This window comes from Cololabis saira, chromosome 4 (genome assembly GCF_033807715.1).
Source record: "Cololabis saira isolate AMF1-May2022 chromosome 4, fColSai1.1, whole genome shotgun sequence".
Taxonomy (NCBI): domain Eukaryota; kingdom Metazoa; phylum Chordata; class Actinopteri; order Beloniformes; family Belonidae; genus Cololabis; species Cololabis saira.
The window spans coordinates 25,840,462-25,906,575 of record NC_084590.1 but is presented as its reverse complement, the minus strand read 5'-3'; the positions used below and the strand labels follow the sequence as shown (position 1 = coordinate 25,906,575).

Genomic DNA, 66,114 nt, shown 5'->3' with positions numbered 1-66,114 from the left:
CTGTCCCCATATGATAAAATCCACCATCCCCCCTGATTTTTGTTTTTACAACTCGAGTACTGTATATACTCAACCATATTGTTGTTTTTTTAAGTTCTTACCACTGGTGTTGATGACGACGGAACGTTGAATGAAAACTTGTGAAAGTCTGCAGGCTGTGTGATGCTGTTGTTTTGACTGCACTATTTATACTCTATTACAAAACCTCTGTACACTGTTTAGCTGGAAGTGCAGACAAGCTCTTGGTTTTTTTGTCTTATTATTTTCTCGACTGATGCAGCAGTGATTTAGAGTACTGACTGAGAAAGTAGACTACTCGTGGTCATCCTTTTATGTATTTTTGTATGGTAGTTACTTATCCAGAAAGGGGGGGGGGGAATGGTTTCCAGGTCCTGATTTGTAACATTTGTGTTGATCCAAAGAAAACACAAAAGGGTCATTTTCTGGCATGTCACAGTCTGAAAGGTGTCAGATGTTGCCAAACAACTTTAAAACGGGTTTAAATGTTTTAAAAAGGTGCTCCTATGAGCATCAGTTTAGCCTCAGAAGTTTACTTCTCCAAAGTCAGAAAGCAGCTCAAGACTGAGTTTCTGCAGAAAACTTTAGTGCAGGAAAACAACTGTCTCCTGTCAGTATCACTAAAAAAAACATGAATACAAAACACCACAAGAAGCATTTGTTGTTTTTGAGGTACCTTTTTGTAAAGCTGACCAGCATTTCCAGCTTGCCTGTATTTATAAACACTGGAACGAACAGGTTAAAAAAAAAAAATATATATATATTTTCAGTCAAGACCTAAAGATGAAAGCCCATGATATTAAAACGTCTGACACTGTTGATAAATATTGGTGCAACTGCATTTGGACTCAAACGTAGTGTTTTTTTTCCTTGGATGGGAGCTGTTGCTTGTGTGAACAGAATGGACAAAAATGATTTTCAATGAGCACTGGAAGCACTTGTGTGAATGATGAGGTGGATTAAAAGATCTTCAAGTTTAGACACTGATTCTGACACTTACTTACGCGCTACTGTCATACTAAATTATTTTAAGCCTGATTTGCCTTTTTTATTTAATTGCGTTCACTTTTTTGTTAATGTTTTATATATTAATATATTCCAATATTTTCTTTTTGTCCCCAGTGTTTGTGTTCAGCTCTTTGGAGAACTCTGATATTTTTAAAGTGCTTTATAAATAGAGTTGAGTGGTTGCCAGCTGATGTGAAAGGGTTGTATGAACATCTCAAAAGACACACCGACGTGTTCCTGAGTCTGTGCCGACAGCCAACAGATATCTAGCATGCCAAATGTCTGGAACTGGGAGGGAGACGTGAATGACGTCCCACAAGGAAGGGAAAACCTGGCTCTTACGGAGATGCTGTAAACATATGAGACTTAACTTGCCACACCACAATAGAACCAGTCGGTTACTTTTTCATTATAGCACCTTTTTTGTCCTTATGTCTTTAGCACAGACAATCCCATTATCCATGTCCCCTGACCCCCATTCATGTTCTGAACAAGTAATTGCGCAAAAAGCTTGGACTCCTCATTTCTTCCCCAAGTCCATTTCTGATAAACGCCCCCTGTTTTGCACATGGTTCTGCCTTTTTTCTGGTGTTTTTTAGGTAAAGTGGGGTTCGGAACCCTATTGGTTGATGAAATTAACATCAGATCATGTAGAGTGTGACGCCAAGTTGCTGATTGGCCACTAATAGATGATTTATGCTTCTATGTAGAACTGAGGACACATGTCCACTGTAAAAGTGAACCCTCCACCAAAACCACATCCACTGCTTGGCGTGTACCTCCTTAGATATGTAACTACTTATCGGGTCAGCACACGACAGATTTATCTACAGTAACAGTATTTCCTTCAGTGTTTACCAGCTAGTCTTCAAGATCTTTCATTTCCAAATTTGCTCCAGAGACGTGTACCAATACAATGTTAGACAGCAGCTAGTTAACAGGCTCGTTTAGCGCACAGAACATAGTTCAAATCAAAGTTTCCACACAGACATCTTAAGTTGTAGTCAGCTGTAGTCGGCATCGGACTCCCCCGTGATTTTTTTTATTTTTTTGTATTTCGCTAGCAGACCTTATAAAGATAAGGGAGCGTGAAAACCCTCCCTTTTTATCTTTTAATGTCTCCTGTTTGGGGCACTTTGGTTTCCCGGTGAAAAACAACAACGGACAAAGACAAGTAGATCAGACAAGAGCCGTCGACGTTGTTCACCAGCAATCGGGCATGTTTCTGGCAACACGTCAAATCTTATAACGCATTGGAAACGGTGCCACGCAAATGTGAAAATCACTGCTGCAAAGCAAAAAACCCAGCACTGTTTTAACGCAACTACCTTTGGCATTTAAACTGGCTTTTCCCAGTAATTCAGATCGGGATAAAGCTATAACTAATGCCACTGTTCATGCTGCATTGTAACCAGTAGTTTTTTGTTTTTTTTTGTACCATATTTTGTTTCATTTGAGAATATTTTATTTATTGGAGGACTTGGTAATAGATTTAAGCAGTACAGTAATCCCTCGTTTTTCGCGGGGGTTATGTTCCAAAAAGAACCCGTGATTGGTGAAATCCGTGTAGTAGTAACCTTACATTTTTTTTACAATTTATTATACTAGGCTTCAAATTGCGGAGATCAGCACCGCCCCACCGCGACCCGAGTAATTGGATTTGAATGGGAGAATCGATGCAGAAGGTTTTGTCGACATTATGGGTTTTGGAGAAAATTTGCAAACTTAAATTTGGCAAGCTGTTTTATGTACTTGTATGGTACATATTAAACCATAACGTTATTGACACACAAGAAGCAGGCAGACTGTTTAGCCAATCAGAATGCAGAACACAATGCAAATCCATGAAGCAGCGAGACCGTGAAAGGTGAACTGCGTTATAGCAAGAGTTTACTGTATTTTTTTTAAATATAAAAAAAAAAAAAAAAACATTTTTAATGTTTCATTTTTATAAGAAAATTTCTAAACCTTTGTTTTGCAAAAGTCAAAAATTATGAACCGAACCGTGGTTTTGTTTACCGTTACACCCCTACTCTAGTGTTTGGTGGTGTAATTGCATAGTAACATGAACGACTATGAACAACTATAAATGCTAGTTGCATTGCAGATCCATTGACATCCTCCACACGTGCATGGCAATATGCTCGCTCACACGCACACTGCGTAGTTATTGGTGAAAGCATGAATCCCATGCGAGTGTGTACACTAGAACAAATGTTAGACTCCTGGTTACATGATGGCAAGTTGTAGTCTGATCAGCACCACAATTAGCTGATTTGCAGAAGTCACAATTGTGTCTCATTTAAAAAGGTGTGAGTGATTCAAAAGTATCAGAAATATTGGAGCTAGATACAGAATACCCTTAAATTAGAATATTTGTTTGCATTATTTGGTTGAACTGAAGGGGGATCTCTTGATAACTGCTAATTGTGTTTTGTTTTTTCTTTATTTCTTACAGCATTTACTGAATCTTGACCTCAGGGAGCAGAACAGACCGTCTCCATCTCTCGGCCTGGCGATGACACCAGGTTGCGTGGGTGATCTGTGTAGAAGTTCCTCCTTTTCTCTGTCGTCGCTGCCCTCCATCCCCACGGATGCTGCAGATAGTCTGTTTCTGACCACCAGCCAGTGGATGCAGCAGTCAGAAGGTCCCCTGCCGCCTCAGCTCGGTAATTCCACACAGTGGGGAAAGTCGGGCTTCCTTTCTCAGCGCTCTGTCAGCATGGTGGAGACGGGCAGCGCACCAGGAGCAAGTCTAAGCTGGCCTGGGACTGACTTGAATTTATCTCAAAGTGACCTGAGCCTCTCTGTACTCAATAGCGGCTCTTCCTCATCTACATCGTCGGTTTCCAGCTCCTCTTCACGGTATAAAACTGAACTGTGTCGGTCCTTCACCGAGAATGGCTTGTGCAAGTATGGAGGAAAGTGCCAGTTCGCTCACGGGGCGGAAGAGCTGCGAGATCTTAACAGACATCCAAAGTATAAAACAGAGCCATGTCGTACCTTTCACACCATTGGCTTCTGCCCCTATGGGATCCGCTGTCACTTTGTCCACAACAATGAGGAAGAAAATAAACCCTCCTTCTCTCGCTCCTCGTCATCTTCTTCCTCCTCCAACATTCCTCAACAGCCACCTTCCACCACCCGCTCACACAGGCCTGCTCTCCTCAGGCAGAGTTTCAGCTTTGCTGGCTTTCCCTCTGCTCCTCAGCAGCTCCTCCAGCCTGCTCTAACCAGCCATGCTCCTGTTCCTGCTGCCGCCTCGTTCACACGTGCCCCATCGGCCTCTCCTCCGTCCTGCGCCGACATTACAGACCTCCTCTCCCACGCCTTCCTAGAGATGGACTCTCCTGCCCACCAATACCAAGCCCCCAGGGGCCAAGCTACCCCAACTGACCCATGGTCTCCATTCCTGCCTTCCCCTGATTCTGGCTATTCCCCGTGTGGGCTATCGCCCACTGACTCACACTCCCTTAGGCAGAGCCCCGGTGCCGCTGGGGCTCTCCCAGGACCAATGGGCACCCGATCCCTGTCCTACACCTCTCTGTCAGACCCGGACCAGGATGGAGGAAGCTCTGCTAGTTCGCTCAGTGGCTCTGAATCCTCCGGGGGCAATAATGAAGCCAATGGCAAACGTCTGGCAGTGTTCAGTCAGCTCTCTGTGCCCGAGGATACAGCTGGCCTTTCTCTTTAGGCTGCAGTCTGCTTGCACGTGTATGCATACACATTCAGTTTCGGTTTATGCAGTGCACACACATCCGTGCTCACACTAGAGACGCAAAGCTCATACCACACGACCGGATCACCATAGACGTTTTTGCAGCTAACACATCAGGAGAAATTAAGACTTAAGGACTGACTCAAAACAGAAAGACTCCCCTTCATGTGGTCAAAAATATCACAAACCATTGTGAAAGTAAAGTGTCTTTGCACCAAAATGGAGACCATATACTGTAAGACAGATACTTAATTGTGACAAAAGCCTTTATTTTTATCTAAATATTCTGCTGAGATGGGAAATTGCAACAAAGCTTGATAAGTTGTAATCAGTCTGATTGATTTATCCTTGAGCCAACCCATATCGCTGATATTTTTTTTTTTCTCCTCCTGTATCAGTAAAGTAGGTTGTGAAACCAAAGACATTGTAGCTCAAACGTTTCAATAGTGGAAGAAAAGACCCATTATGATCTATGTTTAGGAGTTCTTGCATTAATTGTGCACAGTATGGTTTATAAGCTTGTGAAAGAGTTTTTTTTGTTAGTTTTTTTTCTACACAATTGTGCCATCATAGGTTATGTTCTCGTCACTGACCTTGAACATGAATGTTCGGATTTTAAACGTTGTGGCCCTCGGCCTCGTGTTTCCTTATCTAACAGGTCGAACCAAGAATCTGATTTGTTTAGAGAGATGTGAGCAGGTGTGGATATTTTTTTTGTTTGTTTATTTTATATATAATTGGATTTGTTGTGATGGTTTCTTGTGCTACCAGTGACATGTCAAATTGTCACACAATGTTTGCAGCCTGCAGTTACAAAAAGCAAGGTGATCGGGTTCAAATTTAGCATCTGTCATCATTTACAATGCGTCATAAACTGTGGATTTGGTCAATTTGAAAGTGTACCGACGTGGGGAATCGTATGCATAAAAGCCTTAATGAGATGTAAGGACATCGACACTTGTCTCTGGTGTGAAGCTTGGAGACAAATGTTGGTGTTTTTTGCAGTTGTAGTACACTTTTAAATGATCATTGACACATAATCCAGCAGCAGGGTTATTTTTTTTTCCCTCCTCTGTGCACCATTTGATTTTCAAAGAATATTTTTGTTGATTTTGCTCCCCACCGTGCCACATCTCTCCATCATTCAGTATTAATACTTCCTGTTATGACTTTGAACCGTTGAGACTGGCAGCATCCTGATAAGATCCGTGTAAACTATGCTCGCGGGTCTGTTGCCTTGCTGAACTAGATCCAGCATACAGGAGGGTAAGGGTGTGTATGCTTAGTGTTTTAGAAATGTTATTTCGCTGTTTTTGTGTGTTTACAGTGTAGTTGGTTAGAGGAGCAGACATATTTAAAAATGCCTTTTTGTCAACATGTTTGAGGCTTGTTAAAGGTAATAATCTTTAGTAAATTAATTTCTTTAATTTATTTTAACATATTTATAGAAGACTTCTCAGTTGTTAATGCTTGTATCAAGTTTAATATATTTGTTTTGTTTTTTTTCTTTTTTCTACTGGAAATAAAGTTTCTTTTTTTTTTAAAAAAAAAGGTGTCTTTCTGTGCTTCACAACTTCTGAATAAGAAAAGTTTGAACATTCAGGTTAAACTTCCTGAATAGTAGCATACAAATGCTTGTGACATAGATCAAAGAGAAGTTCTAGATGCAGGAAGGAAGGAAGAGGGCAGGAAACCAGGCTTTTATTCTAGAAACCTCGTGACCAGAAACTTGAGGTTTACTGCACGGAAACGTGTCACAAGATTTAATTTCAAGCTTTAGCAGCTTGCTATGAGTGTTTTTTTAAAATAAACAAAAAGGCTGAGATTTTTTAAGACCAACATTATTTTAATCTGCTATTCGCATGGGGATGATGTAAATCCACACAATAGTGATTATAGAATATTTAGTTGCAGAGGAAGTCTGTAGGAGTGGAAGAGCTAAGCAGTCCTTGAACTGTTTCATGATTAAAGGTTTAAACTGGTGTGCATATTATTGTGAATGAAAACCATTAATGGTTCCAAAGTGAAGTCTTCCAGGTGTAAAAATAAATATTGTAATCTTATTTCCATAAAGTTGTGGTGCTGTTCTGCCTTTTTCCAGCTGGTGATAGCAGTTCGGTAAAGTCATGCCTGTCACAGCTGATGTCCTGTAGATTGTATTGGTGGGAATGATGTCACTTGGATTTTATGTGAAGAAATGAAGGCTTCTGTTTGATTTTTCTTTCTCGCCTTCACGTGTCTCCTCACCTCTCATTTGCATCTCTACTTTGTCACTTTCATCCTCTGCACACGGGTTTTATCTGCAGGCTCTTTTAAATCTGCTCCGACTGCAGCGAGCAGAGCACTTCATACAAACTTTTTTTTGTTTTCACAAGGATATGCAAACCCCAAAACTGCAGTTCAATAAAGTACAATAAGAGGCCACACTTAAAATGTAGAATTTCTCAGAATTTCTCTTTCATGCACAAACACAAAGTGCTGTTATCTTGTCAGTGTTGATATGAGATGGGTTGAATGTCTGGGAGTGATTAGTAGCTGTGAAGGGGTTAAAGAGCCGTGTGTGTTTGTACGGTTGTGTGGTTGTGTGCGACGTTTTGTTCCATAGACATTCTCCCACACTCTGACCCTGTGGGACATCGGAAAGGCAGGCAGATGGCTGCATTCAGGTCCACCACGGGTCAACATATGGCCCTGGGAGACAAAGTTTGTGTGTGTGTGAGTGAGAGAAAGAGAGACTGAGCATCTTGCCATGCATGAGTGGAAGAAGTTGAATGAGTTGGTGAGAAGAGGAAAAAAAAGGTAATGGCAAGGGTATTTAAAAAGCGCTGAGAAAATAAATTGTGAGATAAAGGATGAGAAAGTGGATATCCTCTCGTGAGATCGTACAAGATAAATACAGCTACTCAGCTATATGCAAATTTGCTGCATGTCAGCATTACAGTGTGTTTCTTGTGTTTGTTTTGTTTTTAAAAATTTCCATAACCTAAACTGCTATTCCGAAGGGGTTCAAAGTTGTCCATATTTATCAAATATCAGCGATTACAAATAGACTGCAGCACATTTTACTACGAACAATTATATAAAAAGAGATTATCTGTGTATATATAATTAGAAAATCGAGAGAAATGTACCTAAACATGGATAAAATAAATCTTAAACTAACAAGAATCTTCCCCCAAAAAGTCTTAAAATTAAAGAGATCTAATCCTGTTTGTAGATGAATATATTTGCAGTTTGCTTGTACAACTTAAACCAGTCTTTTGAAATGGGTGTAAATGTTAGTCCAAGTAAACCAAACCAAACCAAGTTTCTATAAGATGGACTAACTCATCCATGTGCTCTCTCAGATCCAAACCGGTTCTGCACGTGCTCCACAGTTCCTGCCAGAACTAACAGAAGAAACTGTTACCAGAGAAAGAGAGAATGAATGATGTATTAATGCTGTGTTTATTAATATTGCATGATAAAGGTCAGCATTTTACCAGCTAGTAGTTTCCTGGAGTCTTCATATGTTTCCAGGGTTGGGAACCATAGAAAGTATTGAAAGGATGGATGTGAATCTGGGTTTGGCAACGGGAGCCACAGCGTCCATTGATTTGGAGTCAGATTTTATAGAAGTCTATTTGAAAACTTACTGAGACAGTTTACTACCATTGAAAACATTTTCCAAATGAGCTTGTGGACTCACTTAGTAGTTAAACTTTTCAAATTTAACTTTGTACATTAAGGTCCCAATTTGAATGAAATAGACAATGACGTATGACTTAAGAGTGGAAAACCCAATGGTAGTCCACGATCAAACAGGTGGCATCAACACCGCTATATTCCCATACATGTACTGATATACAGTATATGATCAGTATTAGCCATACATAGCATAGACCATGTGACTGTTTCAAAGCCTTATGTTAACAAAAAAAGTGAAATCCCTGTGAAATATTTTGACTTAAAGTTTATTTGATGGGGTGATGTGTGTGAAAAACAGAAATAATAAAAAAAAAAAAAAAAAAAGGTTTCACTCCACAATTAGCCAAAGCCAACCAGCCAGGAGGGATAATCCGGCTAATTACGCTAATAACGCCCCAGAATCGGCCCAAATCCAGGTGCTGCAACTCAATTGTGTCTGTGTTTTGTCCAAATTCAGGTCACCACACAGCGGCCATTGCTGGTCCAGATACTGCTGAATGTGAGGGTTCTTACCTCAAACATGCTCACATTCAGGCACCCCAACTCTGCCTAAATCTTGTTATAAGAGAAGAGCTGACCAACCAGCTTCTGTGATTATATGATGCTAGAATAAAGCCAAGGAACTACTGATGCCAAAGCATCAAAACCCAGTTTACTACACCACAGATCATTAACCCGGGGGACTCAGTCATTAAGAGTACACGTCTAAACACTGAAGCTTTTTAACTTTTCTAAATGTTATTCTGCCAGCATCAAAACATTTTCTTATTGTTGGGCTAGCAACGTGTCCAGAGGAAGCTACAGATTAAATGTACCGTTTAGTTGGTTCTCAACCTTTTTTTAGTAACTGATTTCAGTTCATTGACAACTATAACACGGTTTCACGGTTTAAAAGGAAAGTTGAGCTGAGTTCTGGGGCATCTACCCCACATTGATTGTCTCGCTCAGCTTCTCACACTACAAAAGACTTCAGCCGGCCCATGTGTCCTGTGTTACTGAATTGTTGCAAGTCATCAGTTTGAGGGAATGAATGGTGGTTTTCCTCGCACTCCCCCAACGCCTCCTTTCTTTCCTCTGTCCCTTGAGCGCAGGCCTCCTCCTCCTCCTCCTCCTCCTCCTCCTCCTCCTCCCCCTTTCCTCTCCACCCTCTCTCCATTCACCGTTCCAGTTCATGAGTGTATGTGGTGACATTTTGATGCAGGACAGGAGAGCAGCAGCATAAAAACAGAGAGAAAACCTCTCACCACCGTCCCCCGGTTTCACGGCAACAATCAGTCCCTAGATCTCCTTAACTTCTTCTTTCTGGACGCATTCGGGTTATAGATGCAACACTTACAAACACCTTCTTCATCTTTCACTGTTGCTGCACTGCTTCCTCCTCTCCCCTGCCTCCCCCAGCCTCTCAGCAAATCTTTTTTCTCCACATTTCATTTCCTTGCAGCCTCCTGTAGAGGCTCCTCATTTTCTCCGTCTCTTCTTGCCCACTCACCCAATCTCCTCCTCCAGCAACTCTCTACAGTTCTACCCCCACCCCGTCACTCTCTAATCCTTCCCTTCTGATTTTTTTGTTCCCCCCAACCCTTGTCTCCAGAGAGGATTTGGACTAACCATTTAATAAGCTGCAACAAATGGGCAAAAGAGCGCGCTACAGTTATAGTTGTGCAGGTGCCCCACAGCGTTCTTCTTTCCCAGGATTCCTCTGATTGTACAACCGCCACACGTCCAGCTATCACCTGTAAACACACCGTGCAGATCAGAAGGGACGGAAAGGCTGCATGCTCATAACGGAGGAGTCATTTAGCGAGCCAACCTGAAATTTGGGATTAAAAATGAATTAAAGGACTTCTTGTCCATCCATGTTTCTGCTGTCCTACAGGAAGTCTTATCAAAATCTGGGTATTAATTATAACAGTTGTTTTTAATTAAAAATATCTATAGTGTGCTCTTTTCTTAAGAGAGATGTGTTGCTTACAGAAAAACTGCATTTAATTGTCTACATAGTGTATATGAGGAAGCCTGCGTGATGTCAGTCATTGTTGTGACAACAGCAATGAGAACAACTTTGAGATTGACATAAATTCATTACTTTTTAAGTGTTGTGCCTAAACCAGAGCCACATTTAAGGATTATATTTGTGTGTAAAGATCTTTACAAACCTTAAAAGCTTTACACTGCTGACAAAAAAAGTGTTGGACATATAAAAACAAATACTCAGAAACTTTGAACAGTTAAAGTATGGTTTGTTGAGACAAAGTTTTGATAATGAATATCTAAGTAGAAACTCAACTCAAGCGTAAAACAAAACAGACAAGAATATAAAATTGGTTCTGAAAAAAATCGAAAGAATGAACAGAAGGAACTGAGAAAATATTTTTAATTACTTTATTTTTAATTATGATTTAACCTGTGAAACCTCACAAACCACTTTTAAGCAGAACTGTACAGGTTTGTTCAACTGCGGGACCACTGTTCTCCCACCAAATAAAAGGAAAACAGCAGCAACCTGAGACAGGTCAGACCCACAAGGACACTGACCTCATCTTAGGCAGGAAACCACCGACGGCTTCAGGTGTCCCTCTAGTGGTTTTACGAGGCAACAACCTTTAAGATGAACTAAGAGTAGCCTTTTCTGCTTCATGTCTGTCTGTTTATTTTTTATTTTTTTTTTTGTTGCCATTTTCCCCATAAACAAAAATAAAATAGAAAGTAAAGATTACACAAACTGCACATTTACAACTGTTCTGTTTTCAGCTACATTTTGGAAACATGTTAGTGAAAATAACCCAGAAATCCATATTTAATAACTTTAAATCATAACAACATAGTCTGCAGCTTTTGTGGAGAAATCCATAATTACACAATAGTGCATCCAGGATGCACACATGGTCAAAATACACATCATGGTGCATACAAAGTTAATGTGGAAATCCAGTTTGTGAGTATGGAGTTGGTCGGTTCTGGGAAGGGACACTACTTCTTAACATTTTCTTGCTTGAATCAAACATTAAAATTTGTTAACAAGTGAATCATTTTATACATCTGCCTTTCGCCTTGAAATTAAATCTGATTGACCACGAGTGTAAAGCTGCTGAAGACAGAGACATAAATGCTGCATACACACATACTGATGTGTACATTTTCCTATATACACACACGTTCTCAGATCAATTAAAGCCCCAAGTTTTACTTCTCATTCCCATAATAGCCATTAACATACCGTACTTTAATAATATACTCTTATTCAGGTTAAGGGAGCGTTGCTCAGGGTTTTCCAAGCAATCCAGCTCCTCCAGCAGTCCAACAATCACACTCGTTAGGTTGACTGGTGATTCTAAACCGTCTGTCTGGGAGTCTGTGCATGCACTGTTGTTTTTCTTATTTCTGTCTCCGTGCGTGTCCCTGTGATGGACTGGCAACATGTCCAATGTGTAGACACAATACATACATTATGTCCTGTGAATGACTGCAGCCATGCCTAGTCTTCATCCACTAAGATGGCACTGCTGCAAAACCTTACTAATGCAAAGAGGAAGAATGTTTAGATAGTGTTTTAGTTTTCTGATGATATGTTGGCTATCAATATTCTTCAGAGAATGTTCTTTTTTGTGTTGTGCATTTGCACCTCTCTGTTTCCACTACCAGTGGACTCGGTTGCAGAACAACCTTATCCTGCTTCAAGCGCTAGGAAAGTTTGTCTCTAAAATATTCTCAAACCTGTTGATTTACAAGTTGTTAGTACTCATTTGTGGTTATCTGGATAGAGGCCTAAAAGAGGATAACGGTCGTGGTCTTGAAATATTTCTTCCAAATTTATTATCTGTGTTGTCTCATCTTTCTGGCTTTTTCCATGTTTGGGTGTTTCATGCATTTCATAAATTACGTTGATGAAATTAAAAAAAAAAAAAAAAAACACAAACTCAAAAATCCGGATACAAAACATACAACACAAATATTCATTCACGATTGCAAAACCACAAGTCACATTCAAGACCTGGTTAGTTCTTTCTGGCTTTCAGCAGAATCTGAGAAGTCCTGTTTCCCCTTGATGTGATGTCTGATTCCATCTGTACACGCAGCCCCGTGGAAGATAAATATCACCCTCCATCTCAGTGCTGCTCATCAGTAGCAAGCGCGCAAACAAAATCAGGTCACAACTTCTGGATGACCACCTGAAATTTACCTGACAACACAAACATTTTGTAGATTTGAGCCATTTCTCATCCTTGAAAAACAAAAAGATTATATATATATATATATATATATAATATAAAAAGACTAAAAATAAATACACTGAAGATCACATGAAAATCCACAAAATCCTTTCATATACACACCCAAACACTAATGAATAAGTTAATAAAAGTCTGGCTTGTATTGGTAGCCAGTGAACATGTTATACTGTATGTCATTATAGGAAGAGAGATTTGTATTCCATCAGCACTTACAGGACGGCATGACCGAGACCTCAGCTGTCACCACGCTCTCCAGACCAAGGTTACACAGAGCTCCTCTCACCACACCACATGAAAAAGCAAGGTACTGGGGAAAAAAACAAAACACAAACACATGTATAAAACAAATTAACCCCAACTGCAAGGAGGTGTAATTAGCAGCTTGGATTTAGGAGTAGAAAAAAAATAAAAAATAAAAGCGTCTGCTTGTATGTGGAGTTTGTTTAGGGCTGTGTTATACCTTGGGAGCCTGATCCATGTACTGCTTTCCATTTGACAGCTGAGTCAGTAGGGTAAACTTGTTATCCTGCAGGACATAGGTACCCTGCAAAGGGGAAATACAAATGTGTCTGGTAATTCATGTCATTCAAGACAAAAAAAGGACAAGACTGGTGGTGGGGATTGTTTATCTACAGTTGCTATAGGTTCCCTGTGAAAATTCTGTGTGCCACCCAGAAATCTCAGATACAGAGGTCTGTCTTTGAAGCCTACTGTTCCCCTTCAATTTTTTATTTTTACCTGGTGGTTTGTTCTGAGGTTATCAATTTGCCTCCTGAACACCTTCGTCCAGAAGTCTTTACAGACAAACTTCATGACATCCAACTCATCCTTAAAGCTGGGGGAGTCCCTGGTCAACCTGCACACATCAACCCAGACATCCATTATGAGGGAAATGCTTGTCAGACTTGTACACGGATGTGTGCGCCACCCACCTTTCAATGAGTCCTTGTCCCACCCTGAAGCCCATGCCTTCCAAGACAGAAATACAAGCAGCTCTGTCCTGAAGAGTCAGACAGTGAAACAAAGATTCAAGATTCAAGCCTTTATTGTTTTTGTATTGCCATACAACGAGATTAGAGGTGTAGATCTAAAGGTGTGTAGAATAATAAGTAAGGAAAGTAAAAAAAAGAAAACAAACTAAATGCTACATGGCAGCAACCAGTACCACTTCTCATTACAAGCAAAAAAATCTTGTTCCACATGCAGATTTTTCTACTTATTTCAAGTGAAAATCTACTTGAAACAGGTGAAAATTGTTGTTTTTTCCAGTGATGAGTCTTGTTTTAAGTGTAATGAGATTTTTTTTACTAAAATGAGACATTTTAACTAGAAATAAGACAAATATTCTTGTTAAGATTGTGAGTTTTTGCAGTGATCCATTTTACTTATCCTGTGAAGGACAGAGTCATATTGATAAGTTCAGAAAACTGTTTTTTATTGTTGTGTTTTGACGTATTTGATGTAAGCCCAGTGGATATTTAAAGCTTACAGAAGGCTGCATTTAACTGCTGCTATGTCATTCCTGCAGTATTTCTGCAGGTGTTTTGGTCAGTGCTATTATTTGTAATATATTATATTATTTGTAATCAGCACAATTATCTGTCCCCATATGATAAAATCCACCATCCCCCCTGATTCTTTTTTTACAACTCGAGTACTGGTAGCAATAGTAATAATAGTAGAAATAAGTGCCAGACATAGTGAAAGTAAAGACCAGTTTTAATTTTAAAAAAGTCACTGAAAATGAGGTGTTCACTGATAACTATACTGTAAAATAATGTAATCATATGGCACCTTTAGACAGGGGTGCAGATCCGATGTCAGGATTGGGGGGGACACCAAAGTGATTTTAATTTTAAATTTTTTGCCAATATGCAACTCATAACATGCCATAAATTGGTAAAGGCTCGCCAAAAAATACTGCACAGGGAATCATTTATTGTGCTTACCTTTCTTGTTTATTTGTCCTAAACAGCCAACAGTGTGTGTCACTGCTTACTTAACTGTTATATTCGTAAATCATAATTTTAAGGGTTTTGGGCATGTAGTGTCTACTCATCTCAAATTCTTCTCACCATCTTCCTTTTATCCTATGGGACTACTTTATGCACGATCAATTGGTATATGGATGAAATATGGAGCCCTAAACAAGTACAAGTACGGGCAGGTACGAATGTAAACAGAACGTTGACAAAAAGTCATTGTCGAGCCCGTCAAAAATTTTTAAAATATTAATTCAGACTAAAAAAAAAATAATTTATGGAGTAGCAATACTTTCATTCTGTACACCTCAAAACGCACCGTGGATGTATTATTTTTTTTTAAATATATTTTTAATAAATATTCTACATATTCAACCTTTAAGTCTGAAAATACATTTGTTCAATTTTGAATAATTTAGGGTATTTTTATTGGGGGGGACAATTCATGTTTTTCAGAAATTGGGGGGGACATGTCCCCCCCGTCCCCCCCGGGATCTGCACCCATGCCTTTAGATAATCAAAATATGTTGCATATGGAACAAAAACAGTCTTAAATACAAGTGCATGCCCTGCAAAATATGTTCTGTTGATGCTAAGACGTAATGTAGCAAGGTAAGTGCAGTTATCTGCGACTTTAATCGAGACTAAGTGATGTGTTTGTGATTGTGTTTCCACTCACCTTGTTGTCCATCTCTCCTTTACTGGACTGCTGCTCCCTGTAAACATGGGACACGATCTCCATGTGCAGAAACTCAAACAGGGACTCGTCTGCCATGCTGTAAAAAGCTGACATAAAGCCCAGTCCAAGTTCAATTAGATGAATACAGGAAACAAACCAACATTTACCATGGAAATCGTTTAGCATTAGTGAGCTAGATATAGATAGCTTCACATAGCTGGTGTGTTTTCCAGCTGCACAGTGCTAGTCGTGAAAAAAACGTACCTTTTATATCTCGATATACTGAAGACAACAAAGGCAAATCAATACATATATGGAGTGTAGTAATGTTAAATCGATTAAATTTAAGCAGAAAAATGCCACAACTAGCGCATCTGTGAAGAGACTGGGCTGTACGCGGAATAGCCCGTTTCTCTGGGGCGGTTCGATATTGACCTCAGGGCGGTCCGTTAATTCACGTATGCGGTGTTACGAGGAGTTATTCGCCTAGATTTGGCAACGTGGGGGACATTCAATGACATGTACAGTAATTCTACAGTCAGTAATAAAACTAATCTTTTAACGTTAGAGGCGTAAATACATCAGTGGATTAGAGAGTGTCATTCCAAGTTGTATAAAGTGGCCGCGTTACATTTCTGTGCGTGCCGGTGTATACAAACAAGCACACGCTTGACTGTAGCGAGCCAATCATGCCGCGTTCCATTTACCTCGGAAATCGGAACTAGGAACTGGGAATGGCAGCCATCTTGGAATGGTAACTCGGGGGTGGTGAAGCGTCTCCCACTTCCACAGTAGGAAATCCCACTTCGAGGGGCGTTCCAGTTGAAAATTCCGACTGGGAACTGGGAAATTCCGACTTCCGAGGACAAATGGAACGCGGCATCACTATGTGAAATGCTTATTGTCACGTGTTTCAAGTCTACGGTTCTGATTGGATCTCGACGACAAGCGACTTCCTTGTTGCTCATGTGATCTATGGATTTGATTTTAAAAACAAGGTTTGTCTCTTTTCCTTGTCTTTTATTTATTTGTTCTCAGCACATTCAGTCACTGCATTGTAACATTAATGCTTGAGCTTACATAACACGATAGTTTGCAGATGAATAAACTGTGAATTAGGGTGAAATATTACGAAATATGTAAAAAAGATGTAACATTTAACACCGCAGTCATTGCATGAAAGTGACTAACGATATATTGTTTATGTTTCCAGTCATGTCAGGCAGATACCCGATAGTTGTGCAGGGCGAAGCGTCTGAAACGGACTCTGATGATGAAGTGTACATCACTTCCCTGTCTACGGTCCAGACAGCTGCGGTCGGAGCCAAGGTGGTGCTGATGCTCCGTCCTTAACACCGCGGTTGAATTGGTTTGATATTGGATATTGGATATTATGAATTCAACACCCATAAAACTTGTGATACATAACACCGATTGCTTTCATTAAACCTCATTAAATCAGCCCATAATATGATTTTATAATAATTACTTTCTTGTGATAGTCTAGATGACCATGAACACATCACAAGCAATACAGTGGCGTCAATTCAGTCAAAGCTAAGGTATGGCAAGGTTACAAGTCACAGAACTTAACTAAAGTATCAATCAACACGTCCAGCAAATACTCATCACAGAAGTCTGTTATGTAGCTTATCTGTGTGGTCAAGAAAATTGGAACTTTTTCAAAGGCAGTCTCGCTCACTGCAAAAACTCAAAATCTTACCAGGAATATTTGTCTTATTTCTAGTTAAAATGTCTCATTTTTAGTCAAAAAATCTCATTACACTTAAAACAAGAGTCATCACCAGAAAAATAACTTGTTATTTGACCATTTTCACCTGTTTCAAGTACATTTTCACTTGAAATAAGTAGAAAAATCTGCCAGTGGGACAAGATTTATCTTCTCATTACAAGCAAAAAAATCTTGTTCCACTGGCAGATTTTTCTACTTATTTTAAGTGAAAATCTACTTGAAACAGGTGAAAATAGTTGTTTTTGAATCTTGTCCTAAATGTAATGAGTTTTTTTTTTACTAAAAATGAGACATTTTAACTAGAAATAAGACAAATATTCTTGTTAGGATTTTGAGTTTTTGCAGTGTATAATAACTAGTGAAATCGATCATGTTGTTCTGATTTGCATTTGTAGTTATTCTATATGTATTAAGTAATAGAATAATCAATACAAATAGACACAGAGTAATTCCATAAAGGTATTTAAAAAACAAACATTTACATTTTCCCTTGAAGCCAAGGTGTGGCGGCTGCCATACCATGGCATACCCAATTGACGCCCCTGAAGCAATATGACCAAAATCAGTGGTATGTATCTCAAGTTTTATGGGTGTTGAATTCATTAAACCACATTAAATCAGCCCATATATATGCCCATATATATGATTTTTTAATAATTACTGTTTTGTGATATATAGTCTAGATGACCATGAACACATCACAAGTGGTTTGACCAAAATCAGTGTTATGTATCACAAGTTTTATGGGTGTTGAATTCATAATATCCAATATCCAATATCAAACCAATTCAACCGCGGTGTCGGTAACTGCGGCATCCTGCTGGCGACTCCATCATTTTACTGTGTGTGGTTCATCTCAGGTTCCTGGGGAGGCCTCAGAAACGGACAGCGAGGGTGAAGCCGAGCAGTCAGGCCGAGCCTCTGCAGTGAGCCAGGAGAGCTCTCAGATACTGAGAAGAGACCTGCCTCCGCTCATCGTGGTCAGAGATCATCCTGATATCGTGTCCATCGTGGAGGACAGACCGAGCCCTTCACACAGATCAGGTGAGATCTGCCGCCTCCGGGGATGCTGGAACAAGCATGTGATGGGTGATACTTGCCTCTGGTTGTCTATGTATTTCTTGTGGAAACATATGCTCCCTTTCAAATGTCAGTGTATGCCCCAGAGTACAGGATGGAAAATCTTAATAATACCTTGGTTAATTGTTTGAATTGTTGTATTAGATACTGGTATTTAAAGACAAGGATATCATATTAAATCGTTATACTAAATTAAAGTCTTTCTTTTGCTTCCATTTTGTTGATTTGTTTTTATCCATCCATCCATCCATCCATCCATCCATCCATCCATCCATCCATCCATCCATCCATCCATCCATCCATCCATCCATCCATCCATTCATCCATCCATCCATTAAATAGATAGCTGTAGAGTGACATGGATCTCCAGCCTGGTTTGCGTCTCACTTATGTCAACATGTGATTCTGATTGCAGGTGAGACTCTTTTACAACAGAAGCTGCAGGAGTCTAACAGCCGGCTGTACGCTGATGTGGGACAAATGGTTCGGCAGGTTTATGGCAATGCCAGTAGGGAGGTACGTTGTGTTTGAGTCAGGAGACGTTTTGCAATATCTTTGTTTTTGTTTTTTCAGATGCTCTCTGTACTACAGCATCGCAGCAGGAGCAAGTATACTAGTTCTGCAGCTTTTGCACAAAAAGAAACAATTAGAACAATATTCATCAGTTGTGAGAGAACGTAGAACAAACATACGTTAAATATGTCATATGTTATAATGTTTGATGCAAGTTAGAATGGATTTACTAAAACGGAAATTCAAATCAAGAGTAGAATGGAGCTGAAACTGTTGAGACCGAATAAAGGCAGAGGAAAAATTAGCATTTTCTGCCGCAGTGTGGTAAGAAGTGCTTCCTGCATCTTGAAAGTGTTCAGCTGAGTAGAAACATTTACTTTATATCAGTAGCTTTATGTTTCAGTTGTTTTTTTCTTGACTCTGTGTTTGTGCAAAGGTACGCAGTGCAACATCTCAGCTGAATGCATCCCAGAGCGCCATCATCAATGCATCCCACAGCATCAGGTTAATTCTGGATGACCTGAAGGCTGTGTCTGAGAAGATTGACATCATCACCAGCTGCCAAATACTGCCTGATATTAACATCAACAATCCCAGTAATTACACTGCTGCTTTCCCTTAAAGAAATACATAAAAGTGTGCATTTTAAGAAAAGTAACATTTAGATTCTAGGTTCTAATTTTTCTACGGCTTACTTTTATCAAAAATCAGAGGCTAAGACTGAAGAAGGATGGAACCTCACAATAGCTTTATTCTTGGTATATTAATGTCAGGTGTATTTAACAGTCACTACTCATGTATTTATGATTTTTCTTGCTGTTTCTGTTAATCTTAATGTAACCTGACATGATTGAAATAAAACTTCCAACACAACAGGAGAGAGTTAAACACGCATGGCGGGCCGTATATCCACCATCACATCTGTGTGCAGGTGCTCTACACAGGGCTGTAGACATACACTAACACCACCACCAGCGGGGGAGAATGGTACCCACAATACCCACAATCCCATGCACGTGGTCAGGCTCAACTGCATCCCATTGATTTGGGATGCAGACTTCAAAGATCAGATGCCTGAAAAACAGATGCACAGAAGGTTTCCGTTGTATTGAGTTCAGTCACCCTAAAGGAAGAAGGGTGAGGTTATACGTGATGACCTATTTTAGCCACCTGATGGCGCCATTGATCAATTCATTACAACAGTCAATAGTGTACAAAACTTATTCATCTCGTGTATTTTCCTTCCAGACCGAGTTTGATCTATTTCTCCACCGGTACTGATGTTTAAATCTGTTCACATTTGTTTTTTAACTGTCTGGGCTGAAGTAAACGTAATCTGTCTTTCTTAAGAAGCTACATTACGTCTAAGATATATTGCATTTATCTACAGACACATGATGTTTTAAGACATGTTCTTTTTGTTTCCACTCATTTGCATTCGGATGTATTTCTGTATCCTGTTCCAAATACATGTATATGTAATATTAACCCTTTTTCGTTTCTCATGGAGGCCAAAAAAATATATCTATAAATCACATTGGGTCAATATATGGTCACATGCAATAACGTGTTTAGTTCTGCTACCCACAGTTATAACGGTGCTCATTTTACTCTCTAACTCTGTCTCATGCAGTGAAGTACTAAAAAATACAGACATGGAAGGATATTAATCATTTTAAATTATGCTGTCAAGTTTTTAAAGATAGGTCATCTTTCCTGTGGGAGAGCGAATGTTTGTTTGTTTGTTTGTTTGTTGGTCTTTTTTTAATAATATTTCATACACTTCTGTTTACCTCTCTGGTGTTTCTTCTTCCTCTGTCATCTCTTGGCTCTGGCACGGTCTCCAGGTATGAGCCTTCAGACCATCCAAACAATAACAGCTATTTCAGCCTCAGTCCTGTCAGTCCCAAAACAAGTAGATCCAAATGTGCCGAGAGGTGACAGCTGCAGGTCTGTTCAATACCACAAGCTCTTGGAGTTACTGTTTGATCTTATCTTGGGGCTACAGCGGCGTAAAGGTCTGCAATAAGTGGGAGTATAAAGATATGTTATTGTATATATATTTTTTAATCTTTCCCTCCCATGCAGGGTCAAAAAGCTGAAGAAGAATATTTCAAAAGCTTTGCAGAAATATCAATTTCAGTTAAATGTTTGAATCACTGTCAAGTGAAACAGTTCGTGTTTTCCCATTTTAGGGAAACATTTTTGACGTCTGAATCTGAGCCCATTTTCCAGTTTCACATGATCAAGCTGAAAAGAGCAGATTCACTCAGAGCGAAACTCTTTTTCACATTTGTCAAGTTCAAGTCAGACAGAGGAGCAAAGAGCCCTCCGTGTCTGTTTGAGAACAGATGTCCGAGTGTGTGAGGACCTTTACTACACTGATCCACTGACACTTCACTGTTAAGGGGGTGAGGTGAGGCATTCACTGCTGTGGGCCAATCCACGAGAGGAAAATAAGTGACCGTCAAAGCCTTCATTGTGGACAAATGTATTGCAGGACCTTTGTCAAAAACTGCAACACCCAGTTAACTGGCAACTGATTATACATATGTTACTTTAATATAAAATGTGTATATCTCTGTAAATGTGGCAAAATTGTTTCCTGCTGGTCAGTGCATCTTCTGGCTTTCTGAAACGTTTAAAAACTTTAACTAAAAATGTTCAATGTCATTTGAATGAGTGTTACCCTTTTTGCCAGACTGAAGCAGAGGTGGAGGATCAAAGATAGATTAAAAGAAGGCAGATCAGAGTCTTGGGACACAAATACATAATTGTATTATGTATTTGTTCAGAGCTAAAGCCGCATTTGTTGCTCCTCCAGACAACTATTTTTCATTTACTACTACTACTGTCATTTAGCAGACACTTTTATCCAAAGCGACTTACATCTGAGAGAACAACACAGCAAAAAAAGTGACATTTTTCACAGTGTGTGTTTTGTGTGTCTGCTATAGTGTATTAGTCCATCAGTCTCAGCTGTGTTGACTGAGCTCCTGGCTTTCAAGGGTTTATGAGTGAATGAGAAAAACAACAGAAACACCATTAAAATTGGGACATGGAAGTCATTGCTGAAAAAAAAAATTAATCAATAAAAGAACATAAACAACCTGGTTTATTAAACCAGAAAGATCTTACTGATATTAAAAATCTTTTCTTTGGCGTTGATGGATGAAGGCTAGTTTTACATGTTACATATCGAGTATGGAACGCTGTTTCATTCAAAATTAAATAAAAAAAATATCCCATTATGAAATAAAAGTGTCATAAAAATAAATAAATATACCGATATGAAATAATTTGTGATGAAATAAAAAAGAAGGGTACCAAAGATGATGCAAAGCACGTTTATTGGTATAGCACATTTCATGTACAAGACAACTCAAAGTGCTTTACATACATTTTTTTTGAATGCATTAAATAATAAAAGTTTAAAAGCAGAATTAAAGACTGACAGGCTTAAGTTAAAAAGAATAAAATTTTATTTATTTTTTTTTTTTTATTTATTTATTGGCTTTGTCTCGAACACAACAAAACCCAATCAAATTAAAAGCATCAGAATAAAAAAAAATAAAAGCAAAACAATTTAACAGTCTCATTCAAAAGTAAAACACAAATCAAAACAATGTGTTCGAGAGGGAACAGGAGGAAGCAGAACGCTTATTTAGTCCTGTCCCTTCCTCACAATATCATATATAAACTATAAAAATTAAATAAAGTTAAAAGAAAAAAAAAAAAAATATAACAAAAAATAAATAAATACAACACAAACAACCAATAAGCAATATCAGTAATTATAATCATAATTGAACCGGTCTCCTCAATATCCTAAATTCCAGAGTCCATCTCCCAGTCACCTCTACAATGATCCACGAACAAATTAATGCAATACAAGAAATAAAGGTTATAGTGCATTGTGATATATAAGTGAAATGCAACCGAAAATTAAAAGGTTTTCAACCCTGACTTAAAGGAATTGAGAGTTTATTCCACAGTTAAGGAGCATTAACACTGAATGCTTCTTCACCATGTTTCATTCTAACTCTGGGTAAGTATGACTGAGCGTTCTGGCTGGTTAGAGATGTATATCGGCCTGAGACCATTCACAGATTTATATACCAACTGCAGGATTTTGAAATCTATTCTGTGACAGACGGGAAGCCAATGTAAAGATCTAAGAACTGGAGTTACATGATGCACTCTTTTGGTCTTAGTGGGGAGGTTGGCAGCAGCATTCTGAACTAACTGCAGCTCTTTGATGGATTTTTTAGGGAGACCCGCGAGAACAGCGTTACAGTAGTCCAGTCTACTAAAGATAAAAACATGGACACGTTTTTAACAAGTTAATCCTTGATATGTTCTTTAGGTGATAATAGGCTGACTTCATTACTGTCTTAATGTGGCTGTTGAAATTCAGATTTGAGTCCAGAATCACTCCCAGATTTCTGGCCTGGCTATTTGTTTTTATCTTTACTGCTTGAAGCTGAGAGCTAACTTTTTAATCTTTCTTCCTTGGCTCCAAACACTATCATTACTGTTTTGTCTTAATTTAACTAAAGACAATTCTGGCACAGCCACTCTTTAATTTGATCAATGCATTTGATACATGTTTGAATTGGGTTATAGTCTCTTGGTGAGATAGTTATATAGATTTGTGTGTCATCTGCGTAGTTATGGTAACACATTTTGTTCCTTTTCATAATTTGACTGAATGGGAACATATAGATGTTAAACAACAGAGGCCTCTGAATTCAACCTTGAGGAACTCCATGTGTTATTTTTGTTTGCTTTGATTTTTATTTACCTAAATGCACAAAACAGTTCCTCCCTTTTAGATAGGACTCAAACCATGTAAGTGGTGTCCCAGAAAGTCCCACCCAGTTCTTCAACAGGTCTATCATGACATCATGACATCAACAGTCATTTAGTATCAGGAGGTTATACAGCTGTCGAAAAACAACTTTTTCAATGATTTTACTAAGAAAGGGGAGGTTTGATGCCGTTTGAGGCCTATAGCTGTTCATGAGTGAACTGTCTAGATCATTCTTTTTTTAAAGTGGCTTAATGAAGGCTGTTTTAGGCACTGAGAAAATATACCTGGAAGCAGAAACATATTTACAATGTCTAGAGGATTTAAGGCCATACAATGTTAGACAGAATTGTATCCTGGTTTCTCTCAGTGAACACAGATGCAGCACATATCCTGCGTCTAGCATAGGAGCACTGACTGACTGTCTGATTTTCTGAATTCTGTGAGTAAAGAAAGAAGCAAACTCATTGTTGGAAAGAAGTTTAGGGTCAACTGACTCAGGGGAATTTGTTCGGCTGTCAACAGTAGTGAACAAAGTGCATGCATTATTGTTGTTTTTGGCAATCACGTCAGAAAAATATGATTGCCTTGCATCCCTCAGCTCTGTATTATATATGCTCAGTCTCTCTGTATTAATGTCACAATGACCCTGTAATTTAGTTTTCTGCCACCTGCGTTCAGCTTTTCAACGCTCTTTTTTCAGCTCTGATCCCTGCAGCATTTCTTCATGGAGGTTTCTAAAGAACAAATCGTTTACACGAAAAGCAAAAGAGCAGAATAACATTTTAAAATTGCAGTACATGACAACATCATTACATGTCCATTGATCAATGACTGAACATTGCAGTGCAAAGTAAAGTAAAAGACTACGCTGAACAGATGAGGTCAGACAGTCTCCTTGGACTATGATGTTTTCAGATGGCACTGAATTACAGAGCAGGTGGAGGAAAACCTGGATAAGTGGAGATGTTTGCTCATTAGAAGAAAGAATACCTGTGGGTACATAAAGGGTAAAATGACATAACAGTGAGGATACCAGGAATAGGGATGAAGAAGGTTCACAAATGTAAAAACTAGGATTCAACTGTGCAAGACAATGGACAGTGTGGAAACTAAGCAAAGGAGGGGGTTCAGGTAGGATGGAGAAGCATTGGAAATTACCTGGGATGGAAGAATAGAAGAGAGAGTAAAGAGAAAGATGTACAAAAAAGACCTGAGACTGGAGACCCTCTGATGTGCTTCATTCCAACAATGTAAGACATAGACTGACAAAAGGGGGAAATCGTTTAGGCATTAAAGAAAAATACTTGGTTAGGTTTAGAAGAAGGTAAAAGTCTGAACGGCACAACCACACCAGAAAAAAGAAGTTGATTGGTTCTTAGAACGTGTGAATGTGTTTGAATGTGTATGAAAGTTGGTGGTGGTCAGAGGGGCCGTTTGGCGCGATATTCCAGCCACACTTCTGTCAGTCTGCCCCAGGGCAGCTGTGGCTACAATGTAGCTACCACCACCGGAGAGAATGTGTATGAATGAATAATGATCTCAGTAAAGCGCTCTGGGTGCCTAGAAGGGCGTTATATAAAACCAAGTCATTATTATTATTAAATTAGAGTCTTTTGAGATGAGACCACGTAAAGTCTCTTTTGGAGTGGCTGGGACTGCAACACACTATTGCAATGTAGAGGCCCAAGAAATTATATTTTCTCCAGACAGCACGTACATATAAATCCTATGAGATCAGGTTGGATATCTGCGTGAGCATCACCTCAGTGGTGAATATACTAACTTTCAAAATCACAAACTAAGTAACATCTTCAAATCTCTCTCTTTTATTGGTTTGAAAGAGAGAGGGGCAGGAACTTATTACACATTGACCAAATCAGTTATCAAGTCTGTGATTTCCCCTGATGGAAGAAGTGTATCTGTTTCAAAGTGAAATATAAGCCCCGTGGTATCAGAGTTACAGTCAAAAGAGAAGCCCTCACATTACCATTTATATAAAACATCTTTTCTTGTTTTAGTGACAGTGGTTTGAGGCTCACAATCAAGGATGGGGTTCTGCTTGAGATGGCAGACTAACTAAAGGCTAAAACAGGAACACAATGTACTAGGGCTCTGAGGAGAGAGTTGAGAGCAGGTTAGTGAAAAGAAAGCCAAGATTAATATATTGTGTTGTTTATCTGTGCGAGAAACCACAGGCTGCTGTGTTATGGGTCTGTTTGAGAGGCTGTGTGTGTGTGTGTGTGTGTGTGTGTGTGCGTGCACAAAAGGGCATCACCCATATTAGCCAGCCAGTGCTTGTCTCCTGAGAACACACTGTTTATATGGCTGGCTGAGCAGAGCTGCACACAACACGACTTCAGAAGAGCGCCGGTCTGTCTGATAACCTTGTTTCCTGCTGGATTCAAGACAACATGGAAATAGGACGTATCCCACTGAAAGACCAGAGAAGAGACGGATAAAAAGAGTATTTAAAAAGAAAAGAAATGGGCACAATGTTTTAAGTTGAATCTGGTGGATGAAAACATCAGCCCAAGAGTAGCCCACTACACAAGTGGAGTGCACCTGCCACAAAGACCATCTGATTCATGATTCACCTGCCTCTTTTTTAAGATTTGCCATTTTTCTTGGTTCCTCCGCACCATAAACAGCCTCAAAGACTCGTCTCATTGCTGCTCTCTGGATGATGCTATACAAGCAGACTTGTATTTTATTCCAGTGTCTTGATTTAACTCAACTTTACTCATCTTTTAACACAATGCTGTTCATTTACTTCCCAAATACTATATCTAACTGATATTTTTCTCAAGAAAAAAGACTTTAATAAACATTTTATTCATGTTGTATTCTTTAATTCAGAATTCTTTGTCCTCATAAGCTGTTGCTGCTTATAAGTATATCAATTAAAGCCATGTGCACAATCAATACATCTCAAATCACACACAATGAGGAAGAAAAAAAGGTGAGAAAGAAGTTGAGACAGTTCAAGTGAAAAATTGAGCATTACATTGTGGCCTTTAAAAGCATTTTTACTAATGAAGACATGCACTAAAAATGATTTAATTAATTCAATAATCAAATCGTTTTTTGAATGTAACTAAAAAAACATAAATCCATAATGTTTAAAGTGTTATTAATTTCACTGAACCACTTGCAAGAAACATATCAAACTTATGCCCTATTAACTTTATAAGAAAGCATCACAATGCTGTGAATTTTGTAGAAATCATGTGATTTGATGACATCACTAGGAGCGCTTGCCAGTAGATCAATGGTTTCTGCACGTGGAGTCTTGGGTTTTCCTGAACAGCAGTGGATTCTGTAAATTAGCTGAACAAAACATTGACTCATCTTCTCTCTTTTGAGGCCTGTTTGTGAACCCCTGGTCCTGTTTGTTCCCAAATTAGTGAATTAAATTTAAATTTGTCATGGGTGCCTGGAAATTTCACAGCTCTTCCTCTGGGTGGGGATGTCTGACAGTAAATGCTGAAAATGCAGTTTAAAAAAAAAAAAAGAAATCTGTCATGGCTGAATGGAGGCAGAAAATTCCTCCATCCTGTAGTGTACGTGTTCCCCACAGGCACTTATTTTTGACAATTTCTGACACAATTCCACGCCTTTCAGAGTTGCTCGTCTTAACACGGGATTTAAACATCTCAGAGATCCTGCATATTAGTTTCTCTTATTTTTTTCTCAAGCAGCCAGTGTCCAGTGCTCCAAAAATCAATTCTGCTCACGCGTCAAGAGAATCAGCTTTTGCTTGAGCTGAACAGAATCACATACTCACTCAGGCTCTGCATTATTTATTTATTTTCTTTCCAGACTCATCTTATTGTCTGGGCATTGTGGTTTTAATATTGTCCGCTGGCTCTGATGAATATTTCAATTGTCAGATAAAATCAGAAACGACTGAGCTTGAGTTAAATTGTTAAAAAAGGAAGGAGCCTGCGCTGCTATTGTGTGAGTACATGGTGTCTGTTGGGACAGCAGATGGTCAGGATTCAGCCTCCAGGATCTCTCGTCTCATTGGACAGCAAAGCAATGAATCCGTCCCATTAAAAATTAACCTGCATACGGATCAAACCCTATAACTGCTACGGATGAAGCAGCTATAGGGTAAGGCCAGCTTATCGAAAGAAGACTTTCATCTATTATAATTCAACTTTGTTTATATATATGAATTTTCATGATAAAAAATAAAATCAGTGGTTTTCACTTAGCCTCAGTATACCTTACATTACAGTAATGGCAGTATCAGATCAGCTGCTTGTTTGTGTGACTCTCATAAGAAACACATTTTAACCTTCTGGCATGAAAAGTTAAAAAAAAGTTCTACATTTTCTCCAGTACAACAAAACAACAGCTATATATATCTGTGTATGTTTATTATGTAAATCTATGTATCTTAAATTCATTTGCTTTATACATTTTTTTAAACTGAAAACAACACTGAAATCACCTTTACAACATGATTTATGTGCTTCTTCACAAGAAAAGAGAACATTTCATGGAATTTCAAATTTGTTGTATGAGTATTTCTGAGCTAAAATAATGGTACATAATTCACTTACAATGCTTTTATAGATCATTTGGAGACCAGTTGTAAGAAATATATCCAAAATAATGAGAGGGATTTGTCATAATTCCTCATGTATGTTTATTTTAACTTTACAATATGTTTATTTGTTCCCATTATTATCTATAGTTAGTTTTTATACTGAAAAAATATAATTTCACAAACAGTAAATATCAAGCGACACCAACATTATTCTCATTAGTGGCTTTCAAATGATCACTAAAGCATTTGCAAATAATTAACCAGTTATTAACATGTCATTTGCTACAATCTCTAAGCAAATAAGGCTAGCATAATGAAAAAGCAATGCTGCCAGTGCACTGGGAAACTTTCTCTTCATTTTGATAGCGGAGGCTGCAAAGAGTAAGTTCTAACATAAAGGCAGCACAGATCAGAAAATACCTCAAGTGCTTCTCAGAAAACCAAAATATATTCAGATATGTTTCTGTGTAGCTGTGGCTCCATTTCCACAGTCACAGTCCGACTGCAGGTGTCTGGCAACCTAAAGTTGGCTCGCCCTGTTCCTAGCTGCACACTTGAAATGGATTGACTCAACTATTTCTGCTGCTAAATCGGTTGACGTGATAAAAAGTAAATGTACAACTCTCATAGACCTTGGTCTGTTAGCAATTCAGAGCCACGATGAGTCCTGAAAGAGGGTACAAAGATCTAACTCATGACGGGAGATCTAAGCAGCCAGTGTGTGAATATTCATGTTCCTGTCTTTAAAAATGACCAATTTTAGTTTTACATCTAGAAGAAGACTTTTGTTGGAAAAATAGAGATTTTTTTTTTCTCTTTGGACAATTTCCACTTCTTTACAAGTGCTGTGCTGAACTTAAAGGCACAGTTTAAGTGTTACTAAAATGTAAAACTACCATTTAACCCTGACCACATAAGAGCATATAGATCTGCTGTGTTTACGGCAGATCCATTGACGATATTATGTTGATGTGTGGGGTTGGGCAGGCTTGGCTTGTAACATCTCTTTTCCACTAGAGGTGAACTTTGCTGTCTTAGACCAGGAGCACGTAAACTGTCTTGTAACAAGCTGCCCTCATGGTGTTAGAAGTGCTACTGCTATATGGAGTGGCTTTAAAGGAGCACTGTGTAAGATATTATTTTAAAATATGCCAAAATAACCTAGAAAAAACAAGAGTGTGAGGAAAAAAAAAGGTGCAACCATCTCAAAAAAAATTATGATTATGAATTTGGCTGCTGAGATATATACCAAGTTTGCATGCTAAATAACTAGCTTCAATCCGTCCAGTCCTGTAATTCCAGTTTCTGCCATGTGTGGTGCTAGCGAGCAACAAAGAGGCCTCTGTACAACATGTTGCCACAAACAAGTTGCATGGTTTGTTGGACGTACTTGAATTTGTTGCCAGTCATGTAGATACTGCACATACACTGTTAAAAGCAATGGATGACACATTAGGTCACGTGACCCATTGCTTCAGCAAGGATGGCTGAAGCTCTGAGGAAGAGAAAGCTGCCACCGCATGGTACAAGCAAATAAAAAGCAGATAAAAACAGGGCTAAGACCAGAGTAAGTATCAGCAGTGCTTTCCCCTGTTGGAGACAGCTCCTGGACAGCAAAGAAATGATGTGAAACTTGCAATTTTTCTTTTAGACTAGACAGTAAACCGCTGCTGATTTTTGTTTATGTCAAGTTACTATGGCGTCAATTCAGTGCCACATGTTTTGCTCCCGACCACGTCCTGTCTGCCTGGAGTAGATTGACGCGGTGCAGATTTGACTCATTAGGGCCCGAGCACTAACAGTGTGAAGGCCCTATTGTATCTGTAGGATTTTTTTTTTTTTTTTCGACGAAATGAGGGCCTTTTTGCCCCCCTAAACGTGCCCCAAAAGTCACCAAATTTTACACGCAAGCCAGGCCTGGCGACATTTTTTATATTTAATGGTTTGCATTAATGGGCGTGGCCTAATGGCTCAACAGCGCCCCCTAGAAAATTTGTGCCTCAAGCCCCAGAATACGGTTTGACGGACATTCACGAAAATCGGTACACACCTGTATCATGTCGCAACTTAAAGAAAAGTCTCTTGGCGCCATGGCCGAAACCGGACAGGAAGTCGGCCATTTTGAATTAATCATTGATTTTGGCGCAATTTATGCCATTCCTTCGGCAGTTAATGTGGCCCGAACCGTAACGTGCACCCAGGTGTGTTATACATCAAAATGTGCGTATCGATCCTGCGATGATGCGCATTACTTTCTTTCAGTCAAAAGCGTTACCGTGGCGACGATAGACACCCAAAAGCGTGCCCCCCCTTCATCTGATTGGTCCATATTTGATAGTCCCTATTTTCTGCCATAACTTCTGAATGGTTTGACATATAGACTCGTTGGTGGTGTCATCTGACTCGGTTTTGAGTCCTTGAACATAATTGGTGCAAATTAGCCCCGCCCCTTTTCTGATTAGTCGATATTTGATAGTTCCTATTCTCTGCCATAACTTTTGAATGGGTTGTGATAAAAACATGTGGGTGGTGTCATCACACTTGGTGTTGAGTACTTGACCTTCATTGGCCTGAATTAGCCCCGCCCCTTCTTCTGATTAGTCAATATTTGATAGTCCCTATTCTCTGCCATAACTTTTGTAGGGTTTGACATAGAGAGTTGTGGCTGGTGTCATCCGCTAAATGTCCAGGCCTGAAGAATCTACATGCAAGTCATACAAGCGCTTCCACTGCAGCACACCTGAACATGCACAAGGGTGCGAGGGCCCGTTCATCGCTGCTTGCAGCTTTAGTTTCAGAATTGCAACTGTAAAAAAAACGCAACTGAGAAAGATGGCTCGGAAACTCATATAGTTTTAGAAATGATGGCGAGACAAGAAGAGTGGAACTGAGAAAACTGATTACACTCTTGGTTAGCCATCTTTATTTCTTGGTTACAGATTCTATGTTTTGATTCTCAGATGTTGGGTTTTGATTTGCAATACATTGGTTGTTGAATTGACGCCACAGAATTGACGTGGAGGGACTGGGCGCTTTCTTGTTTCTTACGTGACGGTAAACCAACTCACTTAGCTACACTGCCCCCATTTAGATTAGAGTATAGAGTATGATTTTATCTTTTGGCTTCACATAACACATTGTTCCTTTATGTTTATCATCATGGTTGGGACTTTTGATACACTTCTTTTAGTTTGAACTGGGAATTAATATCTGAGAGATAATGAAAGAGACTTTAAACAAACATCTAGTTTAGCCAGAACAAATCTACATTTTGATTCATACTAAGCATTTTGGAGTTAAATGTAGGAACATGCTCCTAGTTTGACTATAGATGGGTTAAATGCAGAGGAAGAATTTCTGAATTGTAGGATTACTAAAGGAAAAATGTATTTTTATTTTTATTTTAAATGCTGTTTGGATGTCAAGGTTAAATAATTCTTATTCAAGTTACTTTCAAAAGTAATGAAAATATGAATCCATGAGATGACTGATTGATATTTGCTGTAAACTCAGCAAAGCAGCTCATAATCTTTTTTCGTAAACATCAAAGTCACTTGTTAATCCAGTTTTCCAAAACCATGGGTGTGCTTATTTGAACCTTTACCAATTTATAAAAATAGACTGTAGTTACCAGAAACATATATCTTTAGTTTCGTTCCAAACATTTTGCCAGCGATTGTGACTGTGGCTTTTGTATTTTCTTGGAAACCAAACCCTCAATAGATCATCTAAAACTATAGAGCATACACACACAATGTAACAAGTATTCAAATGCAATAAATATTAAAATTTCAACACTTTCCACTCAAGCCATCACGTAAAGTGCCAAAAGACACCAGTCTCTGTGCTGCAGTGTGTGAAGTTACAGCAGAGACTCATGTGGCACTTTGTCTTCTCTGGCGTTAACTTGTTGGTGGAGAAGAGAATGATGAGGAAGAAGTGCAGATTCAGCCCAGTCCTTCCTGCACGCTTGTCATCTGCATTTAGTTCTGCTTCTCCAGTAGAGAGACAGGGCTGACATGTAAAGTAATATCCATGTAGACGTGCGGCTCCAGTGGACATGTAACCACATTCCAAGGAGTTCTTTTTGCCATTGTGAGCTGCGACACAGATGGTGAGGCTTTTTAGAAAGTTTTTCTGTCCTCCTTTTTTAGACAATGCACTCTGTTCCTCTTTAAACTCCTCGTAATAACTGTTTGGGTTGTATTGCAAAAGTGCACTCTCTCTATTTGTATAAAACTCTCTCAATTTCAGGGATTGCTCTCGCAGATCCTGCTCTATGGCTGGCTCCCATATCCATTTAAACAAACATGACAACAGAAAATAACACACCATTACTTTGTGGCACCTGCCACACGGAAAGGGATCTTTGCTAAAGTGCAAAGCTTCTCCACAAACTGAAATATCAACACCACCCATTTTAATCTCTTTTTCACTATCAAAAATGGCAGCATTTACTGTTGTGTTGGTCAAAGACAGTTTTCATTGAAGCAGTACAAGATTACATATTTAGCTTATTGCACACACATACATTATTGTATTTAAAAACACCAATTGTGGAGGACAAATATATACATAAAAGTGCATTATATTAAGTGTATTCCTTCTATAAAGTAGTCTTATTCTTTTCTAAAACTTGCATATCCCTTGTCTTACCTCCAAATTGTCTCAACTTCTACTTCTCGGCTCTGGTCTGTTGTTACACAATCAGGCACCGATCCCACCCAGCAGTTTACAGCGTAACCTTAACCTTAACACTGTTTTTTTTTTCCCTGTTTGTATTACGTTTTTGTTGTCGTTTTTTTCTGTATGTTTTGAATTTGAATTTATATTTTTCCCTTATGTGTTCGAAATAAACAATAAAAAAAAAAAAAAAAAAAAAAGTCAGCCCAAGTTGCAATGCAATCGCCGCCTTGTGTGGCAAAAGAAGCTCCAATAGTATATGATGATTGGGACTGGTAGGGTTGCAATTATCTAATAACTTGCCATATGAAGAACTTGAAGACACCTCATCAGATGGAGGTGTATAAATAGACAAAGAGAAGCAGCAGGAGGTTCAGTACGATGCCAATGACTCCGAGCACAGCCAGGAATCTCTCCTCCGGTGTGCTCAGGTATGGGCACTTCAATTCCATGTAAAACACTTGCAAGGATTCTCCTTACCACAAAAATCTACTCAAGTAGCTTCCCAGGTACTCCTACTGTAAGTGATGTGCCTGCTGATAATTCTCTTGAGTTACTTGCATATTTTGGTCCATAATAAAAGTTTAAATAGGGTAAATCCCCGCACCTAATTGGCTAAATTATTCTGAATGGCTCAAAGCTGTCTTGTTGGTTTGACCACCGTGACAAATTTAGCTGGCAGTGCATGTCAAATCTCAAAGTTGTGTAAGACAGTCGAGAACGCTTTACAGGCAAATACGACAAGAGCTCAACTCCAGCTGTCTCAGAAGTCACTAGATATTATCCAACATATACGGGGTGATGCACATGCAGAGGCTTGGCTTTTGCTGTCAGCAGGTGTTGGGTTTGTGGAAATATGTTACGAAATGTGAAGGTGCAGTTTAATATGAACAGTTTTGGAAGTTCAGATGATTTCACCTCTGCAGAGGAAGTGGCAGTAGTACAGGTGTGGAGAAATGCATCTGATGTCCAGTTGAACACACTCCCAAAGATCCGCTGTGCTTATTCGGTATGCAAACTTCAAAGTATATAAATCCTTCAAGAGGAAGGGTGGCGGTGTAAAGAAATGTGAGCTCTGAAAGTCTCTTATTACGTCTTGCAAAAAAGGTTAAGTGACGGAGGTATAAATGTAAACAAATATCACCACTAAAAGATTGAGGATGGTTCCAATGATGCCCAGCACGGCTAAAATTCTCTCCTCCCGGTCATTAGTAGAGTCATCCTCTCTTGCATGAGTGCTGCAGACATAGCGGCTGCCCGGGACCATGGTTACCATCACAGAACCCCACCCCCACAGAGCGCGACGCCTGAGAGGAGAAAAAAATAATACAAATGATTAATTCTGGCACGTATTAGTTTTCTCAAACAGACACTCGCAGACATATCAACGTTTCTTTCAAGCATTTGGACATTTGATATTAATTGGAAGTGTAAAAAATGTTGAAAATAAATGAAGAATGAAATGAGTTTTGGGTTTTAGCCTCCATCTGACCCTATTTGCACAAAAAGTTGATGTTAAGTAGGATTAAAAAAGTGGGTAAATGTATCAAAATGATTTTGGTGTCAAGACCCAACTCAGTTGAAAATAGTTAGATATGAAGGTTTTTTTTATTATGGCCTTCTAGCATGTACAATCACAGCAAAGGTTGGTACACCCTCTTTTAAACCTACTGTATGTTTGGATAGGTTTTTTGTTTTGTTTTTGGTTGTTTGCATGTAAAATTGTCTGATAAAAGTAGTCCTTGCAACATATGCAACCTCAGATAAACCAGATGGTATAACCTTTTTCATAGTGCCATTAATTATTAAACAAAAATTAAGCCAAAAAGAAAAAAGAATGTATGTATGTATGTATGTATGTATGTATGTATGTATCAGTAACTTGAAGTAGTTATTTCCTGTATTACAGGCTCTGGTGTCTTTTTGGAAGAAGTTTGCTCACTCATACATTTAGCTCCTTAAAGGGAACCCTGGCTATTAAGACATGTAGGTCTTAAAAGATAAATGTTGGTATCAATTATAACAATGTGATATAAAAAACCTTTTTGATGTCTTCGTTTTTATAAAATTTGAAAATATAATTTAACTCGTAGGTCGCCATTGTTGTTTACACCGCAATGCACTCTGGGTAATGACGTCAGTCGGTTGCACCTGCTGGCCCCCGTACGCTGTTGTGACTGTTCAACGAGGTAATCCAGAGGATAAACATGTCATCTGTTCAGCCATTTCAATTTGAACCCGAGCGCAAGGTCAAGGAGGAGGACAACACTGAAAACATATCTCAAAACGAGCCAAATGAAGACCAAGAAAGAAAATGGGATGAGGCAAGAGTGGGACAAAATTGTTGGTGTCTGTGCAGCAACTGCGTCTCGATGCCAACAGAGAAGGAGAGCGTTTGTTGTCAAGAGCTCATGTTTTTGTCAGCAGCTGTTCACTTTAAGCTATTGTGTGATAAAACGTATTCCAATATCAATAATTTTGGTGATTATTAGCATCCACCCCTGTCCTATGCTTTATAAATCATTAGGACAGTGGCGCCGCCAGGATTCAATTTCGTAGTAGGCACAGAAACAGTCCGTCCACTGCTCTATACGGCTAATTTCAGGGTCCCACTCGGCCTGAATATTAGACTATCCATTAGGGAGAGGATAGGTTGGTTGGCTATTCAGAGTTCAATAAGTATTTTAAAGATCTTTTTTCCTCAAACAAAACTTTGTAGTGACAAATTGGATAACGTGCGCATGGCGCATTACAGATATGGTGACATTATTATGCGCACCTCCACACAGATGCAAACATAAACATTAAGGTGACGGCGCAAGTAAAAAAATAAAAAGAGTACAGCACTAGTTACTATACAACTATAAAAACACCATAAAACTCATAGGCTAACCGACCACACGTTTCTACTAGCAGATACAAACTCCAGCCAGATGTGGCTCCACCAAAATGATCAGAATAGTTATTAAATTAAATAATGATGTTCTTGCCTATTTGAAGCGAAGTCTGCGCCTCCCCGTTTCGTCAAACTCCCGGGCAAGTCCACTCAGCCTCTTGTCTGTCATGGTAACATCAAACGGTGGACCCAGCACGTACCAAAAATAAATACATAAATCGTTCAAAAAAGGGTACGCACAGTGCGTACAGGATTCCGGCTGGCGGCGCCACTGCATTAGGATATACAGTTTAATGCACTGATAAGATGTGCACGACTTTGATCATTTTTGCAGATCTCCCGTGCATCACAGCACACAAGAACTTTGAGCCAGTTTGCCTCAACCGAGACGTCTTATGGGCTGCCCTCGTCAGCCTCCACGACCGGGAGAGTGCTGCTCATCTATGTTTTACACACCTGTCGCAGTTAAACAAACGCGGCTTATCTTACCAGAGCAACCGAACTACGTCATCGCCCCCAGAGTGCATTGCGCAGGTAAAACATGGCGCCTCCCGCAGGTCAAAATATGTAATAAACATTGTAGATTTTTAAAGCAATTACATTATTTTATGTGTTTCTAACAACATATTTTAGTATAAGAGAACAAGTGTGGCTTATTAGGGCCTACAAGTCTTAACAACCAGGGTTGCTTTTAAAGGGGACCTATTATGAAAAACACATTTTTTCTTGCTTTAACATATATAAAGTGGTCTCCCCTCAGCCTGCCAACTCAGAGAAGGAGGAAAGCAACCAAATTCTGCAGTGTCTGCAGAATTTGCCTGCCATCCAGTGTCATGTGGCTTCTACGAGCCGTTCAGATTCTCCTCCCGTCGTAACATAACCACGGGAGCGATGTGTGAAACCACGCCCACAACTAACTCTGGCCGGAACAAGAACAACAACTCCGCTGGCCGGAGCTTCCGCCGTTTTTTCGTAGCGGTGTATCGTGATGGCGTCTGTTCGAGCTAGACATGCGAATTGCTCTGTTGTTGGTTGTAAAAACCAACACAAGCGATGCTTTGTGCCCTCCCCTGCTACACGTCATTCAGGTAGCCAATCAGCACAGAGCCTCATTATCATAGCCTCCCCGCCCACTCAGAATCCCACATAGATAATGAGGTTAGAGAATGGGAAGATAAAGACATGGCTCAGAGGCTGAATTTCTAATTTATTTAGCAAAAAAATCAAAAGCTTGTTTTTAAGACATTCAAGGCCTGTTAAAAATAGGTATTAGATGCCATAATAGGTCTCCTTTAAGGTCCCATCAGTTAGTTTGAAGTCAGAACTATGGCTTGGCCTTTCCAAAACCTTCTTTTTCTTCTTTTCTTTTACTTCTCCATCCATCCATCCATCCATCCATCCATCCATCCATCCATCCATCCATCCATCCATCCATCCATCCATCCATCCATCCATCCATCCATCCATCCATCCATCCATCCATCTTCTTCCACAGTAGCCTAAGCAGGGAAGCCCAGACTTCCCTCTCCCCGGCCACTTCTGCTGAAATGCTGTGTCTGGATTTTTGCCACACATAGCACTGGGTATAAAGACCAAACAACTCGGCCATGGTCTCCATCTGTCCATAGGACATTGTTTTAGAATTATTGTGGTTTGTTAGATGCACGTTTGTGAGTCTAAATCAGTCATGCTTCCATGTTCTTCTAAGACAGAAGAGGATTTCTCCTGGCAACCCTTCTAAACACACTGGATCTATTCAGTCCAATGCTAATTCTGCTGTCATGGACTTTAAACATTTAATATACTCAGTGAGGCCTGTGAGGTCTGAGTCGTAGCCCCTGGATTTTTTAATTTTTTTTGGTCTGGTTGCATACCCTGACTTTGATGTAAAGTTGCTGAAAAAATTGATTAAAAAAGGGGCTGCTGAGTTTTTCGCATGGCTTTACCTGAACACAGCACATCCACATTAACCATGAGGTGATATAGACTCTATCTATAGACTTTTTTCTTAACACATCTTCTGCCAGGTTTTTACTTAATGGCGCCTATTGATGCAGACACTGGACCAAACAGGTTTGGGCCAATGTTAGTATTAAATAGGGTTTAAATGAAAATTCAAAACAAGAAATGTAAATTCTTTTTTCAGTGTTTTCAGCATCTGCTTCTTCAGCAAAGAGAGTATAACCCATGATGAATCAACAAATGTTCAAAGTGTTCCGTGGAAAGGGACATCTAACACAGCCATGCACATGAAAAGAAGACTTTCGGAGAGGTTAATTAATCATGTGACTTTTGTTTATAGTCGACTCAGCAGTTTGCTGTGTCAGCCCTCTTTGCAGTTTACGGTGGCGCTCGGCCTCTTCTTTGATCAACACATTCTCACACCCACTGAAACTTGGCTGGGAGCTCTTTGGTTCAGTTTTATGTGTGCAATATACAGGTATATACTGCTTCCACATGAATTAAGAAAATAACAGTCGGATCCTGCAAGTCAAATGCAACTCATTGATTGATCATCATCAGGTGTGCCCACCATCATAAAAGCAGGGGTATTGTTACTGTAAATGCACTAATTGAAAATGTTAGTGTTTTTGTGCATATTCCCAGTTGTGTAACACATTTAATAAGGATTTGTTTGTTTTCTGTTGGAGCTTGTATTAAAATGAACCAAACTCTGTAGTCTGTGCTAGTAAGTGCCTTACCAGTTTTATTTCTGCACCCATTTCTTCCACTTTATTCTTTGCCTCTGAGCATTAATGCAGATGAACACTAAAAATGGATGTGGCTGGGTGCTGGTAAGGCAATTATCTTTCAGTCCTCTTACACAGTTTGAGAGCATGTGGGCAAAGGGGGGGTTTAGTTCAAGGGTGCATGTGTATATGTGTGAGATGCCTAGAGCAGTGAACAACCCATAATGGAGTGCACTGGTCATTTACCTCTTCCAATTTGTCAGTAATCACTTCCTTCCAGATAAATATAGATCATTGAAAGGTGGTGTTTTAGCAAAATGATCAGCAATCTCCATAAAATGATCCCTGTACTTTGTAAAATCAATGACTAAACTAGAATGAAAGTCAAAAGCATGCGGAAATATAGTCAATACTTTATCGATTTATCTTCCAGTCCCCCCCCCCCCTTGTCATGCCCCTGAGCTCTTGTACAAGCTTGAGTGTGTCTCTATGTTTTCGCATGCGTGCCTTTGTACGTAGCACACAGCACAATCATCCGATGCAGTTTTACCATTCAGAAGTGTAACACAATTGTTTCCAACCCACTTCGAGGGAATGCATGGTTTACCTTAAAAATCAAAGCCATAAACTGCAGAAAAGAATCGACCCGGGGGGGTGTCGGAGAAAACGCCCCGCCAATCATTTGTTTCGTGTCTCCTACTTAATTTTCCAAGTAACTGAAGCATGACATTGATGACTTAATTTGTCCTCAGGCTCAAGAACTGGGATTTCTCAACAGCTAATATAACCAAAGCATATCCGGGAAATTATGTAATTTTGTGAAACCTTGTTCAAGCACTGTAGTACAGAGTTACATTCACAAATGGTTTCCAAAAAATTACAGTATGAAAGAGAAGCCTTATGTTACAGGGCTAGTATTGAGCTCCTGTCCCTGGGCTCAGAGACATCGGAAATGGACCATCACACAATTGAAACATGTATAGTGTCTTGACTAAGGAAGAAGACGGTTTGGGGACTGGACTGGCTTATCTGACCTGATTCCAGAAAGAATGCATTGACAGTTTTAAGAAGGTAAGTGTGAAAGTGAACACCCTGTACTTTTGCACACTTTCAGGTGTGATTGCAGGAAGAATGATGCAAAGTAACAACTGAAATGCTTCATTTCTTGTTATCGTTTTAATGACAGAATAACTTTTAAATTTGATGAGAAGGGAAAAAAATAGAAAGACCTAAAGGCGTTACTATTCCTCAACTTTTTTACCAGATCAGCTGCAGGCCTGAAATGCAACAATTTATATCTATAAAAACAGTTGAAGTATTATAAGTCACTTTTTCTGATTTTAAGCGGCATTATGACTACAGAATTCTCCCCTACAGTCATAAGCTAAGACATCAGACAGCTGCCACTTCAAATGTATATCAAGATATTAAGGAGTGCATTGCCTTTCTCTTTCACTTTGTCTTACCTCTTTTCCTCTCCCTTCATTTAAGAACACACATCATAATGAACTGCAACAACTCAAGCGTTTCGTCAGTTCTAATTAATATTTGAATGCATACAGTATATTAAAACCTCTACTTGTCTTCATCGCTGTAACAAAGAGCAAGAAAAATCCCATTTGATTAACTCATACTTTTTTTCCCCCTCTCTTATCTAAGTAACCAAAAACCTAAACAGGTTCAGCGTTATCAATTGGTTCAGCTTTTCTTTTCATGCAATGGAACCATTGCACAAGAATAGTCAGGAATATGTTATGAAAGCCTTTGTAAAATGATCAAAACTTCTGCTTCTGCTTCTTATTCTGCATATTATTGCCTGCATTTCACACATTGCAAGGATTCTGACATAGTCTTAAACTAAACAATGAGGTCAGTCTTTGCAGTGCAGCACAAATTTGCTGTAGCACTGGGGAATCTACCACTGGTTTACTTTGAACTTGCAGATTATTCATCATAGCTGGTGCTAATAGATACCTTTCTTAAATTATATGTGGTCTGAATTCACTTCATATGGTGCGGTGTCCATTACTCTGGGACCGTGTCTTTGAGGTCACATTGCACATCACTGCCAAGAATCTCATGGAAAATATCTTAAATGGATGGATTGAGTCTTGTCTGATGCATATTTTAAATCCCTGTAAATCTCTGTGAGTTAGAAGGGATCCTTTTTTTTCCAACTATTTTTCTTATAGATACATTTCAGCATTTTCTGAACAGCTGCAGCCGAGACAGGAAGTTTTCATTTTACTGAAGGATTATTTTGCAGGTTAAGATGTGTAGCGTAACAAGCTTCATGAATAAAATAGTTGGCTTTATGTATTATTAATGATGGTCTACTGAGATAGTTGGTGGAGCTTGCTGGAGAATGATGCACAGTCTGAGAGGAGTAAGCAAGACATCAAAGGCTGAAGCTCAACAAGGAGAGTACTCCACCGGCATGAATATGATGCTGTTATGCAGCTCTGTGCTGGTATTTGAAATAACTGTGAAATGTTTGAAGTCTACCTTTGATTGGAGTCTTGCAAAAGCTGTGGAAGATGGATCACAGGATTGCAAACTAAAGTTATACAGATTTCAAAGGGTAATGGCACAAGTGGCACAATAGTTATTCACTTTTATTACCTCTCCAAAACTCTCTGGGTCCGGTAGATCACGCAGCCTAAAACTTTAATTGTATGTGTGGTATGATGAGTACTGTGCTTCGCCTTCATTTCCACTCTGCTCCCCACTCAGTCTGCTGATATTGGTTACCTCCTTAAACCAATTGGACACATTATTGCCAAGTAACGGACATAGAGGATTCAGGGCTGTCCCTATGTAGGGATACATACTGTATATGCGCTGGGTTAGGGCTGCACGATTCTGGACAAAATGAGAATCACGATTTTTTTGCTTAGAATTGAGATCGCGATTCTCTCACGATTTTTTTCCAATATAAAATTTATTGCACTTATTACTTTAACTTTGCAACAGCTGAACAAAAATATAATAACAATAAACATCTCTTGTCTTCTTTACACAAACCTTTGAATAATTTAAACAATAATAACAATTTTGAACAATATTTGTTCCTCCCTGAGTTGAACACCCTTTCAGAAAGGGAACTTGTAACAGATCCTGTAGTTCTGAGGCAACAAATTATTCCTCTGGCTGCTTTTTGCTGTAACAGCTGACATTGAACATAAAAACAATAAACATCTCTCTTGTCTTTAAATAATTTTAACAATAACAATTTTAACAATATTTATGTGCAATATGTGTCAGGTGATGAGGAAGGTAGATGTTTCTCCAAATGTAATCCACAATCATTAACAAAATATAACAAACATGACAACATGATAGTTGACCATGACAGGACTACAACAACCTAGAACATAGGCCTAGTCCTTTTTTTATGCAGCCATCTTTAAAAAAAAAAAAAAAAAAAAAAAAAACATTTTTTTTTTTTTTTTTTTTTTTAAATCGTCGTCATTTGGAAATGAGATCGCGTTCAAGCATGAATCGAGATCGCAATTTTTTAACGATTAATCGTGCAGCCCTACGCTGGGTTGATGTTGGAGTTTAAAGGATCAATCTGTACATGCAGATTCTATTTGAGTGAACAGAAAACTGTTTTGGAAAAGGAAAGTAAAGAATTATGAGCTCCAGGTATGAGCACTCTTCCAAAAGTTTAAGAGGACTCGGCTAGGGAAAAGTCTGATCCCTGCAATCTTAGCTGCCCTAAAAAGCAGGCCCCAATGATCTGCTACTGTTGTGCTGTCATTTAAGTTGTCTTTGTTATGTATGTCATTTATTTATTGTTGGGGTTGATGAAATGTACTGCAAGTGAAGACAAATCTCCCTACAGGACACATAAAAATAAATCTAAATAAATCTAAAATAATTTTTTAACTTTTATTAACTGCTTAATAAGTTATGCACCTCTTAAAATGATGGCTAGACAGCCATCAGCCAGAAAACGGATTATATTACAGTTTAGGTCAATTTTGAACTTTTGAAAGTCAGGAGAAGCATAATATTAGACCTTTTTGTTTAAGCATTCATTCTGCTCACAAGTAGCCTACAGTATCTCTGCAGTGACAGAAAAAGATACAATTTCAAAGATAAAAGTGTAACAGAACAAAGGAAAATCAGAAAAAACAAAAACATTCCCTCCTCCTCATCCTGTTAATTTCCTTTTCTCTTCCCTTTCAGCCTCATCTTAAAAAATCCTATCATGTGTGTTTTCTTTTTGCTGCACATTCTTGTTTTTTTTTGTTGTTATTTTTACATGTTTTATAAAATGCTATGTTTTCTGAAGGTTTGTTTGACAGTTGCACTGTTGCTTAGCATGTGACTAACTATGCTAAGTTTTAATTTGATACTGTACCTTAAATGCTGCATTTTTAGTTGAATTCAACACGATGTATGCGATGGCCGTGTCACAGAATGCGATGGTTTAACGATGGAGAGGTTTTAGCGATGGAGAGCTTTACAGAAGTATGCTACAGTGCTATGACAGTTGCTCTTCAAATCACTGTAGCCTACATGAAACTAGTTGTATATTGGGACAAAGATAATGTGATATATATTGGCATGGACCAAAAATTGCATTTATTCACTGTGCTAAGGGGACAAAGTCCTGTGATCAAGTGTTTCAAAAGGAGCTGACCTGATTTTATTTCAACCATCTCATCAAGCACTAAGTCTGGATTGTGCTTGAATTATCATTATTGACATGAACTGACACTTTAAGGGGCACTTGAATTTATACAGACTGACAAGACATGAAAAGACATCCCAATAGCCTTGACGAGTCCTGTTTGCTGTCGAAGACTTCAATGCTGCAGCTGGAACTGATGGCTCTGACAGAGCTGGCAGCACATTTTGCCTAGCCATCTCTGCCAATCATAGTTTAGCCTGTTTGTGTATGTGTTTGCTCATATATATATATATAGCTATATATATATATATATATATATATATATATATATATATATATATATATATATATATATATATATATATATATATATACGAGAGAGAGAGAGAGAGAGAGAGAGAGAGAGAGAGAGAGAGAGAGGTAGATAGATAGATAGATAGATAGATAGATAGATAGATAGATAGATAGATAGATAGATAGATAGATAGATAGATAGATAGATAGATAGATAGATAGATAGATAGAAAGATAGACAGACTTTCCTTTACTAAAATAAATTATTTAAACTTGTTATAATGAAATTAAACATCAAGGGATATATGACTTTTTTTTTTACTTCCATGCGTAGGCTACTAAAGGTAAGTATCCCATATCTTGTTTCTACGTAAGAACCAGTGTAATATTGATCTTTAACAGAGCGAGCAGTCATAAGCGAACTAAGCGCCGGCTTTGGACCCTAAGGCCACTAGGGGGCCCCCAAGAGCAATTTAAAAAATAATATTGCGTTCCATTTACCTCGGAAGTCGGAACTCGGAACTGGGAATGACGTCACAGCCGAGTTATCAGCGTTCCAGTTACAAAGTAGGTAAACAAGTTTGTAGTTCGCATATACCACATAAAAAATGTAAATTACACTATAGCAGTATATATATGCCGAACAATACTTGTATACGACTGATTTAGTGTGACCAAAACTAGAATGAAGTGCTACGAATTTTTACAGAGCTCTCTTATACTGTTTACAACCGGGGCAGCCATCTTGGATGTGAACTCGGGGGTGGTGAAGACTCTCCACTGGGAAATCCCACTTCGAGGGGCGTTCCAGTTGAAAATTTCGACTAGGAACTAGGAAATCCCCACTTCCGAGGACAAATGGAAAGCGGCATAAGTAAAAGTAATTAATCTTTTATTTTTTCCATGCATAAATAATGATTTCGATATGATCGAAGATATATTATTGTACAACAACACAGTTTCTGCTGATGTCGACCTAGTGACTCTTACTGCCTCTGTAGCTAAAGCTGCACCGGTGCCTCCTGCCTGGCAAGAAAAAAAGAAAGCGTAACGCCGCTCCCGCCTCCGGACATGCACTGCGTACCCAAAACACGGGTCGGTACAATGTCGGAAAAAAGGACATATCCATCAGAGGCAGAGAAAAGAAAGAGGAAGAACGAGGAAAAGGAGAAAAAATGCCAAGATGAAGGTATGTTTGCATCATGACGGAACGCAAAAAAAAGATGTTAAAATGCCGGAAAGGAACTGGAATTTACCGGGATACCTTAAACAAGGAAGCCAGGGATAATGATTATTAACGGTTTGGATCCATATGAAATCCCTTCTAAAGAGTGGAGCTCCGAGGAGGATTTACTGCCACAGTTCTGCACAACCGACGTCTTCGGCTACCTTGTTTGCGAGTGTTTGGCAGCAGCTTTGGTAAATGTTTGACTCACCATGTGTTTCAATAAATTAGTATAATAGTACAACATACAGTACATGTTTTGTATTGCTTTACTTTTTTCTTTTCTTTTTTTTTGACCGCTGTATTATGCGGAAGAGGCTCCGAGGCGGGAGCAATATTTTTTGTTTTCCTCGTGGGATTATTTTTTTCCTCTGCAGCTACAAATAGTTAATATTTTTTCCTTAACAAACTAGTTTTATCTGAAGATTGGGATTAATCGCACCGCAGAGAGCTGGCCAGCAACTGCGTTTAGCTCGAGAAGTGGGAATAAAACCCGTGTGAATGATCCGACCCAGGTCTTTGTGAGTGTTTGTTTGTGGTTTACTGTGGAAGGTTATTTTTGGTTGTCGTACAGCTGCGATCCAAGCGAGCCGACGACTCTTTGTTATCTCAGATACTTGGCCTCCGTGGTTCTGCCTCCGAGCAGGAAAGTGGTGAAAAGTTAAACCATTAGCAACCTTTTCCTCACGTCTGTTATGTGTGGAGCTGCTGCACGCCACAACACAGCAACGGGTTACCATGGTTTACAGTAGGGATGGGCGGTATGGACTAAAAAATGTATCACGATAATTTCTGGCTTTTATCCCGATAACGATAAAAATGACGATAAGCATGACTCTTTCTTCCTTCCTTCCTTCCTTCCTTCCTTCCTTCCTTCCTTCCTTCCTTCCTTCCTTCCTTCCTTCCAAAAATCAGCTTTACACAAAAACGTCATCAAGGGGAATTTATCGTTTTTATCGCGAGATGACAAATTCTTACCGTGAGGAATTTTTTTGACGGTATATCGTGAACGGTAAAATATCACCCATTCCTAGTTTACAGAATAACGTAAAGTAACGATTACAAGTACTGGTAGGCTAAGACAAAACGAAGAGGGAGCACGTCTGTACACAGTGCGCAGTGGTCCGAAGAGCAGCTAAGGTAGCTTCCAATGTGGCGGCTCCGTCAGGTGATGACGTCAAGACGACCAAGCCCTATTCTCAACTTTGGGGTGGCGGATGACTTCTAGCCAAGTCATTTAAAACAAAAATAGCCTATAAATGCGCAAAATCAATGTAGCTTCCGACCAGACTTTAGCAGGAGGAAGAGCGGTTGGTCTCAGACAGGAATTTTATTAACTAAACTAGCAACTAAAAACCAGTTGCTGTCGTCCATACACCAAAACAACAACAACAAACCTGTCTTAAGTCTCATTTCTGCCCCTCTCAGTCATACATTCACAGAGCAAAGGAATGTTTTTTTCTCCCCCAGTGGGGGAGAGAAAAAAGTGTTGTTGTTCTTTCATGTTTAAGCTTAATTTGTTGTTGCACATTGTTATAGTTCTTTTACTCAAAAAATCAAAATCCGACAGCACTCACTGTAAGTACAAAACTTTTAATGCATAGTTAAATCACTGCACAGCAGCAGAGAATCGGACGCGTTTCAGCTTACAGCCGTCCTCAGCGATGAATGATTAAGTGGGTGTCTCACATTTAACAGAAGCCAGCTGACTCTGATCGACTCTCATTGTTCTTGCACTACAACGTATTGTTGCACATTGCTGTTGCACTTTTTTGAAACCAAAATGTTGGAACGTTGTGTAAATCAAACCCAGGCCAATCTTCTGTCAATCATTCGTATTATTATTGCATTGGTATTACTTCTGTTTCTGATTATTTTACTTTTGGAAATACAGCATCAGCATCATTTCACAAAGTGTAATACATACCTGTGTAAAGACATGTCTTGCCGTAAACAACAATGCCAGAGCTGCTTTGAGTTTATTGTAGGTGTGTGAATGATCAACAATCAATATTGGCTGTAATAGGGGGACCTAAAATCTAATTTTGTTTAAGGACCCGATGCCCTGTCTTTAATAACAGTTTTCCATTTAAATGTAAATACAGATCTGTGTTCTGAAGATGGCTGGATGTGATTGGATGTGGAGTATATGCACAGGCGTTTCATGACACGTCCAGCTGCATGCACCTGCATAATACTCTAATGGACTTTTTCTGCTCTTTAACTGATACTTTATCACATATACCGTATTTTCGCGACCATAAGGCGCACATTTTTTTTTTTTTTTTTTTTTTTTTTTTTTTTAAATGTGCCGGGCGCCTTAAGAAACGGTGCGCCGTGTCTATTACCTGAATTACGGTAATGTGAGGCCGGCCACCATGAGAACGGTAAAGGGAGAAGGGGGCGGGTGAAGCCCCCGTGAGTTACGACGTGAATGAGACTCCACTGAGCTGTTTAATGCGTAAACAGATGATAAAGACTTTTAAGGATTTGCTTGATGTGTAAAGTGAAATAAAATACAATCAAACTAAGTTTTGCTCCGCTCTATTTAAATAAGCACACGTTAAAGGTTAAAGCCTCGTGATGCGCGCTGCTGCAGCCGACTTCCTGGTTCCCAAAGCGGTCCGATCGACCTGGTTCCCGGCAGCTTTGCGAGCAGAGATTTCTGGGGTCTGTCTCAGGTCAGATCAGCTTCACACTCCGAGATTTGCAGCCAAATCTGTCGGTTATAAACCCGGTACCGGATCCCGACATGCGCGGGTGTGTATTCGCGGCGCGACACACAGATTCTCATGTATGTGGTGCTGGACTGGCGCAGCTGATGGACAGAAACCTATGGGGATTTTTAAAAGAAAAACTTTGCATAAGACGTTTCCAGCCGGAGTCATTATAAGGACGAATGAAAAGGGGGGGCTGGATGAAGGGATGATGATCAAGAAGCTGATTCCAGGTCTGGAAATTCGGACTGGCGCAGCTGAATCAGCGGAGCTCGTGTCGGATACAAACCCCGGTACCGGCTCCCCGACAGCGCGTGTGTGAGCGGGTCCAGCGCGGCGGAGCGGAGGAGGACCAGCGCGGCGGTCCCGGGACGCGGGACCCGGGACCGCCGCGGGACCAGCGCGGGGTGGGGGGGGCGGACCGGGACCGGGACCCGGTCCAGCGCGAGGGAGCAGACGGGGAGCGGACCCGGTCCAGCGCGGGGGGGGACGGAGCGGAGCGGGACCGGGGACCGCCGCGGTCGGGATCCGCAGCACAACGGGGTATGAAAAGTTTATTTAGTCTTGTGCTTGGCTGCCACGCTGATGGACAGAAACTGCCGGCTATGGTGATTTTTAAAAGAAAGGCGTTGCCTAAACAGACTTTTCCAGCCAGAGTGAAATGAAAAGGGCTGGATGGATGAGGAGATGATCGGGTGGCTGAGACAGGTTTATGTGCAGCGCCCCGGTGGTTTTTTTAAATTCTTTAATGCAGAAACAGAATATGAACCTTTGAAGGGTTTGAATGATGTGAAAAGTGAAATAAAATATCAAACTAAGTTTTGCTTCCGCTCTGTTTTTAGCGCGTGTGTGTTCTGCAGCGCGCGTGTGTGCAGCTCCGTCTACAGAGACGGCGCCTTTTGGGTCGGTGCGCCATATGTGTGTTTTAAAACCAAAAATTACACACAAAACTGAGGGTGCGCCTTTCCACACAGTGCGCCATATGGTCGCGAAAATACGGTATATACTTTTTATCACGTGTGTGTAAATACATCTGTATACTTACTGCAGTCACTCTGGCAAAGACTTATATCACACATTCACTTTTCAACACAGTCTGCCCTCACGTTTGAGCTGAATTTCATGGCTGAAACTGATGCTGTGAACGAGCAACTCACAATGCAGAGATTTTTCTACTTCTTAAATGACTAGAGATGCAAATGAAACCATCACATCAATAGTACCACAAGACTGACAGCTGTTTCTCATCAAAAATAAACAACTCATCAGGTCATTCAATTTCAAGTTCTGTTCATTTGAAAACCTTATTCTGAAGCTTTTGCTCAAATTAAAACTCAGTTTCCATGATTGATTTATCTTATAATTACATTTCAATTGATCTAAAAATGACAAAGAACTCAGTGTGAACGAGACAATACTCGTTATCAGCATAAACCTTATATCTTTCTTGGACTGGAGTTTTGGCTAATTTCTTTCGACAACGACAACCTCAAATCTTCTTCACCCTGTAGGATTTACCGCAAGCTTATATATTTCTGGTTTGCGGTTTGTTGCCAGTGAATTGATATTGTGACATCCCGGTTTCCTGCTTTCATCACGTCTGGGCTGAGACTGGCAGATGACCTTTCTTGCATGTTGGGCAACATCTCACTATTACCCTTAATTACACATCTCTGTTCATGTTAATGCTGGCAATGAAATCTTTAGTCAGACAAATAAAACTCAGCTGGAGGCTGAGTTCATTGTAAAGAATTTAATGGTATAATAACAGCATAATACTGGCAGCATTTTATGCAAATATTTCCCTTTTGTTTTAGTTTTTTGCTGTTTTTTATGTTTCTCTTTTCTTTCTGGTCACTGTCCATATGGATAACTATTGATCTGATGATCATCGCAGAAAAAATATGCAGTTGCACAAACTGACTCCCAGCCAACAGTCTAGGCTGCGTGAGCAGGCGTGGCAGCTTGGTAACCAGCAGATAAGCGGACTTCAAGCCAGGCCAGATCAGACTCTTACTCAACTTTTTTTCATTAAAGCATCAGACACTAACAAGGGTAACACCACAACTGGCTGCAGTGTCGATCAATCTAATGAAAAGTTTGAAAACCAGAACTTTTATTTGATGTTTAACAACCCCTAGCACCAATATGTTTTGAATTTTTGTGACGGTAGCCAGCAGTCCAGCAACTCATTAACTTTGCGCTGCCACTGGTTGCAACTAACTTTTATTTGCTGATAAAATAAAGATTTTTGAAGCTATATAACTGATCTATGAAATGACATATTATTAGAGGTTTGAATTTAGGAAAAATGTACAATTAGCACGTCTTCTTCATTTCTGTCCCTTTCTTTTACTTGCTTCTCTTGGTCGCCCCTTCCGTTTTAGCAAAAATAACATTTTAATAACATAATATTTCTGTTTTCAAATGTTGTCTTTCCTTGAGGCTTAAAGATAAACCTTGCCTGGCAACAAAATCATTCTTTTTTCTGACTGGCCGATAGGTTGGTAACTCCATGTTCGGTTTCGGTTTCAGCCACAAATTTTCATTTCGGTGCATCACTACTCCAAACAGCTGCTCTGAGCTGTGAGCACTCAGCGCATTGCAGCGTATCGCAGTGTATTTCAGTGTAGTGTGCCTTTTACTCGTAAGATGGGCGGTTGGAGTTTCTATGCAGTGAAGTTAATGATTTCTCAGCGTGAGGAAAGCCGTGTGTGGCGTGAGCATGTAAACTTGTTGAAATGCGTGTGTCTCATGTGAGACTTAAGAGCCAGCTGTGATACACCAACAATTCAGAGATAACCTGTTTTGACAGGCGATTTACAGACGTACTGAACAGTCGCCTTTGGCAGTTGGTTCCTGGTTAAAAATATAACTTGGTTAAATAAATTTAACTTGACTTGAACTTAAAAATAAATGAAAATATCACCTGTGGGCTGTCAAAGCTTATTTAACCGACAGACATTTGCCAGTTTGCTCTCTCCACTGCTGCCGCCTCCTCTCATCCACACAGCAGCTCGGCTGGAGGTTTGTCACACAGACGTGGGGGGGCATAACTAAGTACTTTAGGGACATAAAATGATCTTTTATAGAAAATTATTATTTCATGTCTTATTTCAATGCATTGGGGAGCTTTTGAGCAGAGTAGTTAGAGTAGCATTAAAATTAGGAGGGAGGGGGCACGGTGGCGCAGCCGTCTCACAGCAAGAAGGTCCTGGTTTCAATTCCCACCGGGGACGCTGTGGGTGCTGAATGCGTGTTAAGTTCTCCCATGACTTCAGCGCCCACACCCTGGGTGGGGTTGGAGAAAGGGCCTTTCTGTGTGGAGTTTGCATGTTCTCCCCGTGTTCCCTTGGTAGCTAATGTGAGCTACCCTCACAAAAACATGCAACAGTCTTGTATACTATACATGCCCCTTCTGGCCAGCCGGGGGCCAGATGGGGTGGGGAGGATCTGGCCGGAATAACGTGATCCTTCCAGGCGCTACGTCCGGCCAGAGAAGGCCCAACCTGTCTGGTAAAAAGAAGTGGCCTGTTCACTCCTCAGGTTAAGAAGGGCCCTCACTGGGTTGGTAGAGGATGGCAGTGCCCACGACTGTTACTTAGGTAGGAGCACTGAGTGATATAATGGGGGAAAAAATTGGGATAAAAATAGGAAAAAAAAATAAAAATTAGGAGGGAAACAGGGGGGGGACACGGCTCTTGAGTGGGGGGGCAGCTGCCCCCCCTTGCCCCCCTGTAGATCCGCCCCTGAATTTACAGCAGTTCCCTGCAGTGCAGACGTCTACTTTATCTCATTCGATGCACATCTCATGTTGAGGAAGTCTGGCCTCTTTAGCGCCGATCATGGTTCAGTGTACACTTTGGGATTTCTGTTAAGCAAGACAACACTAAAGATGTCAAGTACATGGTAAACAAATGGAGTGCTATGGAGATGTGTCAAGAGGCTTGGCATCCAGTAATGATGTAGGAGGGAGGGAAGAGTTGATTGGGTCATTGATTTCCACTAATATTGACTGTCTGTTCATTCTTTACAAAGATAAGTGTTTGTATTGGCCTGGTTCAAGCTGCAAATACCAGTCACCATATACAGTATTACAGCACGGGAGGATCCTTTATCCCTTTTTTTTTACACAAACGTGTGCTGAACTGATTTACGTGGTTATGGTGTGGAAGCCAGACCCTTATGACACTTGAATGTTCCCGAGCCTCATTACGAGCTTGGCCGGCCAGCAGTGCTGGAATATCAAAGCCAGCGGCCGTCAAGCGACTGTCACTTCTCCTCAGCTGCAGCCCTGCGTTCTCCGTGTTACTGCGTGTGTGTTTTCATGGTGGGTGTATGAGCTTGTGCGTAAGGAAGAACCAGAGGGACGGGTGAAAAGAGACAAGTGTGTCCTTACTGTAAAAGAGAGTGAGTTCATGGCAGCAAGATCAGCGAGAGAGAGAGAGTATGCACCCTCTCTGTGTCGGGGAAGAAGTTTGAGGGACACAGAGGGATAAGGACTAGAGAAGCAGCTCAGAGTTTTAGTTTTAAGCTTCATCTTTCACTCTCTGACTTTTATTTGAAGGAAAAAAAGGAAAAACCTCATAAACCCAAAGCACCAAAAAGGCAAAGGCTCTGTCAAAAACACATTTCACCTCCAGTATCGCCTCATGAAATCCCAAATTTGTAGTTTTCATTCTGTTTTACATTTTCCAAACAAAACAATTACTTCTCTTCACAGAGGTGAATTTACAGGTTATAACTTGTTTTTATGTGGCAGCTGTCTGGTGCATGCCTAAAATACATAAAGGGCTCAATCATTATAAAACCGTCCCACAGTCAGAGATCGCTTTGATGAGTCCTCTGACGGGGACACGATCTTGTTAATCACGATGGTGATCCCCGTTTTCATTTAGCTCTCTGACTAGACGTCGTGTGACCCACAGACATTGTTATCATGTGACCTACAATAAAGAGTGTGAATCAGCGTGCGGGAGCACAGAATGTCACAACATCTCCCCAAACTCAGTGTCATGTGGATTCATCCGTATCACATGACCTGCATCCTGAAATGCCTGAACTCTGTCCCTGTTAACTGGCCATTTGACCAACCTCCTGAGGGATGATGGTGCTTGGTGGCACACACACTCATACGCACAAGCACACCTTCGTCAGGACACTGACTCACAAGTTTATCATACATGAAGAAATGTGGACTCACCACACATTGCACCAGGGGGGCAGCCAAAGTCTCCTCAGTTTCTCCTCCTTATCCGAGCATGTTTTCAGCTTTTTATTCTTCTTTGTCTTGCTGGTTTCTTTCAACAGCTTTCTCTTCTCCTCTTCCTCCTTCTCCTCCCCCTCCCTGTCCCCCTTCTCACCACTACTGTTCAGGTCCAGCTCTGTCGCTGGTGAGGAGATTCCAGGAACACACACACACGCAAACAGAGTTCTGAGTGACTGAAAATACACTCACACACAGCCGGGTTAAAAGCTCAGTGCAGGATCACACATCCTCGATAGAATCGCAACCAAACGCTGCCCCACATAAACACGCAGCTGGTCTATCCACAGCTGGATGGAGGCTCTGGTGTTGTGTCGATTTGTTCGGAGGAGAGCAGGCAGTTCCTAACATAATGCCTCGATGACATTAACAACCACGTTGACATTATTCATTCAAAGAATCAAAGTAGGCATCTTGCTCATCATAGAACCTGCTCACATTTCTTCTCGAGAGGTCCTCCATGGGAAAAGAAAAAACCTCTGTAATGTGTCACATCTCCTGTTATGAGACCAGAAATGGCTCCAGTCAGTCCAAGACACAATAGTTAAAATGAACGCCTCAGGTGTGTATGTTCATCTCATTGGAGAATGATGCAGAGCAGCTGTCAGAGCAGGTGAAGCGTTTCAGTCCAATGTGCAATCCTTCACTGTTCACTCTCAGAAAATAATAAAATCCTGATGTCTTTGTTTTAAAGATTTCTTAAATAGTGATGTTCTTTTCTATTCCACAAAGAGGTCCATCTCTTCTTTCTTTAGTCATTCCACTCTCCTAAAGAAGTTGCACGGTTTGTGAAAAAGCCTCCAGCATGTCAGGTCGTCCAACGCATCTTGCTCGGTCTTCTGTAAGAGTCCCATTGAATGGAGAACGAGCCGCATTACTGTCCGTGATAAGAGGGTCAAGTGGTCTGTCAGCGTCAATATCTAACAAGATGCTGCTTGGTGTGTTTATGTCACTGATACATTGTCCATGTCCTCCATCAATCTGCATCGGATGTTTCTTTTATCAGTTCAGTTTTTTTCCCCCATGGGTTCAGCCCTCACCGAATGGCTTTGCTTGTATCTCAATTTTCAATCTAATCTGGCCTCCTTTCATTCACGTTTATACACAATTGTTGGCTTCTTTTTAACCCCTTCCTGCGATTCTCTTCCTCTTCTTAGTAAGGCTTCTTGAAGTTTCTTCTCCCGAATACAAATTTCAGTCGTAATCTCTCCCTGCAGGAAGTGACAGTTACTCAGGACCTTTTCCCCTGTAGTAGTTGAAGCAGTTGTTCATTAAGCAGGCCAGTCTGACCTTTTGCAGATCTTTGTCACGGTCCAGCCTGCAGCAATCCTCTGTTGAACTTTATCTCAGCTGATTTCAGACAAAGCTAACACTTATCTTTGAAACTCATCCTCTTCTCTCGTCCCCTGGCAAGCTGATTCACTTGGTCATTGTCTCACTCACTGCCTACTATTATGGCAGCTTCTGACCTCATCCTGTCATTCTTCTGTGTAATGACAACTCAGTTGCAATTTTCTCCCTTATATCCTCATAATTGGTCCTTTACCTCCCTCTACTTCTCCACATGCAGAATAGACTATATTCTCACTGTTGTGCTCTGAGTCATTCTGCCCCCTCTCTCCTCCCTTTTCCTTCCAGAAGCTTGCTAATGTTTCTCTTTTTTTCTTATTTTTTTTTCTTAAATCCCTCGTTGCTTTAACAACACGTCAGGATTCGTTCAGTGTTTCCTTTTATCCCAGGCACCAGAGTGATGGCTTTGCATCTTGCTGAGGCAAACAGAAGGACAGCCTGTGGATGGAAAGTCAAGCAGAAAGACAGAACAGAGAGAGAGAGTCACACTTCACCCAACAGACACAGAAGCTTGCTTTGAAATTCTTGTTTGCTTTTTTAATGTGCTCACTGTGTTCATTAGTCTTGCAGGAGGCTTAGTCTTTCCTCTTCTTACCGGAGAAATGTCTCTTTTTGGCTATGGCGCAAGTTCCATCTGTTTTTCCCTGTCCTTAGAGCTGGTTGCTGGTTCTTCAAGTGCACAGTTGTGAAAGTCTGGACAAAAAAACAAACAAAATACAAAACTATTGTAAATGCTCCCCAACAACACAAAAAAATACAGATAGACACTGAAAAGGAAACAGATGAACTAGAGAAGAATGATGTGCATTAAAGGAGGAGATGCCCTCAGGAGCTATGGAAGTGTCAGCAGAGGAGATACTGATGGAGAGAGGAAGCAGGGAGGATGAAGAGAAGGATGGAGGAGGGAGCTTGTGTGGGTGGAATAGAGAGAAGACTGAAAGATATGGAGTGAAGCAAAAGAAGGGGCTTGCTGGGTAATAAGGGAATGGGAGGATGTGTAGACAGAGGCACATGGATGGATGAAGGGTGCACTGTGGATGGATGGAGAGAGACAAAGATGGACATACGCATGAGTTCATGGATGGATGAGCAGTTTGGCAGGTTGATTGCTGTCTTCCATGACATCCAGAAAAGCTGCCATGTTGGACGTAGGGGCCCATCCAAGTCTCTGTGAAGCAAAACTGTTAGTATTCAAACGACTGTCCTTCAGTATTTCATTCATTTGTGGCTGTTTGATGTTTTACCTGGATAAGGATCCTGCCGTGCTCTCTGACAATGCACTGCGCCTCCCTTCTAATTTCTACCCCTCTCATCGCTCTCTGTCTGCTGCTGCAGCCTCACTCTGTGCTATCACTAAAATGCAGCAGCCCCTTCCTACTCCCCCTCCTCCTCCTCTCTGTCTCTCCCACCACTCTGTTTCCCTCATTTCCCTACCTCCTTTACTCCCATTCTCCCATTCTCTATATTTGTCCTTCTCTGCTTGCATCTCTCTCCCACTCTCTCCTTCTATCTCATATATTCAATCTTTCCATCTTCTGCCTCTGACCCCCCCATACTTCATCACCACCTCCCTCTCGTTCACTATCCTACTCTTGCTTCTTCTTTTTCTTTTTACCCCTCCCTCTCAGAGAGAAGCTTCGAGAACACAGTGGACACAGTCCGAGGAGAAACGCTCCCAGAACATGTGAACGCCATTCATAACTCTGCTACATGAATAATACACACAAAGATATTCATATAATCTCATATTCATGCACTTGTGAAGAACCTTCACATGGGCTCTCCCGCTCCATACGGCTGACAAAAACAGAACATCTGACTGGAAAATGAACGTATGTGTACCTATGCAATGTCTATAGTGCAGCCACACATGCTCCAATGCAGCAAAGGGAGCACATTGCTAATAAAAGAGACTTTCTGCAGAGTGAGAAGCAAACCAGCAACACTGCAAAGAAACTATATTTAGTGTAAGTTCACATCACTGCAACAATTGCACACATAGTATATGCATTTGCACAAAAAACGTTTTTAAACCCTTCGCTATTATCAGGATTCCTTTTTATTTTTATCATAAATTTTTTTTTTTGTATATGGTTTATGATGATAGTCACAGTCTGACTAAACTAAAAGGACACAGTTTTAATGTCACTTGTAATTCATGCTGAAAAAAGTAAGCTGACTTATGGAACCCCTCCATTAGCCTGGATCAAAAGTGCTTATGAGCCTTGTACAACAATGATATAGTAAGTTTAAAAAGTTCCTCTTGACAAATCTGTTTACATAAACCTGATTTTTCATGATTGATCTAGGATGTCTCAATTGAACAACTCTTATGTGTGTCACAGCATCTCTGTCAGATAAGATGGCGTCTCCTAGAATATCCAAATTTAGGTTTGGAGGATGGGCCTTCTGCTATCAGGCACCATTTCTATGGACTCTCTACTGAGAGTTGTCCATTACTATGGACAACTCTGAGTTATTAATTAGAAGTATCTCAACATCATAATTGCGCTCCATTGTTCTTCTAGTTTGTTGTGCTGGTCTGACACCTCCTTTTTCTCTTCTGTGCAGACCAGAGCCTCAGGAGGGTGGGACCTGCAGTCCCACCCTCTGACCATCCCAGTGTCTGCTGTCTACATCTGTTTATATAGTCACCCTTGTAGTGCACCAACTAACCATTGAGTGTGTCTCTCCTTTCTCTGTTCTTCATCTCTCAGTCTGTTGTCTCTTTTCCTGCTCTGCCCAGTCTGGCCTCCGGCAGGAGGGTCACCCCTTATGATCCAGGTCCTGCTCAAGGTTTCTTCCCTCCTAAAGGGGAGTTTTTCTTGCCACTGTTTGGCTTAAGGCTTTTCTCCCAATAAAGGAGTTTTTACCTGCCATTGATTATGTAATAATTGCTCAGGGGCCATGTTCTCTGGAAAGCGCCTAGAAACAACATCTGTTGTAATAGACGCTATATAAATAAAATTGAATTGAATTGAAAATTATTTCTCTGACTTGGCTGCCAAAAAGTATGATTCTTCTTCTTCTTCAGCCATTCTGTCGTAAACTGACACGTCTGCTTTGATCCCCGACTTTCAGGTCACGGCCTGCTTATTTGATATTCACTGGTAAAATCTTTTGATGCAGTTTGGAATTCATTTTTCCATAAGTTACTTCAAGGCATTTAGAAACTCAGGGGGACGAGCAGCCCTAAGTCATGATAATCTTCACAGTGAAGTAGGGTTTTTACTTTTTTTTCTACGACCATTGGATATTTTTGTAAAAATAAAAAGGTTAAACACTTGCGTAGACTCTTAGTGATCCAGTTCATGGGAGCTCTCAAAGGCTTGAATCAAGATATATGGACTTCTTTGTTCTTGGAGACGTTTAATCTTCCATCTAGAGAGCATCATTGGTTTGAATTGGTGGGAATGTTTTTAAACTGTTGAACGCATACGCATGTCTGTGAGCAAATACATGAAATATTTGCCAAGCGATATCTATGTTACAGACCAAAAAGACAAATTGAGAGAAAGGAGTGGCAATAAAGCAGTGACAGCTGAAGGATTATTATTATAATTAGGGCCCGAGTGCTTACAGTGCGAAGGCCCTATTGTATCTGTAGGAATTTTTTATTTCTTTCTTCTGACGAAAGGAGGGCCTTTTTGCCCCCCTAAACGTGCCCCAAAAGTCACCAAATCTTGCACACAAGCCAGGGCTGCCGAAAAATTTGATATTTAATGGTTTGCATTAATGGGCATGGCAAAATGGCTCAACAGCGCCCCCTAGAAAACTTTGTGCCTCAAGCCCCACAATACGGTTTGACGTACATGCACGAAAATCGCTACACACCTGTATCATGGCGCAACTTAAAGAAAAGTCTCTTGGCGCCATGGCCGAAACCGAACAGGAAGTTGGCCATTTTGAATTAATCGTGTAATTTTGGTGAAAATTATGCCATTCCTTCAGCAGTTAATACGACCAGAACCGTGCAGAATGTGCGTCTCCATCCTGCGACAACACGCATTACTTTTCTCTTTCAAAAGCGTTACCGTGGCGACGCTAGACGCCAAAAAGCGCACCCACCCTTCATCTGATTGGTCCAGAGAAAAAAAAACTTTGTGCCTCAAGCAACACAATACGGTTTGACGTACATGAACGAAAATCGGTACACACCTGTATCATGTCGCAACTTAAAGAAAAGTCTCATGGCGCCATGGCCGAAACCGAACAGGAAGTCGGCCATTTTGAACATTTTGAATTAATCGTGTAATTTTGGGGCAATTTATGCCATTCCTTTGGCAGTTAATACGGCCCGAACCGTAACATGCACCCAGGTGTGTTATACATCAAAATATGCGTCTCCATCCTGCAACTACGCGCATTACTTTTCTCTTTCAAAAGCATTACCGTGGCGACGCTAGACGCCAAAAAGTGCGCCCCCCCTTCATCTGATTGGTCCATATTTGATAGTTCCCCAAAAGTCACCAAATTTTGCATGCAAGCCAGACCTGGTGATAAATTTGATATTTCATGGTTTGCATTAATGGGCGTGGCAAGATGGCTCAACAGAGCCCCCTAGAATACTTTTCTCTGCCATAACTTTTGAATGGTTTGACATAAAGAGTCGTGGGTGGTGTCATCGGACTCGGTATTGAGTCCTTGAGCTTCATTGGCCTGAATTAGCCCCGCCCCTTCTTCTGATTGGTTGTCCCTATTTTCTGCTATAACTTTTTAATGGTTTGAAATAGGAAGTCCTGGGTGGTGTCGTTTCTGATATGGTTATGGGGGACGGTGGCCACGAGTGCGAGGGCCCGTTCATCGCTGCTTGCAGCTTTAATTATTATTGTTATTCATGAATTTTCTCCCGGTTGCCCCTGGTGCTTCAGGTGTGCTTTATGCAGTTGTAAACTCGCTCACAGACAACAATAAATGTAGATTTAATTACCAGCTGAAGCCAAGTATAAATAGTTAAAAAAAGCAAAGGACGGACAAAAAAAAAAAACTGATGCGGTACAATCAGCCTGACTGCCTATTAGCTTTTTTGCCCCCCCTGCAGTTAAAATACGCTACATCATCACCACACACAAGTCCATAATAGCATCCTAAAATAGTGGAAACTGCACAAAAAAGAACTAATAACTGGCACATGGACGCCTATAAGGCCACGATGCTAGCAGACAGAGAACAGCTTGTCAAATACATTTACTTAACCTAACTTGGAAAACATAAATTTAAACTTTTTTTGGTATAATACTGCCTAGACAGTTTGACAGGAAACAATGCAGAAAATGTTAGGTTCATTAGAGTTAGGGTTACATGACACTCGGACATCAGTCTGAGTGTGATGATGGTCAAAGACAAATGTACGTGGAGCGGAACTTTATTGTCACATACATAATAATAATAATGGATTTGATTTATGTTGCTGTTTGGTTTCTCCCCTACTATGATGAGTGCACCAAGAATACTAAGTCGACTAGCTTCTGGCTAACAGATGCTGGTGTGACGCCTTGCAATAATGTGATATGTGGTCTTTACAGGAATGATCTGGGATAGACCACAGAGTTATACAAATGATGCAAGTCCTTGGAACTACAGAAGGATTTTATTATTCCTGAGGTGAAAAAACTATAATGTTGCTTTAAAGCAGCACAACGTAACTTTCAGCTTTTGTACAGTTTGGCGGCTTCTTTGGACAAAAGAAAGAAAGAACACTACATTTCCCATGAGCACCAGCGCGTACTGCCGGAAAACTCCTGTCCCCGTCGCGTGCATTTGTTTTGATGAGAGAAGACAGGACGGACTTTCAAAACTACTTTTCTGTTTCACCAAGTGAACATACGGAACGCAAAAAAAAAGATGTTAAACTGTTGGAAAGGAACTGGAATTTACCGGGATACCTTAAACAAGGGAGCCAGGGAGCGGATATGGAGAAAATAATGATTATTAACGGGTTGGATCCATATGAAATCCCTATCAAAGAGTGGAGCTCCGATGAGGATTTACTGCCGCAGTTCTGCACAACCCACGTCTTAGCTACCTTGTTTAGGAGTGTTTGACAGCTGCCTTGGTAAATGTTTGACTCGCCATGTGTTTTAATAAATTTGTATAATAGTACAACATACAGTACATGTTTTGTATTACTCTTACTTCTCTTTTCTTTTCTTTTTTGACTGCTATATTATGCTGAAGAGGCTCCGAGGCATGAGCAATATTTTTGTTTTCCTCGTGAGATTATTTTTTTCCTCTGCAGCTACAAATAGAGTTAATATCGTTTCCTCAACAAACTAGTTTTATCTGAAGATTGGGGTTAATCGCAGCGCAGAGAGCTGGCCAGCAACTGCGTTTAGCTGGAGAAGTGGGGAATAAAAGCCGATCCGACCTCGGTCTGTGGGTTTGTTTGTTTGTTTGTTTGTGGTTTAATAAACCCGTGTTTTGATCCGACCCCGGTCTGTGGGTTTGTTTGTTTGTGATACTGTGTGGAAGGTTATGTTTGGTCATTACAGCCGCGATCCAACCGAGCCGACGACTCTTTTACTCTGTTATCTCAGATACTTGGCCTCCGTGGTTCTGCCTCCAAGCAGGAAAGCGGTGAAAAGTTAAACCATTAGCAATCTTTTCCCCACGTCTGTTGTGTGGAGCTGCTGCAGCCACAACGCAGCAACGGGTTACCAGCTTCTGCGGAGCTCTGCGCTCCACGCCCCGCCCATTTTCGTCTGGACTACGAATCAGGAAGGAGGGGGAAGTGACGTATGCCGTAAAGCAGTCAAAGCCGTAAAAATTTGTAGTTTTTTAGTGTGGCAGGGTTCCTACCATGCTCCTCAAAGTTACATAGTGCCAGTGAAGGTGATACAGACCCCTCAGACCATGACAGAGGTGTCATTAAACCTGTTGGAAGTTGATGTACCATCACAATGACTCTGGAAATATGATATTAAGGTGGAAAAGTTACATAGTGCTGCTTTTAAGATTGGCCTTTACTGAACATTTGTGTGTGTGTGTGTGTGTGTGTGTGTGTGTGTGTGTGTGTGTGTGTGTGTGTGTGTGTGTGTGTGTGTGTGTGTGTGTGTGTGTGTGTGTGTGTGTGTGTGTGTGTGTGTGTGTGTGTGTGTGTGTGTGTGTGTGGTTAAGAGCTGTCCTTTTGGCCTCCAGCATCACCCAGTGCCACCATCTGCACTGCCAGACAGACAGGAAGAGTGCATGTCTGCATGAATGTGCGTATATTCACCGTAAGCATATAAGAGGAGACATTTAATCAGATGTTTTGGGTAAGATAATATGCTTATTTGCTACTTTTACTTTTCAGTAACTCCAGACTCATCTCTGATCACAGCACAAAGGGACAAGCAAAAGTCTGTCCATAAAAGAAACGTTTTTTATCGCATCACTGCCAGACTTTGGCGACAGTTAAACAAGAAAAACAAACCAGATAAAGGACGCGGGCAGAAATCCACGATCAGTCTGATGACTTCACAAACAAGAAAACAATAGCAAAGAATTGAATATTGTAAAAAAAACTGAATTAAAATGTGTGTGAGGAAAGCATAAGGAACACCATATTAGTAAGTAACATTCAAAGTAAAACAGAAAAAAGAACATTGTCAAAATAAGATGATTCATTAATTTCATGTAAGTAGAGATGTTCCAACATAAAAGCTGGATTTATAAATCACAAATTACAGATGATGTGTGTTGACGGAAATATGTCATTGATGCTTGTGTCTAGATTTTACAATGTAAGCCAGCTTTCGATGCCTGAAAGGCTCCCACATGTCAGGTAGTGATAAGTACAAATGTATGCTCTGTACATATTGGATAAGGTACAAAAGGAGCTGAGCTGACATGGTGGGTAATCCTACTAAATACTTCAAAAGAAGTGGCAACTGCAGGAGTGTACCTAACGTGAATTTTGTGCTCTACTTGGGAACAAGGAAACTGCCAGACTTGTGGATGAAAGCAGACATTGAGGTGAAGAGGAAAACAAGTTAACACCGGGACTGATCTGTGGCTATCAAACAGCAGTTAAACACGTCGACGGCTGTGGACATAATTTTCTCGCTCCAGAGTTTGCAGTGTCACAGCTCTCATCAGACCTTAGCTGTTGTCATTTCTTTCATACGTCCGCTACTCTCCATCTCAGTTCACAAACCCTCACTGGCTTCTATAATAAGATTGTACTCTCAGCAGCAGGGCAGGGTATCACCACGACGAGGGATGTGGAGTGACTAATAGGAAAACACAGACAGTTGGAGACAGGGAGAGATTAGGAAGAAGGAGCAAAAGACACCAGGGATACATGTGTGGGTGTATGTGCACTCATACCACTATCATAACAAGCACCAGTCTGAGTTGTGAGGAGTGTGAGGACAGTCTGGGAAAGTTAGAGTGGTATAAGGGTTATATATTGACTCACTTTACAGCTGGACACTTGTGATGGCTTGGATTAACGTTGGAGGACATAGGTGCATTTATATTCATGAACTTCCTCACAAAAATAGAACAACCATCTTTGCAAGTGTGTGTGTGTACTCATGCGTGCATGTTTGTGTGTGCCCACATATTTTCATGTATGTGTGTGTCTTTACAAACCCCTTGTGAAACCGCAGGCTACTTAATTCAGTTTTTCCACCTCGGTTCTCTCTGGCTCGCCCCTCTCTTGTTTTTATTCTGTTTTGTTTCAGGGATCTTTTGGGATTTAATGGCCTTATATAACATCATAAAGAACATATATTAATATTATAAGAAAAAAATAGAAGTCATCGAGCAATCACATACTGTACAGTCGTGTCAAAAAGAAGTTGGCTGCTCTGGACCATATTACACAGGTCATGAAATCACTACACTGGCTTCCAGTGAGTCAAAGGATAGAGTTTAAAATCTTACTGCTGGTCTACAAAGACCTGAATGGTCTTGGACCAGAATACCTGCTGGATCTGTTAGTTCCTATGAAGCTCCCAGACCCCTGAGGTTCATCTGGATCTGGTTTGTTGTGGTTCCCAAGAACCAGAACCAAGCAAGGTGAGACAGCGTTCAGTTATTCTGCTCCTCACCGGTGGAACAAACTTCCTGTAGACCTGAGGTCTGCTCCAACTGTCAGCTCCTTTAAATCAGACCTAAAAACATTACTGTTTACTGAAGCGTACTCTTAAATTAAATACTTACCTGCTGTACTCTACTGCCCTTATTTTTAACAACTTGTGCTTTTTATTATTTGACCTCTTTTCTTATCATTTTATTTCATTTTATTTGTTATTTATCCTATTTTATTTCATTGTATAGTATTATTATTTCTTATTTCTATTTCCCTATTTAATTGACTTGTTACTGTTTAATTGTGTCTTGCTGCTTTTAATGTTGATGTAAAGCGCTTTGAATTACCTTGTGTTGAATTGTGCTATACAAATAAACTTGCCTTGCCTTGCCTTGGTAAAGTATCACCTGGTTTATACTGTGACATTAAATAAGCTGACTGCAACCTCAGATGAACGACAACACATTACATATTATAGTGTCAACATTTATGTAACAAAAAGTGATTTAACATGCAGGACCACAGTGTGAAAACTGTCCACTCTATGATACATGAGTTTTCTATATGACATACTTCGTCTGTGAAATTGTTCTGGAGACAGCTATGACCAACTATTTCTGGCTTAGTTTTCCTAAACAAGTAACAATACAATGTTGTGTGTTGCTCACCCGAGGTTGAACCAATTGTTTAAATGCAGTAAGGACCAAATGATGTGTTCTTACATTTGAACACTAATTTCATATGAAAAACATACCAGAAACGTGTGTGACTTTATAAAGATGATTCTTCTATTATTCTTCCTTTGATAGTACTTTCATAATTCAGATCAAGCATTCACTATGCAGGGCAATTTCTGGTTGAAATAACTAACTGTAAATCAAAAAGACATCCTATCCGTTCAGTTTTAGCCTAATGGGATTCAGACTTATCTTCTGACTTAAACAGACATTGATCCATTAGAGATAATTAGTGTCACACTTAAATAGTCTGCTGGCAAAGATTATCGTCACTTACATCATTTACCACTTCTCATCTCACCATCCCTCTCTGCCGCCTTTTTCATCTAATGTTGTCTTTAACTGGCTTTTTAAATTGACATCATAGCAGTTCTGATATAAAATAACTCTGAAGTCAGAGCTTTCTTTGGCTGAATCCCGCACGAGTCCTGACACAGTATAAAGCCAAGGATAATAGGGGGTTCATTATCATCTTTACAGCAAACACATTTACATGTGAGTAGATGCAAATGTGCACATTTGCATCACCTCTTTGGTTGTTAGATTTTTCAGTAATGTAAATCTGGGTCAGCAGACAACAAGAATATGGATCAACTACTGAGGGTTGTGTAGTGCTCCCTAGTGGCAGCGTGTGATACTACACAAAGGTCTGTGAGTCACAGAAGGTGTTGTATTTGATCCATACATTTCCAGGATGCTTATTCCCAGTTCAGAGCTGTGTGTGATTATCATGGCCTTGAAGGTTGATCTCTGATATCAACCTCATGCTTCTAATATTTAATAAGACTTATTTATCACAGCCTCGCTCTCTGGAGCTGCTCAGGTGTGCATTGTTGTGTGTTGCACGTCTAACAGACTCCTTCCTGAGGCCAAAGACGAAAATGTGTTCAGGAACCTTGCTTGGTTAAATAAGAGAAATACAATGTTTCCCCCGAGGTTCTAGTGAGCACGGAGGAGACTGCGGCGCACAGATGGGATGATCAACCCCAAGGCTTGTTTTGATTGTAAGCTTGCAAATAAAGCAATCAATGACTATTGTACTATACTGCTAATTTAAAGACAATGAGAATGAGGAAAACAATCCCTGTAAGCTACTGCTGTGAATAATTAGCTCTCCATAATGTTCCTATCATGCATTTTCTTTTTTTAATTGTATTTTCATTCCTTGCATTTGATACAAGAGGAATTTCGATCGTGAATTTTTACATAAACCTTATTAAAAACTAGGGGTTTTACACCGTACATTAGTAAAGAGAGCAGTATAGGAGGAATTAACAGGCTAGAAACATTGCACCATCTGTATGCTGATTTAACGTATGCACTGCTCAGATATCTGCAGGTATTATCTCAGCATTGTAGTCAGATTTTGCTCTATGTCATGTATGAATACATTAGTTTGATGAAATTTAACCTAAAAAGGATAACAGGTACTATTGAGGAAACTAATGAAACTGCTAAAGGAAAAGGGGGAAAGTGTTATGCAGCGTTCTCTCCACAGCTTTATAAGTTGATACATGACTGCCTCCTTGTGGTCCTGAAGAAGAAGCAATATTTATTTTAGTTTTATTTAATTTGCGGCAACGGGTTAATGTCTGCTTTTTTAGCCCTATCTCTCCTCAGTGGCTTTTTTTCTAGCTTATTTAGCAAACATCTGGAGCCCATCCCAGATGTCATCACATTAGAGGCAGTATACGTATATCCAAAGGAGCAACCTTCAGTTTTCAAAACTGACACCTACCTCGCTCCAAAAGGTGAGTTACATTTTATTGAACTTCGTGTTAAAATGTCCAAATGTACAGCAAAAATAAGCATAGCTTTGGTCTCCACAGCTGTATTTTACATTTACTGCCACTGTACAGAGGGTGAAATGTTATGGGCCTCTTCAAGTAGAATTTATACAAAAACGATAACTTCCTGCATAAGTACCGGTATAGGCATGCCTTCTTTCTTTCTTTTTTGAGTGACTAACGGCTAGCTGTCATTACTTTAGCAACTATAACTTGGTGAGCTTGACTTTGAAGCTGTGAATTGAGACCTAACAGAGCATATTACTATTTTAAAGATAATATTATATCAACTATAGTAACAGACCGCCATGACCAACTCTGGGTTGGCCTGAATGGATCAAGGGGTAACAGCGATCCAATTCATCCATTTTAACTTAGCTTAGCTCATGTAAACCGAGGACTTTCAACATATGAAACAAGGGTCTCACAGAGATGAATGAGACGGACATGGATGCTCATTCTTACGGTGAGCTCCGAAATGTCTGGAAATCACAAAGATGTGTACTTTTTATGCCTTATGTGAGAAAGTGACAACATACTCCTACATAACAGGAAGTGTGCGTGAGAGGACTGCCGATGAGAACCTTTTCACAATAGCAGACAATAAAAGTGACCCAAAATAATCTTGCAAAAAAAAAAAGACTTTATTCAACTAACAGGCACCCTGTGCCCTCCAACCTTTATGTAAGAAAAATAGTAAACATTTGTATTTCACTGTACAGAATGTCCAGCATTTTGTTGTTAAAACTCAAAACTACATTCACATGGAATCA

At 40.1% G+C, this 66,114-nt stretch overlaps 3 protein-coding genes and 1 long non-coding RNA gene across 8 annotated transcripts in view; 2 read left to right on the top strand and 2 right to left on the bottom strand.

Annotated features, from left to right (window-relative positions):
- The window catches only part of zgc:114130 (uncharacterized protein LOC570332 homolog), a 7,361-nt gene extending 1,102 nt beyond the window's left edge, over nt 1–6,259 (top strand). Inside the window, exon 2 of the mRNA XM_061720298.1 lies at nt 3,485–6,259. Coding sequence (XP_061576282.1) covers nt 3,485–4,720 — 1,236 coding nt within the window. The 3' untranslated portion in view covers nt 4,721–6,259. The remainder of the gene's footprint in view (nt 1–3,484) is intronic.
- Nucleotides 6,260–10,787: 4,528 nt separating this feature from the next.
- Nucleotides 10,788–15,729, bottom strand: trappc6bl (trafficking protein particle complex subunit 6B, like). 3 transcript variants are annotated; one of them, XM_061719268.1, is made up of 7 exons: nt 15,589–15,729; nt 15,325–15,431; nt 13,596–13,663; nt 13,402–13,519; nt 13,124–13,207; nt 12,877–12,970; nt 10,788–12,611 (listed from the first exon to the last, which is right to left on the bottom strand). In XM_061719268.1, the coding sequence occupies exons 2-7, from the start codon at nt 15,418–15,420 to the stop codon at nt 12,580–12,582; spliced, it is 492 nt and encodes a 163-aa protein (XP_061575252.1). In that variant the 5' UTR covers nt 15,421–15,431; nt 15,589–15,729; the 3' UTR covers nt 10,788–12,579. The 3 variants fall into 3 exon arrangements, with proteins under 3 accessions (XP_061575252.1, XP_061575253.1, XP_061575251.1); XM_061719269.1 differs by having other exon boundaries at nt 15,325–15,421; XM_061719267.1 differs by lacking the exon at nt 15,589–15,729 and having other exon boundaries at nt 15,325–15,438.
- Nucleotides 15,730–16,538: 809 nt separating this feature from the next.
- On the top strand, nt 16,539–20,134 carry bloc1s3 (biogenesis of lysosomal organelles complex-1, subunit 3). The gene is made up of 4 exons (XM_061720297.1): nt 16,539–16,653; nt 17,938–18,121; nt 18,573–18,673; nt 19,107–20,134. The coding sequence occupies exons 1-4, from the start codon at nt 16,540–16,542 to the stop codon at nt 19,290–19,292; spliced, it is 585 nt and encodes a 194-aa protein (XP_061576281.1). The 5' UTR covers nt 16,539; the 3' UTR covers nt 19,293–20,134.
- A 12,754-nt stretch (nt 20,135–32,888) lies between these two features.
- On the bottom strand, nt 32,889–55,148 carry LOC133442332 (uncharacterized). Of its 3 annotated transcripts, none has more exons than XR_009782545.1 (5): nt 55,046–55,079; nt 54,869–54,969; nt 54,352–54,494; nt 52,389–54,239; nt 32,889–34,028 (listed from the first exon to the last, which is right to left on the bottom strand). It is a non-coding gene; the product is annotated as an uncharacterized LOC133442332 (long non-coding RNA). The 3 variants fall into 3 exon arrangements; XR_009782546.1 differs by having other exon boundaries at nt 54,397–54,494; XR_009782547.1 differs by lacking the exon at nt 54,869–54,969 and having other exon boundaries at nt 55,046–55,148.
- Nucleotides 55,149–66,114: the final 10,966 nt, after the last annotated feature.

What these genes read in the sequence shown, in the direction of transcription:
- trappc6bl (XM_061719267.1), bottom strand. Translation starts at nt 15,438, where the DNA reads ATGTCAGCTTTTTACAGCATGGCAGACGAGTCCCTGTTTGAGTTTCTG. An exon ending in AAGGAGAGATGGACAACAAG is followed by an intron (nt 13,664 to 15,324) that starts GTGAGTGGAAAC and finishes CTGACTCTTCAG; the next exon opens with GACAGAGCTGCTTGTATTTC. An exon ending in ACATGGATCAGGCTCCCAAG is followed by an intron (nt 12,971 to 13,123) that starts GTATAACACAGC and finishes TTTTTTCCCCAG; the next exon opens with TACCTTGCTTTTTCATGTGG.
- bloc1s3 (XM_061720297.1), top strand. Translation starts at nt 16,540, where the DNA reads ATGTCAGGCAGATACCCGATAGTTGTGCAGGGCGAAGCGTCTGAAACG. An exon ending in GAGCCCTTCACACAGATCAG is followed by an intron (nt 18,122 to 18,572) that starts GTGAGATCTGCC and finishes TTCTGATTGCAG; the next exon opens with GTGAGACTCTTTTACAACAG. An exon ending in ATGGCAATGCCAGTAGGGAG is followed by an intron (nt 18,674 to 19,106) that starts GTACGTTGTGTT and finishes GTTTGTGCAAAG; the next exon opens with GTACGCAGTGCAACATCTCA.